Here is a 72,089-nt window from a genome sequence, read left to right as displayed (position 1 = left end):
TAGATGAAAACATAATAAATATTCTTGAAACACCTTTTAATGAAAGAAATGATGATTTAATACTTTTGGAAGGTTACAATGATTTGATTAACTTAAGAATTGAAAAACGACAATTATATCATTTTAATTTTGATAATAAACAAATTATCCATACTGAAAATTCATCAAATATTGGAATTCAATGTGATTTAGATAATGAATTTAAAAAGTTTAATCCTAATGAGAAAGTGTATTGTTATTGTGGCGGCAAATATTTAAGATCACATAAATCAAAGCATTATCAGACAATTAAACATATCAATTATGGAAAGAATAATAATTCTATATTGAAAAAAGATTAAGCTGTATGAGTAATCGGAAAATTTCAAATATATATAGATAAAACATTGTGAAATTAGTTAATGAATAACTGTTTAATTGTTAAAATGTTAAATTAATATTTGATTTAATCATTTAAAAGTTTAAAATTTTAAAATGATTATAAACCTAAAATATTCAAAATAAGATATTTCAAATTACTTTAATTTTTTTTTCTTAAATAAATGAATGAGAATGATTTCAGCATTCCAACTGGAAAAAGTGATTTATAACATTATTTAGTTGCTGGAGGTTTAATATTGGCTGCGCTATACTTTTATTATGAGAATATCGGTAACGATACTAGATATATAGATTTGATGAATGAAAATATGAAATTGAGTAAGAAATTAAAGAAATCAAATGGAAATAATCATAGAAATAAAAAAAATAGAAATGTTGATTTAGAAAATGATTTAGAGGATTAAGACAGAAATAAATCATTTTCTAAATTAACTTTTTTATTTTTTTTTATTTCTATGCTTATTTCCATTTTATTTCTTTGATTTCTTACTCAATTTCATATTTTCATTCATCAAATCCTTACTGGTAATCTCATAATAAAAGTTTAAAGCAGCCAATATCTTATTTTGAATATTTCAGTTTTAAAATCATTCACCTGATGAAGCTTCTATTCATTAGAAGCGAAAGCTCGTGCGTCAAATAAATAGTTACCATATACAGTACTACTCGTCTCGTTACATATTAATTATGGAAAGAATAATAATTCTATATTGAATAAAGATTAAGCTGTATGAGTAATTGGAAAATTTCAAATATATGATAGTTAAAGAACATTGTGAAATTAGTTAATGAATAACTGTTTAATTGTTAAAATGTTAAATTGAAAAGTTTAATCATTTAAAAGTTAAACATTTTAAAAATGATTATAAAACTAAAATATTCAAAATAAGATATTTCAAATTACTTTAATTTTTTTTGCTTAAATAAATGAATGAGAATGATTCCAGCATTCCAACCTGAAAAAGTAATCTAAAACATTATTTAGTTGCTAGAGGCAACAGTTATTCATTGACTAATTTCACAATGTTTTAACTATCATATATTTGAAATTTTGCAATTACTCATACTGCTTATTTTTTTCAATATAGAATGAATTATTATTCTTTCCATAATTGATATGTTTACTTGTCTGAAAATGCTTTGATTTATGTGATCTTAAATATTTGCCGCCACAATAACAATACACTTTCTCATTAGGATTAAAATTTTAAAATTCATTATCTAAATCACATTTTATTCCAATACCTTTAAAAGATTTATTATTATCAAATTCACATTGAATTCCAATATTAGATGAATTTTCATTATAGATAATTTGTTTATTATCAAAACAAAATGATATAATTGTCGTTTATAAATTCTTAAGTTAATCAAATCATTGTACCCTTTAGAAAGTATTAAATCATCATTTCTTCCATTAAATATTCTAGGAATTTTGGCGCCATTATATCAAAAGTATCTATAAGTTCAGTAAATTAAATATGTTTCATTTAATAATATTTGATTAATTACAGTAATATTATCAATTTTATATTGTCTTGCATACACTCAATTCGTTGCTGAGATATAATTTTTGATGTTTAATAATGAAAATAAAATATTAGTTTCATTGATTTCGATTTTAAATTTGGGTTCCTCTTCTTCTTTCTTCATTTTATAACAAAACTTTTATCAAAATAAATCTAACTCATTAAGATATATATATTCAATGTTAAAATATGAATTATTTCTCACACTTAACTCACACTTTTAATGTTAAAAAGTCTTACTCATACAAATATGAATATCAAAATATGTTTAAAATATAAAATTTATTCAATCACACTTTACTCACACTTTTTATGTTAAAAAATCAAGAATCTAACGCATATAAATATAAATACTCAATGTTTTTGATATGAATTATTTCACTTACACTTTACTCGCACTTTGTATGTTAAAAATTGAATTTTTATTCGAAATCTATATCATGGTGCCCTTTTTCATCTTGACCTTTGTATATGAAATAGAAATCACCTGAATATAATTCTTCAATATCTTCACTAGATAATCTATGAAATCTATCTGGTAAATATGTTCTGAATTTATATTTATTTCCTTTTAGTCCTTTATATTCTAAGGATATATTCTATATATAAGTCAATAACTAATTTATTACCATGTCTACTAGTATATGTTTCAATATTTGTAATTAAATATTTCTTATGTAATGTTAATTCTGTTAACTTTTTGAATTTATAATCTACAGATTTGACATTTGTAGTATCTTTAATTCTATTTAAGAATTCACTGTATATTTTGAATATTCATTTTAAATAATGTTCATATATATCAATATTGTTAGTTGTTTCAGATTAAAGGTTGAAACGTTGAGTGATTAAGAAATAAGAAATAAATTCGAGCATGCGAGGATTTCTTTTTTTCTTTTTTATGAGCTCGACCTTTTGACCTTTGATCTGAAACGACATATATACAATTACTCATGCCTTTGGTTGGATTTTGCTTTGGAAATCATTCAGAGAAATCATTCAGGGAAATCCGAGACGAAATTTATAGTCCATGATGCAATCTTCAAATTTTCGGCACATTAAATCATTTACTACATATTTACTACATTATATTACAGCACAAAAAGATAAAGCCATTCAACGAAGTCATTAATGAACTTTCGATAGAATTGGCAGATACATTTCAGCTGAAATACTAAATTCTGCAAGGTTGCTGCTTGGACCGTGGGTAAACTGCAAACACGTGTATTATTTCTATCACTATTAAGACCTATTGATATAAAATCAAAAAATAAGCGGTTTCATTAGGGGATGTGGTGACATTCTTATCCATTTCAAACTTGTTATGAGATTTATGTGTTCTACTGCGTGGGAAAATAGAATATAAATGACCTTCACTCAATTCTCTTATCTCGGATTAGAATTTGAAAGTCTTTCATAGCTTTCATGAGCTAGTGAACAGAGCGCATTCGAATAAAAGAATCTCATACGTACGTTAGTTTCCATGAATGTGCGCTGTTCTTTGAGTTACAACCTTTGCTGAGCTAAGAGTATCGGGATAGAAATTATACCTCTAGACGTGAGGAAGATTACAAACTAGGAAGGGATGCCAACAGACAACTAGCGAAGATTGTCATCAGAAAACGTTACGTAAAAATGTTTCGTACGAAGGCAAACCAACCGTCGGAAAAGATGTGCGGCATTATTTGCGGGTATTATAACTTGATTTTTTCGTTGCGATGAAAGCTAACAATACGTAGCGATGGCAAATGAAACGGTTATATGTTGCGGTAAATCATGCGACGGTGCCGAAGGTACGTACACGTACGCTACCGTCATGACGTTAATTCGTGTGATCCTTTACAGCATCGGCGGAGTCGCCAACTGTCTCGCATTCATAGTTCTCCGCCTGATGAAAGTTCGAGGAAGCAGTATTTTATACTTGGAAGTGCTCGCTATTGCCGATATGATGAATTGTTTAACTGCAGTAATGTTCGGGCGCGATTTGATGATTCTTTCGAGGAACTACCCGTTCGAACACGTTCGGTATAATCGCATTTATCAACAATATTTCCGTCACGTCTATATTTATGTAGATTTCATATTTCAGATGACCATGACTACAAGTCCGTGGCTGCTTTTCGCGTTGAGTATAGACCGCTATATAGCGATTCGATTTCCCCTTTCTGCCAGACAAATATGCACAATTCAAAATGCATTACGCGTTTCGATAGCCATTTGGATTCTTACTTTTATCTTCGAGATACCGACTATTTGGGATAAAGAGTCTTACGTGGTGATGCCCAATCACCCATGCGCATATGTGCATCTTAGAAAATTACTACTTCTAAATAAACGATACGCAATGTATTACGATTTTGTATTTGCCAAGGTTGTGCTTCTGTTTATCCCAGGTACCTTTATTTTAGCGTGTAACGGTCATATGTATTTATTGGTACGGAACGCGGCTCGCACGCGGCGGAAACTTCAACAAATCGACGAGGACGATGAATCGAATTCGACCGAAAGCAAACAAGGTCGACAAATAACAATGACAATACTAGTTCTAAACGTAATATTTATGGTTGAATACATAATGGGTGTTATAAATACGTTTTTGCCGGCGCTTTTACCGGAAAACGATAGCAAAAAATGGTATCGGCCGTATCATTCCGCGCAGTTATTACACGCCATCAATTCGATGATAAATCTATTCGTATATTTGGGTATCCGAAAAGGTTTCGGAAAAACACTTATTTGGTTTTTGAGCTGTCATCGGCTAGAAAAGCGAATGTAGAAAATTTGTACCCCAAATATCGAAAAAAGATTTATATGTACATCTGTACAAAATAGATAACGACTTATGAAATATACAGAGAAGACGAACCAAAAAAATAGTCATAGCCTAATGAAAACAACATGAAAACTACGTTTTAGAACATGTTGGAATATTCAACTCCCTTGAAAAAACCTGTTGATATTTCCCTCAAAATTTTTTTCCATCTAAAAATGAGGACTGATGACAGCCGATGGCTGCCGATTGCGTGACAATTGACTGATTGAAAGACCCGTCTGACGGCCCTTCTCAAAGTATAACCATCAAGAATTTCAATGAAAATTGGCAAATCACACGGAAGCTACAGAGCTTGGAATTCAGGCAAAAACAAAACATCTTTTTGACATGATAAGGTCTCAGGACTGTGTCCGATCGGTCCAATTTTGCAGGTACATGTATACAAATACAGTTGAGCATTTCAAACTACTTCCAAAGTGGGCATGGTGAGCCTGGACAGTTAGGCGTAGGCCTAGTCAGTGACCTGTCTGTGGTTTAGTTTCACGATCGGATATTTCCACAAACCGCATATACCGTTGGTATAAGCCCATACGATTAAAAGAGCTCGCCACCAACGATTAGGTAGCTAACTAAGTTAGGCGTAGCCCGATTTCAAAATCGTTTGATAAAAATGTAGCTCATGACCTGTTCCGATTATACGGTGAATTTCGTTTCTGTATATGTTCACCAGCTCGGAACTCTTCACCTAAGATCAAAAGTTCAACTGAAATTCACGTTGCTATCCTTGCAGTCCTAGACACTCGATTATAAATAGTGAATCTCTTAGGAGTGGTTCCGGGCTGCAGGTTGATACGTGCTTACTGCAATATCATAAATTTTAACCGGTTATGGTCTTATTGAATTTTGTATAGACATCCTCCCCCAGCAGGGATTCGAACTTCTTGATGGCATTCAGCCTTGCCATAGCTGAGTGATGCCATCAGGAATCCCTGTCGAGGGAGGATGGGTAGTGAATAATGATGTACATATGATATATATTTTGATTACAATCCCCTCCTGGCTGGTTTTCGAACCTGGTGACATCATGCCACCGGATTACCGATGGCACCAGGTTCGAATCCCAGTCGACATGTAGTTTAAGTTCAATGTCGTTATGACGAGGCTTTAAGACTGTAAGAGTTTTAACGATCAGTGATTTTGTATAGCTGTACACGTGTATATATGTTCGGTAATGCTCCGTGAAGGAGAATACCTTCTTTTAATAAATTCATTAAAATATTACAACAAATCATTACAATTTTTACTTTCCATGGCAAACTGCTCTCTGGGGGTTATCATTCTAAAGATAACTTAATCGAAAGATAGTATATCTTTTGGAGTTGTTTTGCATATTCATATTACAAAATCGACATCCAAAAATCATTTGGTTCATATAGCAATGACTGCTGAAAAGTGCAACAATGCGGCAACATAATATTTCTTTTGGCAATAAAAAGTGGAATAGCAGTCACGCGAATAAAACATTATTAATATATGCATTACATTACATTAAGCAAGTAGACAATGAGTCTGATGATTCTGGTGAATCATCATGAATTCTACCTGGACAGAGAGGGTTGTTTCTCGGCCTTTATACAAACACATGGTTCCCATGTCTTTGATACTATCATTCTGCTTATATCTTATTCCTTTCAGGTTACCCGTCCAATTCGTATATTCTATAGCGTACGCTATTTACATTTATTATCTAACATAAATTTTGATGATTACATCAAATTCTGTTAGTTCAGTTAATCAAAGGTTCTCAACTGCTTTCAAAATAATCAAAACGAACATCAATAATGCTTGCAGTGTTTAAACTTCCAAACTCTATTGCGGTTTTCATTCCAATCTCAACGAACCATCATTTATACTCAGCCAATTTCCAACTATGTAATCATTCCATTAATTTCTACATATATCTTTTACTGGGACGAGAAATATTACGCGAATATTTCTGTGCGAAATTGTCTTGATCAAAGAGACAAATTGAATGAATGTTGCCTCATAATAAAATCATCTCGTTATACCAGCGTGAATATACTTTAAACATATGATAAACTACTTAATTCCGACTCAACTGAGACGTATTTTACACACTAGATAAACATCATTTCACGAAAATGAGTTGGGGCGGAAATTATCTTAACTCACAATTTCATTGGTGAAACTAAATGAAAAATCAACTCTGAAAGTAACAAATGACGAACAGCTATCATAAAGTGATAAGGCTTAATCAGTATCTTTGTGGATTTCTTTCACGTTAACGGTATTCCAGTATGTGAGTAGACAGCGAATCTGTTAACACGGTTGAATCATGAATTCTAACCGTACACAGTTTGTTGTTTCTCGACCTCACAACTACATGGTGCTCATGTCTTTGGAACTAAAAACTGGCAACTACCGTACACTTTCTATCGTCATTCTGCTTATCTTATTCCTTTCAGGTGCATTCGGAAATTCGGCTTCTTTCTTGATTATGATAAGTCGCAGATTCCGCGGTTTATCATACGCTAACTATCTGATCGCTTTGTCTATCTGTGATTTGATGTACTGCATAAATTCTACTCTGATGCCTGTTTTACAGTATTTTCTCTTGCATCTAAACAATGGTCCAATATTTGTGATAAACTCGCTCATGGGTTGTCAAATATCTGAATTTTTGATGACATTCATCGGCGCTAGCAGTTCCTGGTTAGTAGTTGCTATATCTCTGGAACGTGCGGCAGTTGTGCTCTTCCCGTTCACATCTCGTTTGATATGTACACCGAGATTCGCCCGATGCGTCATTGTTACTATTTTCGTAATAAATGCGTTGGTAATGGGTACTTACCCAATAGTAATAATGGAGTTTTTGGACCGATTTTTTGGATGCTACTACGAGTTATCTGTCGAATTCATATATTTTGTAGCGTACGTTATCTATGTTTATCTCCTAACTCTAACTTTAATAATTGTATCCAATTCTGTTATAATAGTTCAGTTATTTAGAAGTTCACAAATGGTATCGTCTGATAAGAAAACTACGAAAGCTAAACGTACAACGATAATGCTTGTAACAGTTTCGATCGCATTCGCGATTTTTACACTTCCAAACTCTATCGCTATTTTCATACCAATCTCGATGGACCAAAGATTATTTATGTTAGATATATTCGGTCAATTCCTTTTATCTAACTACTCCATTAACTTTTACATATATCTTTTACTGGGACGAGAAATACGTGAATATTTCTGTACTAAGATTAGCCGTATATCTCTGAGGCCTTAGAGGGATTATTTTGCCTTGGTGTTTGAAAGAGCTAACGAGTGCATTGGTAATTGGGATTTTGCAACTGTGACAAATTACATTTAACAATTTAAGATGGAAGGGTTTATTACCTATGATATTTAGAAATGTAAACAGAATCAAGACTTCATCACAAAAGTTGGACGGTCATCGAATGAGGTCATTTTCCATACAATTATTAGTGGGATAAGAGATTATTCATAACACCGTGCTGTAAATTGTTCCATAAGTTTATAAATCAAATTTATTTAACAATCGACTAGTTTTCTAAATCATCATCGGTGGTATTGACTATTTGAAAATATTTGGTGCCCGCCAGAAGAAATATGTATCTGGCGTTCTTTTCGTAGTGAACTGCATTCGAGTAGCACATGAAATTCATGACCTATTTTTTGCAAGACCGCATTTATTACAAGATGTATCCGAATTATCATGACGAGTACACCGATATACTTCTACAGACTGTCTAGTTCTTTAAGCACTGCAGAAGTTGTCGTTGAAGGTCGGTGTTCTGTGTCATCGTAATAGTCGTTTGATATATATCGAATGAAATACCATCAGAAAAACCCGCCATTGCAGCTTCCAACACAACTTGTTACGCGTTAAGAACGTTACATTCAACATGGCGGCAATGTGGTAGCCAGTCCCATGACGCTCCGTTAGAAAAAGTCGTCAGAAGTGCATTCATTTTATGGCATGAGCCTTCGAAGTTGATGTATGTTTAAACTAGTTCGATAGGTATTATCATCAAAATTCGTCATGGATATGGGCAACTTTACTGTCTGGATTTATGAGCATATTATGAAAAGTTAATGCCGTTCATGATCGCGATCGTCATTGTATGGATTTCAGTTACTGTCGTCAGTTTCGTATGTACGATCGTTTCAATCTGTACGTATGATCGTTAAACGATCGTAATTTAATCATTCTGTCTGGATTTATGTGTTTATTGTGAAAAGCTCAACTGTTCATGATCGTGATCTTCATCGTCACTGTACGGATTTAATTCACTGTCGTCATTCTCGTATGTATGATCGTATGTATGATCATTTCAATTTGTTCGTCAAATGTTCGTTTGATCGTGAAAGGATCGCTTAGTAAATAGTTCAGCCGTGCAAAATGGGTAGGAAACGAAGAAAAAACAACTCTTCCGAGATCTCTGAGCAGTCCACCTCCTCCACATCAGACGATAAAAAGAGGCAGAAAACAGCTAGTCGCAACTCAACTGGTGATGACGATGTGTTTACTGACAGAACATCTAAGAGTTCAACTGAACCATCTCTTGCTCAGGACTTAATTGAGGCAAATGTAATGGAAGCCTTATCGTCCGATAGCATCAAGAACTTAATAACGTTGATAGTTAAATCCATTCTAGTACAATTTAAAAGCGATATTCAACAAATCATTGAAGACAAGTTTGACAAACTACACTCCATACTTTTCGACCAGGGCAAATCAATCGACAACCTTCAATCATCCATAAACGATAAAATTCAGTCACTAAGTTCGGAGATTGAAATACTGCAAACCAAATTTAAAGCTCTTGAAAAAACTGTGTCCGAATACGATAACTGCATCTTCGAATCAAACTCAGCAACAGAGGAACTCGAGATGTATACTCGGCGCAACTCGGTAAGAATCTTCAATTTGACAGAAGAAGACAATGAGGATTGCCTATCGAAATGCATTAATCTATTCAAAACAAAACTAGATATAATAGTCGAACCTCTTCAAATAGATCGGATTCATCGCATCGGAAGAAAATCCAGAGACCCCCGGAAGCCGAGACCGATGATTGTCAAATTCGTTCGACACTTAGATAAAGTGAACATTCTAAAAAATCGACGCAAACTAAAAAGTACGAAAATTTCTATATCCGAAGACCTGACCAAACCGAGAGCTGACTTTGTTAAATTTCTCTACAAACACGAAAAAGAAAGTATCGGCAGTGTGGTCACTCGATGGGAAGGTATGGGCCATCATCGATGACATCAAAATTCATTTATGTGGTTATGCGGACTTCGAGAAAACAATACAATCAACGAGCGAGTAGTGTCTTTATGATCTTTACGATGAACTGTTCCGAAAAGCGTGTATCTATATAAACCACTGAGTAGGCCATTCAGTCGTAGATCAATATATTGTGTACCTTTTAAACCATGTCCATAAAGCAGTAATGCATTTCTGACCTATACTCATACATCCAAGTTCTGGAATTGTATTTATATTTATATTTATTTATTTATTTTATAATTATTCTTTATTCTTTTCCCTGATTCATAATCCTTATTTGACCGTGGTATAAATTAATTAAACATGTGTCTCGGTAACACAAACTTTTTCACGTATTTAGACAGATTAAAGGAAAATGAAAATTTTCATCTCAACAATTTATTAGATAATGATAGTGAATTGGAAATGTTCAGTAATCAATGCCCGTACCTCGAATTGCACGAGTTAAAAAACCATTTCAGTATGAATACGAATAACCTTAATATAATTCAACTTAACATACATAGTCTTAACAACAAATTTGACCAACTCAAAATATTGATTGAAAAACTTAAATCCCAAAATGTTACCATTGACATCATTATGCTATGTGAAACTTTTTTGACTGACTACAATTCAATGTTATGCAAAATTCCTGGTTATCAATTAATAGAGAATCACAGAGTTTTGAAACAGCGTGGAGGAGTAGCAATTTATATAAGTAATAACTTAACCTATAATAAGAGACCGGATCTAGAAGTGTTCATTGAAGGTAAATTCGAATCTTGTTTTATTGAAATTGATATGGCTTTTCAATCTAGTAAAAGGACAATCATTGGCGAACTCTACCGTGTCCCAGGAACTAGTGAAATTGAATTACGCAAAATTAAGAATGAAAAGTGCGAAATGATATTAGGAATGGACCAAAATCTAGATTATATGAACATTAATCATCATAAAAACACTTCCAAATTTTTGGATATCAATTTATCAAATAATCTTTTTCCAACTATTTTACGGCCAACTAGAATAACACACGCGACAGCCACGTTAATTGACAATATATATCTCTCTCCGGCGCTGAGTCTTGATCATCAAAGTGCTATCCTGATTTCACACCTGTCTGATCATTTACCATGCCTCGTGACCGTGCGTTATAAACGAAAACCTTCAACAACCAGTAAACATTATACTCGGAATTTTAATACCCAGAATATCGATAGGATAAATCGTATGCTTTCACAACTAGACTGGACTCCTGTCAACCTGCTCGATTGTAATGGTTGTTACGATTTCATTATGTCGCATATAAATTTAATCATAAATAACGTATCCCCACTAATAGAAGTTAAGAAGAAAGTTCATATTTACGAACCATGGATGTCTAAATCAATTTTAAAATGCTCTAAGAAATGCGATCAACTTTATAAAAAAGTATTGAATCTGGACAAATCTGACCAACGTTATAAAAACTATATTCTTTACAGAAATAATTTAAATTACATTAAAAGGCGTCAAAAGAAATCGTACTATGCAAACAAAATTGTATTATTTTCCAATAATAGTCGCAAATTATGGCAATTTTTGAAGCAATCCACTGGTAAATTAAATGACAAATCGGGGATCCCTAATAAATTCATCATCGATAATAAACTTGTTGAGGAACCTAAATCAATAAGCCAACAATTTTGTAACTTCTTTTCTTCGATTGGTAGCTCTTATGCAAACAAATGTCCAAGTTCTAAAAACAATTTTACAACTTACATGGGGGCAAGGAATGCCCACTCAATCATTTTAAATCCAACCAACAAGGAGGATATCTTGAGGATTATTAACAACCTAGCCCCAAAAAAGACCACTGGTGGTAATGACTTACTGAATAATAGAATGCTTAAACTAATTATATCCAATATTATCGATCCTCTGACAATTCTCTGCAATAAATCCCTTCAGGATGGTATATTTCCAGATAGTATGAAAATTTCTCAGGTAATTCCTCTATATAAAAATGGAAACAAACAGCTCCTTAATAACTACCGACCAATATCATTACTTCCGGTCATGTCGAAAATACTAGAAAAATTAGTTCACAATAGACTTTATAAATTTCTATGCAAACATAACATACTGAATAACAGCCAATATGGATTTAGACCAAAACACTCTACTACTCACGCAATCACAGAATTTACAGGCTCTATACTACAAAATCCTGAAAAGGGGGATCACTCCCTTGGCCTCTTTCTGGACTTATCTAAGGCTTTTGACTCCCTCGATATCAACAAATTATTATTTAAATTATCCCACTATGGTATTCGAGGTCATGCCTATAATTGGTTCAAATCATATTTATGCAATCGTAAAATATTTGTTAAATTCAATAATGCCTACTCTTCCTATAATACCGTTTCATTTGGTGTCCCACAGGGATCGGTCCTTGGGCCCTTACTTTTTCTTATTTATGTCAATGATCTTAATCACAACCTCTGCTACACTAAAGCTGTTTCCTTTGCAGATGATACTAACTTACTTATTTCCAACAAACATATGAATTTACTATTGCATAATGCTAAAATTGATCTCAATATTAACATTGACTGGTTTAACTCAAATAAACTCACTCTTAACATAGATAAGACAAAGTGCTTACTTTTTTCAAAAGATAAAACCATTGACAAATCATTATACAAAATAGTATTTGGAAAACACTCTCTTGAAATAGTAAACTCTACTAAATTTCTTGGTTTGCTAATTGATGATCGTCTAAATTGGGAACCTCACGTAAAACAATTAATTAACAAATTAAACAAAAATTTATATCTTTTAAGAAGCTTAAAAAATCTCATTCCCTGCTGGACTAAAAAACTGTTATATATAATCTATATCCAAAGTCACCTAACGTATGCACTTATTGCGTGGGGGCCATTGTTATCATCTAGTCAATCCAAAAGTCTCTTTACTATTCAGAAAAAAGCACTAAGACTCATCGAAAACTCAGCTTATAACGCCCCAACAGGTCCTATTTTCAAAAAATATAAAATACTTAAATTCCATGATCTGATTCAACTGGAAATTATCAAATTAGGATTTCAATACACTCATAACTCCCTCCCATCTCCACTGCTAAATTTATTTCATCATAATTTTAACTTCCACTCCCACAATACCGGACAGTTTAACTATGCGAGAGCTGCTTTCCATAAATCCAAATTATACAGTAAATCCTTCTTAGCTCAGATGCCTAATATTTGGCGAAATACTTCAAATGTTATCCGTTCATCCACCAGCATAAATTCACTATCATTCCAATTTAAAAAACAAATATTACTGAAATACGCGTAATTATTCATCTCCCGTTGAGGAAAAACTTGGTATGTGTTTAGTCTTAACTAAACTTGACTAGACTGCTATACTAGACTATCTATCTTTGTAATCATTATTATCTGTGGCATTTGCTTTCTCCATATTTGTAATCAATCATTATTATTATTATTATTATTATTATTATTATTATTATTATTATTATTATTATTATTATTATTATCATTATTATTATTATTACTATTATTATTATCATTATGAGTATCTTTACCTAAATTACTGAAATATTAATGGTTATAGTATATTGCCGTAATTATGATTATCATTGCATTTGTATTTGTATAAGTTATTGTTGTCATCATTATTAGAATTTGTATTATTATTATTAGTATTATTATTATTATTATTATTGATTAGCATAATTATTATTGTTAGCATTAAGATTATTAATAGCATTATTTATAAGTATCACTGCACATTCCCCTGCACTCTGCACAAGGTTCCAGCGCCTTAATTTTATGTACAGCCTGTTGGCTTGCACTGGATACCTCGTAACCGGTTTACGAAAATAAATTATTACTTAAAACGTTGTATCGACGACTATCGTCTAAAAGAAATCTCGGTGTCCTATACAGAGAGGTGTGTGTATCAAAATAGCTGTATCTTACAGGAACCAAAACGGTTCTAAAACGTGACATGGACTGTGAAACTGCACCCTGTTTTCCTAAGAGGTTTGGTTATAAAATCACGTGCTGCTGTGACATGCCAGTACTAGTCATAATGTTGATAAAGAGTAGCTTGCAACATGAATAAATGAATTCGTTCGACAAGACCATCCCTATCATTATGGGCTATGCTGCGTATTTACGTGACATGAGAACGATCATAAAGTCGTATTTTTGAACAACTGCTACTGTCTGGCTACAGCTTATTTTTACATAAAACTGGCGATGAATGCGAAAAAAAATCATTCGTCGAGATAGCATCTGCGTCATAGACAGCTCGGATATCATTAACATAAATGGTTTTTTCGTAACAACTGTTTTTAAACACATTTTTACACTGTATGGTGATATATAGAATCTGTTCTAAAAAACACAAATATGACACCTAAAGCGTGGTCGTTAATATAGCGATGGTGAATGTAATTAAGAGTGGTTCGATACTATAGATTTATAGGTGAAAGTTACATTGACATTGTGTAATTAAGGGTTAATGAAGGATACTAGCGAAAATATTTTCTTATTTACAAATCTTTTCGACGCCGTAAAAACCGTTATAATAATGTTCGTATACATTGATATTATAAATACTATGCGCTATAAGAGGTTCTATGCGCATTGATATGCATTACGTCATCAATATTGGTGGTTCAAAATGATTATACATTAATCGTTTATTTTGTATTCGAAATATTTTTTTCGATTTTTTTTCACGAGAGAATTTCCACCATTTTGTTCGCAGTGCACAAGCTCTTTTCTGTATTTGTAAATAGATACACATGGAATTGTTGTGGAAGCCAATCTCTACCAGGCGATGTTGTGAGGGGTTACTGTGTTCTAGGCCGGATCTTCGGTGCTGGTTCTTGACTTCTTATAATGCTCCCGTATATAACTTGAACAACTTCTTAAGTTATCTATTCGTATTCATTCTTTTAAACCAGATGTGCAAAATCTTTCTCCCTCGAGCTCTCTTCGTTTTAAAACCTCCCTCTTTTCTCTCAAGCCTCATTTTACCTCTGAGCTTTCTTTTCCTTTATATTATTCCATATTTAGTAACGTATGCAGGCCCTCTTCTATACATGGCTTGGAATTCATGGATTGTGACGTATTCATACGTCACAACATTCTTTCACCCATGTATGGAGTGTTGACATACCTACACACGTCGCAATAACCTGAAAATACCTTTTGCACTCGTCGGAGCTCATGGCCGCACCATATTTAGGTTTCCCTACGTGAATACATACGTTACTTCCAGATTTGTTTATTTACATTACTTCTATTTATTGTTCATGTATGACGTACGCATCAACGCAGGTTGTCTGGCAATAGCAACACTGGCCATGAACTCCAGCTTACGTACATTTATCTAACCTACTAAACTATCTCCCAACAAAATAAGCAAACGTGTGGTTGACAGCAATGTCGCTGTATAGACTATAGGTCTGTATCCCCAGCTTATGGAATGGAAAACCACCTCCCCATCAAGGCGGGCCAACCTAGCGTTTTTGTAAACTGATCAATGGTCAAAACTTACACAGAAAATATCTTGTTGATGAGTCGTGAGATGAAAATAGAATTGCATCAGAAAATCAATTTTCCCCAACTTAAAAAAGTGTCCAAGGCAGATATTGATTGTCATAATATAAAATCAAATCATGTAGATGTAAAATCGTAGGAAAGAAATTGGTGCCTGGGTGCAAATTATTTATTTTGGTACGTACGGCACCTGGATTGTGTTAACTATCAGAGTGGAGAGCATGCGCACTGCAAGAAACAAGATGGTTGAAACTCGCTCGTGAAAAATTCGCATGTGCATCTCCTCCATCAATATGACTGGGTTAGACCGGCTGCCGATCAATTCAATTCAATTATCGATATATTCAAATTCGAAATAACTTAAACTATCCTAAATATCATATGATTTCATAATATATCATTCATCATCGAAAATATTAAGCATTGTATTACTTTTCAAGGTGTCAATAAACTTTCAAGATAGTTTAGGTAGAATAGCAATGGGCGTAGAATGATTAATTGATCCTCGAAACTTTTTCTAGTGTTAAGGGTCTTGTTTTGCCTAGATGATACATATTGGTGGAAAAAATGTCTTTTCATGAAATTTCCGGTTACCAGTTTTCTATGGAAATTCCAGGCCATATTTTGCCGCTTCCCACATGTTCACACAAAATAGCAATCGTGTTGCAAAGGCGCCGTCACCAACAAATCTGTGAGAAGTCAATCAGTATGGGGCCGCATACCATTCTAACACCTATTGAGACTGTGGGATGAGAAAAGGAAATTCAAGATAAAACTTCAAAAAACTCGATCTTTTCCGCTGATGTTAGATATATAATCTTCACGAATTGACCGCATGAAGACAAAACATGCATTCAAGACAATACACAAGTAAATGTTGACTATTTGCATTACCTTGGGAATGAGAATTCCATATGACACTCAAACAAAGGGTTCATGAAAATAATGAAAACGAAATTATTTTTCCTGAACATAGATTACAAAAGTCCTAATAGAACCATTTAATTACTGAACTTATAGATACTTTAGATAATGGCGCCAAAAATCCTAGAATATTTAATACAGTTTTAAATTGTAAAGGTAATTTAGATGAAAACATAATAGATATTCTTGAAACTCCTTTTAATGAAAGAAATGATGATTTAATACTTTTGGAAGGTTACAATGATTTGATTAACTTAAGAATTGAAAAACGACAATTATATCATTTTAATTTTGATAATAAACAAATTATCCATAATGAAAATTCATCAAATATTGGAATTCAATGTGAATTAGATAATAATAAATCTTTTAAAGATATTGGAATAAAATGTGATTTAGATAATGAATTTAAAAAGTTTAATCCTAATGAGAAAGTGTATTGTTATTGTGGCGGCAAGTATTTAAGATCACATAAATCGAAGCATTTTCAGACAATTAAACATATCAATTATGGAAAGAATAATAATTGATTCTATATTGAAAAAATAAGCTGTATGAGTAATTGCAAAATTTCAAATATATGATAGTTAAAACATTGTGAAATTAGTTAATGAATAACTGTTTAATTGTTAAAATGTTAAATTGTTATTTGATTTAATCATTTAAAAGTTTTACATTTTAAAAATGATTATAAAACTAAAATATTGAAAATAAGATATTTCAAATTACTTAAATATTTTAAATAAATGAATGAGAATGATTTCAGCATTCCAACTGGAAAAAGTGATTTATAACATTATTTAGTTGCTGGAGGTTTAATATTGGCTGCGCTATACTTTTATTATGAGAATATCGGTAACGATACTAGATATATAGATTTGATGAATGAAAATAGAAATTGAGTAAGAAATTAAAGAAATCAAATGGAAATAATCATAGAAATAGAAAAAAAATAAAAAGGTAACTAAGAAAATGATTTAGAGGATTAAGACTTTTAATTTGATTTATCATATTTTAACTATACAAATGAGTGTTAAAATACTCAATTTGTTACATCTTATATATATAATTTGTTTATTATCAAAATAAAATGATATAATTGTTGTTTATTAATTCTTAAGTTAATCAAATCATTGGACCCTTTAGAAAGTATTAAATCATCATTTCTTTCATTAAAAGGGGTTTCAAGAATATTTATTATGTTTTTATCTAAATTACTTTTACATTTTAAAACTGTATTAAATATTCTAGGAATTTTGGCGCATTATATCTAAAGTATCTCTGAGATATAACTTTTGATGTTTAATAATGAAAATAAGTTATTAGTTTCATTGATTTCGATTTTAAATTTGGGTTCCTCTTCTTCTTTCTTCATTTTATAACAAAACTTTTATCAAAATAAATCTAACTCATTAAGATATATATATTCAATGTTAAAATATGAATTATTTCTCACACTTAACTCACACTTTTAATGTTAAAAAATCTTACTCATACAAATATGAATATCAAAATATGTTTAAAATATAAAATTTATTCAATCACACTTTACTCGCACTTTTTATGTTAAAAAATCAAGAATCTAACGCATATAAATATAAATACTCAATGTTTTTGATATGAATTATTTCACTTACACTTTACTCGCACTTTGTATGTTAAAAATTGAATTTTTATTCGAAATCTATATCATGGTGCCCTTTTTCATCTTGACCTTTGTATATGAAATAGAAATCACCTGAATATAATTCTTCAATATCTTCACTAGATAATCTATGAAATCTATCTGGTAAATATGTACTGAATTTGTATTTATTTCCTTTTGGTCCTTTACATTCTAAGGATATATTCTATATATAAGTCAATAACTAATTTATTACCATATCTACTAGTATATGTTTCAATATTTGTAATTAAATATTTCTTATGTAATGTTAATTCTGTTAACTTTTTGAATTTATAATCTACAGATTTGACATTTGTAGTATCTTTAATTCTATTTAAGAATTCACTGTATATTTTGAATATTCATTTTAAATAATGTTCATATATATCAATATTGTTAATTGTTTCAGATTAAAGGTTGAAACGTTGAGTGATTAAGAAATAAGAAATAAATTCGAGCATGCGAGGATTTCTTTTTTTCTTTTTTATGAGCTCGACCTTTTGACCTTTGATCTGAAACGACATATATACAATTACTCATGCCTTTGGTTGGATTTTGCTTTGGAAATCATTCAGAGAAATCATTCAGGGAAATCCGAGACGAAATTTATAGTCCATGATGCAATTTTCCAATTTTCGGCACATTAAATCATTTACTACATATTTACTACATTATATTACAGCACAAAAAGATAAAGCAATTCAACGAAGTCATTAATGAACTTTCGATAGAATTGGCAGATACATTTCAGCTGAAATACTTAATTCTGCAAGGTTGCTGCTTGGACCGTGGGTAAACTGCAAACACGTGTATTATTTCTATCACTGTTAAGACCTATTGATATAGAATCAAAAAATAAGCGGTTTCATTAGGGGACGTGGTGACATTCTTATCCATTTCAAACTTGTTATGAGATTTATGTGTTCTACTGCGTGGGAAAATAGAATATAAATGACCTACACTCATTTCTCTTATCTCGGATTAGAATTTGTAAGTCTTTCATAGCTTTCATGAGCTAGTGTAGTGAACAGAGCGCATTCGAATAAAAGAATCTCATACGTACGTTAGTTTCCATGAATGTGCGCTGTTCTTTGAATTACAACCTTTGCTGAGCTAAGAGTATCGGGATAGAAATTATACCTCTAGACGTGAGGAAAATTACAGACTAGGAAGGGATGCCAACAGACACCGAGCGAAGATTGTTATTAGAAAACGCTACGTAAAAATGTTTCGTACGAAGGCAAACCAAGCGTCGGAAAAGATGTGCGGCATTATGTGCGGGTATTATAACTTGATTTTTTTGTTGCGATGAAAGCTAACAATACGTAGCGATGGCAAATGAAACGGTTATATGTTGCGGTAAATCATGCGACGGTGCCGAAGGTACGTACACGTACGCTACCGTCATGACGTTAATTCGTGTGATCCTTTACAGCATCGGCGGAGTCGCCAACTGTCTCGCATTCATAGTTCTCCGCCTGATGAAAGTTCGAGGAAGCAGTATTTTATACTTGGAAGTGCTCGCTATTGCCGATATGATGAATTGTTTAACTGCAGTAATGTTCGGGCGCGATTTGATGATTCTTTCGAGGGACTACCCGTTCGAACACGTTCGGTATAATCGCATTTATCAACAGTATTTCCGTCACGTTTATATTTATGTTGATTTCATATTTCAGATGACCAAGACTACAAGTCCGTGGCTGCTTTTCGCGTTGGGTATAGACCGCTATATAGCGATTCGATTTCCCCTTTCTGCGAGACAAATATGCACAATTCAAAATGCATTACGCGTTTCGATAGCCATTTGGATTCTTACTTTTATCTTCGAGATACCGACTATTTGGGATAAAGAGTCTTACGTGGTGATGCCCAATCACCCATGCGCATATGTGCATCTTAGAAAATTACTACTTCTAAATAAACGATATGCAATGTATTACGATTTTGTATTTGCCAAAGTTGTGCTTCTGTTTATCCCAGGTACCTTTGTTTTAGCGTGTAACGGTCACATGTATTTATTGGTGCGGGACGCGGCTCGCACGCGCCGGAAACTTCAACAAATCGACGAGGACGATGAATCGAATTCGACCGAAAGCAAACAAGGTCGACAAATAACAATGACAATACTAGTCCTAAACGTTATATTTATGGTTGAATACATGATGGGTGTTATAAACACGTTTTTGCCGGCGCTTTTACCGGAAAACAATAGCAAAAAATGGTATCGGCCGTATCATTCTGCGCAGTTATTACACGCCATCAATTCGATGATAAATCTATTCGTATATTTGGGTATCCGAAAAGGTTTCGGAAAAACACTTATTTGGTTTTTGAGCTGTCATCGGCTAGAAAAGCGAATGTAGAAAATTTGTACCGCAAATATCGAAAAAAAATGTAAATGTACATCTGTACAAAATAGATAACGACTTATGAGATACACAGAGAAACCGCCCCCCGAAAATAGTCATAGCTTAATGAAATGAACATGAAAACCTCGTTTTAGAACATGTTGGAACATTTGAAAATTAAAAAAGAAACATTTTGATTTCAAATATCATAATATTATAATTCAATATTCCTGTTGATATTTTCCTCAAAATCCTTATTCCATCTACAAATGAGGACTGATGACACTAAGATGGCCGCCGATTGTGTGACAATTGACTGATTGAAAGACACGTCTGACGGCCCATCTCAGAGTATAACCATCGAGAAATGGCGCGCAAATCATACGGAAGCTACAGATCTTGGAATTCAGGCAAAAAAACATCTTTTTGACATGATAAGGTCTCAAGACATCTTGTGTACGATCAGTCCAATTGTCCCAATGCTGATGGGCGCGGCATACAAACACATATGAGATATCAACATAATTGATTGAAGACTCTTAAAAATCTCCCTGGAAAACTTCCAAATATGAGTAGAAATTGCTGACGAACAAAAATAGCCGTGAGTCGGCCATCTTAATTCTGATCGGGCTGGTATTTTGGCTGAAATGTGCCTAAGGTAGATACATGTATAAACCACATATCAAGACAATCCATTGAAGCGTATTTAAAACTTCCAAAAATTACCGGATCACAATGGACGAACGAAAAGTGAACGCACTGGTGAAATGAGTGAAATATGTTCAATATTTTGCTGGCCGAACCTATATGTTGAAACGGGCAGATGAGTAAGACCTGCAATTTCGAATGATCAACGCATATGCACTCTGAATCGGATGTGGTAGATGAATTATTCTTCATGCTAACTTAATAATCAATAATAATGATAATTTAACGAGCCTTAATTCCATATAAAACAAAATGCTCATCGTTGCCGCTTTACATAATAAAAATAAGACAGAGATCAGCATTCAGTTAAAAGCATTAAGAAAGAAATATGTTTTAAGGCAATTTTTAAAAGCATTAAGAGAATCACACCTTTTAACATTGATGGGTAGTTAGTTCCACAGAGATGATGCTTGTCCTGCGTATGGTCCCCCGAGGAGCAACTACATGTATATCCTAAGGTTACTACGTACATCGAGCATCAATGCATCAATCTATAAATTTACTTTCTCGGTGAATTCGGGTGCTATAACAAAACGTGTTGCTACTTTTCTAACAAAAGCATTTGCATATCGGAAGTTGCTCCTTGAGGGTCCATAAAATATTTTTAAATAAGATTTTAGTAATAGAAGATAATTCAAACTATCATACGAAATATATAAATTATCATGTACCCGTCATATCAGCGTTAAGTCTAATTATAAGCATAGAACTCAAATAAAATGATTTGAGTTCTATGTTATAAGTTAGTTCAATTCAATTCAAGTTTTTTTCTCAACAAAAGACATTTTTGCACAGAGCAGATAAATACGAAACAAGAAAATTAATTTTAGAAAATTATTTGACGCCTGCGAAAAAAATGTATAATTTCTGGGCTAAGCTCATGTGGAATTGCAAATTTGAAATCGACGTTTTAAGAAATTTGGGGAATAATGAGATTTGGCGATTGGGTAGATGATACAGCGGGTCTTCGACTCTAGTAGTGGTTTAAATATTTTTATTGAAAATTCTCAATAATTGATCGCGAACTTGCGACCGACTTCATTTACTTATGCCTCTAAGCTGGTCTGCAACTTCATTGCCTCCATGGTTGAAGAACGAGCTCTTCTGATGTCTGCTTCATCATGACTTCGAGCATATCGTGTGGCCTAGCCAGCCGGCCCGGGCCACGGGTTTGGCTGTCACTCGATATCCTAGAGTCTTGAGTCTGGGTGGGTTGAAGTAGACATTGTCATTTAAAATAACATGCTTATGTTGTTCTGTATGAATTACCCGTGTGTCATGTATGTTGTATTAATTTATTTTAAAATTTGTATTTATTGAATTTGGGAATTTTATCCCGAAATTTCAATGTAATAAGGATCAATAAAGAATTGGATTGAGTTGTCACCTAATACACATGCCATCAGAGGACGCGGAGCCGTATATGATAGCTATGCTATTACAAATTGCTAATCTCACGAAACCTGCATACTCCTGATATCAAACATATTTTCTAAAACGTTTGAATATTGAAATTATATGTTTACACATTTTCATATTGACCGCTTGTAGCCGCTGATGAAATTCACGCCGGCCCTACACACATCGTAGATAGCTTCGTCATTCCACCGGCATGCCCACGTCAGGGTCTGACTTTTATATCGGACTTCCAAATCGTGTATACATCCGCCCTTTAACCGAATAATCCGATTTACTTATCATTTCTATTTATGCCTGCCGCTTCTGATATAATCATACATCCTTTACTATTACAATACGTCTTCTTATGATATTCAATGCAATATAACATTTCGACGTTCAAATATAGGTCATTATATAATCAAAGGAAGCCATTCTACATCTATGTCAATAATATTTTGCCAGATAGCTTATTTGTGTACACATAGACCTGTGACGTTTTGCACATCGATTTACGGCTGTCGTTTGTAAAATGACGCTGAATGGTAAACATTGTTTAGGTTTCATAATGGTAACGTTTTATAAGGCGTCAAAAAAGAAAACAATACAGGAAAATGACAGGCTTAGGTGTACATAAATCGACAGTGAGAAAACATCATGATTATGTCACTATATATGTTATTTAATAAAAGGCCATGCCTTTTCTTATGTAATTAACAAGAGACAAACGTGTCTTACCAGAGGAATTCAACAGTTTTTGAAATTTCACTTCACCTGGGTTACTCCTATAGTATTCTTTGATGTAGGTCTGCCTAGTATTTTCCAAAAAGGGCATACCAAGATGAAGTGGTATTCATCACAAACAACAGCAAGCTAGCATACCGTGCACAGTCTGTCCTCCCTTGGGATATGTTGGTAACTACCAACTTCTATAGATAGGGTATGGTTAGAGCAACGAAACCTGCAAATAATATTCTTAAATTCTTAGCTTGTTCTCTAGAAGTGGCCATGGCTATAGTGTGGTATGGCATGAACGATTGGATGTAGTGTATGATTGTCACGTGTTTATCATGTGTTTGATCACGTGTTGTGTTTGGTGTATGGTGTTAATGGATTGTTAATAATTAATTCATATTTGTCTGTGTGGGTAGACACGTCGACACGTTGACACATGGAATGTTGGCCGGAGTGTTAATAGCTGGCGGTGTCACGGGTTCATCATGTGTTTGGTCACGTGGTGTGTTTGGTGTATGAGGTTAATAGATCGTTAATAGTTAATTTGTTGGTTGGTAGATACGTCGACACGTTGACACATGGAATGTAAATGGCTGGCGATGTGAATGTGTCGACATGACAACTTTCTTTGGGACACACATAAACCGAACAACGTAGTAAGCATACGCGTGGGAACTATGCAATACCCTACTCGAGCCGAATGTTCTTGCAATTGAAGGGTGGGTCTTGAAAGCGATTCGGACGAATCAATTAGATAAAGATGTATTGCTTTCACGCAACAGAAACAAACCATGCGTTAAGGTGCACAGTCACCCTCGTCTCTCTCATAGCTTTATAAAGATTACACTACGTTGTGTTAAACACATCCTCGCTTGCCAGGGGTCCGGTATCACTCCCGAACTCGCTTCCACCAGCCCCCTGGCCTCACGAAGCGTGATTTCATTACTGGCGCTGTTGCGCGTGACGTCATATCGATTTGCGAAATACTTCCTTGTTCGGTAAAACGTTCGCTGATTGGTCAATTTAACGGAAAAACCAACAGAAGACTACTGACGGTTTGTTACAAGCGCTGTGATTGGTACGACCGGATTCTGGTCGGCTAGTGACGACTCCAACGACTCGTGAAGTCAAGGGTTTCGGGGAACAGCTTTAGCGTAGCGGGTTCGAATCCCTTGACGGGTGAAGATGTGTTCAACATAGTATTCTTCCGCGCTGATATTTATGGTGGCTGATTCGGGCCAAGTTAGAAACAAAAAAAAAATTCCGCGCAATATGCCGCGGAAAAAATGTATTGCTTCGTTTCTGCGAGCCGAAGAAACAAAATTTACCGCGCAGAAACGCACCAAAGCGGGCGCAGAAACCAACCTTCACCCGTTTCTGCGCGTTTCTCCGCGGTGATTTCTCGTTTTGGCGACCCGCCGAAACGAACTTCGTTTCTTCGCCCGTTTCTTCGCCGCGAAGAAACGAATTCTACAGCGCAGAAACGCACCAAAACTAGCGCAGAAACGAACCTTTGTTTATGCGCCCGTTTTGGCGCGTTTCTTCGCGGTGATCTCTCGTGTCAGCGACCCGCCGAAACGAACTTCGTTTCTTCGTCCGTTTCGTTTCTGCGCGTTAATATTTCTGTTTTACCACGTGGTGCAGTCCCGATGGCACGTGTATTCTCGATAAGTAGATCACAACGGCACGTGACGTTGTAAGGTTATTTCCAAAGTTCAATAATTCATTCTAATCGCAGCCTACTAAAGTGCCCTTTACTTTACCAAGCTGGGCGTATCTGTTCCCGAAATCGAATATTATCGCCAAATATTTTTGACAATAAATTGAAAGATTAGTAAAGTAAAATTATCTTCAATTTTAGTAATTGTTAACTCAAATATTTCAACGTACTAGTTGCCGCCTCTACGTCAATTAGTAGGAATAAAATGCATTTGAATTTGTTCATTTGCAAATGATTCATTTAACTGGCTTCAGCAGAGAATCAATAAACCATCGATTAAAGGAAGTTTAATTGGAAAAAACTAAACTCAATCAATGGGATACCGGCATCGCTGCTGTGGCAAGCGATGATCCACTAGGATCGCTAGTGGCACTGGGTTTCCTTGCTTCAATTTCCCGCTTCAATTCAATCAAATTCGAACCAACTTTTCTCATTAGTTAATCAATTGTTAGTGAGAAAGCTGATCTAAGAAGTATTCGATGATTTTTGATTATTTTCGTATTTGGCCTCGGAACTGCATCGCGTCGTAAAACAGCAATGTTACCGCACCGAAACGAATTTTACCGCGCAGACACGCGCCAAAACGGGCGCTAAAACGAAAATTCGTTTCTACGCTCGTTTTTGCGCGTTTCTGCGCGGTAAAATTCGTTTCTTCGCGGCGAAGAAACGGGCGAAGAAACGAAGTTCGGCGGGGCGCCAAAACAAGAAATCACCGTGAAGAAACGCGCAGAAACGGGCGCAGAAACGAAGGTTCGTTTCTGCGCTCGTTTTGGAGCGTTTCTGCGCGGTAAAATTCGTTTCTTCGCCGCGAAGAAACGAAGTTCGTTTCGGCGGGGCGCCGAAACAAGAAATCACCGTGAAGAAACGCGTGAAGAAAAAGGTTCGTTTCTGCGCGCATTTTGGAGCGTTTCTGCGCGGTAAAATTCGTTTCTTCGCGGCGAAGAAACGAAGTTCATTTCGGCGGGTCGCCAAAACGAGAAATCGTCGTGAAGAAACGTATCTGCGGCGCGCAGAAACGGACGCAGAAACGAAGCAATATATTTTTTGCGCGGATTATCGCACGAAATTCTTTTTAACTTGGCCCGAATCAGCCACCATAGATATTAGCCGTCACAGCGTGAATCGTTGGCGTTCACTCAATAAATTTGGATTGATTTTACTAAGCATTTATTGTAGGAATTGCAGCATATCGGAGACACGCAAGAACTACTGTGCCGATATGATAACGTTATTTGAATCAGAGATTTAAGAAATCAGAATTAATTGTACCTACAGTTAATCTGACTAGAATCAGAAATTTTCCTGCGAAGAGCATAAACCTGGCCCACTTTAATAGCTGTACCATAGCCTTGATTATACCTAACCAGTGACCATTAGCATGTCAACCTAGTCACCACACCGCAGCTCTGTAGTGACACATAGAGTCACACAGTTTGCCTGGTCAGTGTGGTTATCTAATAATTTATCTATTATTGAACTCAGTTGAATATTTTCGACAGTTTGTGTTGTTAGGTGTGAATTAGGTAAGATGAAGAGTTGAATACTAGGTGAATTGTACTTCATACAAAATACTAGTGATCCTTAAAACTGAAATTGACCTGCAGCTCTGGGTAACGCTACCGAGGTATCTGGATTCCTAGTTCATATCAATTTATTGATACTTAGGATGATTTTGTGAAGAATTTTCGGTGTCGATATTTTTTGCGGTATTCTTAGAAGAACGGATTTGATAGACAATTCGAATTTGTTAATAAAGATCAAAACAGTTCGTAACTTTCATCTTTAGGGGCAAACTTTTGAGGTCATCTCACGCCATTCTATTTTGAAGTCATAACTCGCGACCTCATCTCATGCCGTTTCACCTTAAGGCATTTATAGTCTTGCTATTTCATTCTGAAGTCACGTCGCACCATTCTTTCCGTCATCTCACTGACCTTTGAATACTGTACTGCTTCAGGTTTTGGTCTCCCTCAATATGAAGTGTTCATATTGCGCCCATGGCTTACTCGTTGGTTTGTGCCTATGATGGTCATGTGTGACCGTTGTATCCGAGGATCGTACTCTGTTTAATACGAATGATGATGTCCACTAGGGTGCGTTAGGTTGTAGGTATGCGAGGTTTATGTGAGCCTACCAAAAGGGGCTTGACGCGGTAGCTTAACAAATTATGAAAAATAAATTATCTAAAGACCTGTCCTTCAAGCAATTTCATATTTCAAATACATATGCTTGAACGACATGTCTTTATATCACTCTTGTGATAGAGGTTATTAATATTAGATAATCATAAAAACGAATATTAGGCACACTTTGATACAGTTTGAAACCGACGATGTATTGCATTCAATAATTTTTATTTTTTCAATCTAAGCTAATCAAATGATAAATGCCCGTCAATGAGCAGTATGATGATAAACCATCGTCGCAACATGTGCCAATAACAGATGGAACAGATTTATCCCGATCTTGACAAATGCCCTTTTATCCACTCTTTACTTCGCTGTGTATTGGATCCACATGCACACGGGCATTGACACTGCGACGATGACGGAAAGTGTGGTCTGGTTTGTCTTCTAACTACCTCGTGAACCCAAAGAAGTTTCCAGTTTCTAGGCGCCATTTTGTGGCGCCTCTCAATGTTCAGTGAAATGGCGGTGCGCAGTTGGAGACCCCTTTTGCGCGTAATCTCAAACTCAAGCAGGTACAGATCAGTCGTCAGGAAAGATACAAAAGTTCAACGCAGGCAACACTGCAAATAACCCACTTTAACCTCTGTGAAAATTGGAAATATAGCTTCAAGAGATATTAGATATTTCAAAATTAATAAATATTGCGATTTCTTTTACGCGTGGTTAAGATATGCGGTCCTTGGTTTCACATCGTCACTGTTCTCAATTGTTGCGTTCAAAAATTCCAAGAATCGCCAGCAAATATCTGCATTTCATTTCCTTTAAAATGGTGTATAAATTAATTTCGTTGAGCAAGGGACTGCAGAACTATATGATATTCAATCAAAACTTATGTTTTAAAAATGAGCGCAAATTATCGCAACAAGGGGGACCTCGAGTGACCGCCACAAAATGGCGCCTAGAAACTGGAAACTTCTTTATTCTGGAATGATACAGGTGAAAAATCACGCATAATTAATACGAGGTTTGATATTTAACTTTACGTTAGCCCAGCGATTTGGAACCAAGATAATTTTGTCATTCGTTACTCGTTACAAACACGTCGTCGACGCAGGAAATGAAATGAATATGTAAGGCACTATTGAGTCTAGCATTTTTATGTATTGAGATCGTCAAGTTAATAAAAAAAATTAAATGAAGAGAAGTGACTCCATGATTTGAAAGTTTAACAATATGTTTCCATGCCTACATACCAAACTTCAGTTGGTAGGCATGGAAACATATTGTTAAACTTTCAAATCATGGAGTCTCTTTTCTCTCATGAACCCCTTTCAGTGAAGACTTTTTGGATATCCTTCAATACAGTTTCAAATGGATTAAAAAATGATGATTTAGGTCGACTGCCTGACCTTTCTGGTCCTACTAAGACCTTTCTCTGCTATGTACTACCAAAAATGAGCGAGCTTGGCCACTCGGGATGCTCTCAAGTCAGGTTGAAATAGACATTAGTCGCCGTTTTACCCATTTTCTATTTCTTTTCTGCACTCTTTTGTAATCGGCGCTCTCCGCCACCTATCGGCCGTTGCTATGTAGGATTATGCGCGTGCGCAGTGAGCCGGAACTGCGCTCGCGACATCAGCGCTGAAGCATTATGCGGTCGTATGCTGCGTAAATATTTGTCGATAAACAACAACAAAGACAGATTTGACGAAGAAAATGATATATTTCTGAATGCAAATCTTTTACTGAAGACATTGATGTATGAATAAGGTAAATCGGTACATTATTAACGAAATTACGGACCAAAACGTCGCACGGAGAGGTGGTGTGACAGACAGTAGTCGGTAGACTGCTAGCGGTCGAATTCCAACTGGTACCATAAAGTGCAATCTGTTATTCTGTTTTTCTTACCTTCATTTTGAATTCAGGTGAACGCTTTTCGACGCGTGAAACTTGAATAGCAGACGACCCGAAATCTGTTGTTTATATAGTTGTTACTAGTCATATATTATCGATACTAATCGCGACAAGTCGACTATAATCCTCTCCGAATATGACAGTCACTAATATACATCTGAACTACGCAAGTTTTCACCTGGTACCTGACAGAGAGGATAATTTCTTGCAAATTTCGAGCGTTTTCAGGGAATGGTTTAAAGGTTTGTCCGAAAAGGGTTCGCATTTTAAATCTCCGTCGAATGTCCATAGTAACATTATTCAAATATTTGACAAGTGGTAACGTAACCGAAATGTATTCCGCCGAAATTCCTCTCCATTTTCTGCTGAGTGTCTAGAGATATCGATTTTCGCTAACGGTCAGTTATTATATATTCGATAGAATTTTCCGTTTATGATGAATATCATTATCTTAACCCGTAGGGGTTAACTCAATCGAAAATAAATTGAGTTAGTGCCCGGGTTTAAGATAATACCAGTCTATGAACCGGCCCCAGATCTTGCGTTCAATTGGACTATATTCACCCCTCAAACGGTTATACTGATTGAGGATCCCCCTTCGGTTTTCATACGTAATCGACTAGTGGTGGGAGCTGATAATCGAACGCATTTTCGGTTTCAACGCATTTGAAATCTGCCATCTTGTAACGGGTCCGATCTTCCGCGCCGCGTTCACACTTTTTCCGGGCTAACTATATTTCCGACTAATAACTGACATTCGTTTAGTTCGCAAAAGTCGACTAACTCCGATGAACCGAAGTTCGTCCAGGTTCGCTTGAAGTTATTCCGTTGGCATTCAACAGTTCAATTAAGATCTTAAATAGATCAACGGGGAACCTGCGAATTCAGCTATCCCACCAGATGGCGTGACGAGCAGTACTCTCAATATTTCAACACGACAACTACAGATACAATGCACCAACCACGAAATCTATTACGTCTTCACCAGATACAAAGCTGCGAGCCAAGAATAAAAATCAATCGCAAGACGAGTTGGATGTACATTCGGCGATTTCGGAAATATTTAGCCAACTAAAGAAGCTCGATAAACTGGATGTACTAGAAAATCTAATCGCGGAGATCGCCAATTTGACGAAATCGTTAGTCTTAACAAAATCGGCGATGAATTCCATTTTCTTTTTGAATGTTCCAAACTAAACAATATACGAAGAGCTTTCCTAACACCTTTTTATGTAAATAGACCCAACACTTTTTAAAATGTCACAATTACTTAATGCTGTAAATAACAATATATTAAATATAGCTGCAAAGCAGCGATAACGGGTTTTCAGCACAGTCTTAGAATCCTGTTCAACGGTGGATTTCAACAAAGCATTTGATAAGGCTCAACATCAGCCATTACTGAACAGGCTATTAGGAAACAGTATCAATGATAGGTCGCCCAAATGGCACAGCAGTTATCTCTGAACGGAAACTTGTAACCGAAATCAACGGAACGCCTCATCTTGGAATGAGACGGTCTAACTAGTGGAGTCACGCAAGGTAGTATCTTAAGTCGTCTTCTGTTAAATGTCCTGACAAATGACATACACAGTAATCCAAAATATACCAGACCGAGTAAATTTCCAAAACAACCTTAACACACTGTTCGACCAAAAACTTAATGTTCCGACAAAACCACGGGCGACAAAACCAATATTATGAATTGTCGCGGGTGACAAAACCAAAATATTGAATTGTCACGGACGACAAACGAAAAAATAATGAATTGTCGCGGGCGATAAAACCAAAATAATGAATTGTCGCGGGCGATAAAACCACAATAATGAATTGTCGTGGGCGTTAAAACCAAAATATTGAATTGTTGCAGGCGATAAAACCAAAATAATGAATTGTCGCGGACGACAAAAACAAATTATTGAATTGTTGCGTGCGACAAAACCAAAATAATGAATTGTCGCGGGCGACAAAACCAAACTAGGGGTCCAGGGACTTGTGCAGTGGTTTCAAATGCTCAACAATCTAACAATTTCAATACATAACGCCCTCTAGTGACCATATACAAAAACCAATGACCTTGAAACCCACCACAATCAAAGAACATATGAGCAGCTATGATTTTGTAATTGATTGTGATAACAAAATATGCCTCGTTACCAATTTAATATGGACCTACTAAGTTATTCTACTATTCAACGCCCCCTGGTGACCATATGCAAAACCCAATGACCTTAAAACTCACCACAATCGTAGTACATGTCATGAAATACAACTTTGCAATTGATCATAGTAACAAAATATGCCTAGGTACCAATCTAATAAGGAAATACTAAGTCATTCTACTATTCAACGCCCCTGGTGACTATATGGAATAACTAATGTCCTTAAAAACTCACCACAATCATAGACGATGTCATGAACTACAACTTTGCAATGGATCATGGTAACAAACTATGCCTAGGTACCAATCTAATAAGGAAAAACTAAGCTTTTCTACTATTCAACGCCCCCTGGTGACTATATGGAATAACTAATGTCCTTAAAAACTCACCACAATCAAAGACGATGTCATGAACTACAACTTTGCCATTGATCATGGTAACAAAATATGCCTTGGTACAAATATAATATAGCGATACTAAGTTATTGTATTATTCAACGCCCCCTGATGGCCACATACAAAAACCAATGACCTTGAAACTCACCAAAATCATGGAACACGTTATGGGCTACAACTTTTCAATTGAATATAGTAACACAATATGCTTAGGTATCAATTAATTGTGGAAAAACTTTTTCCCACCTACGAATGAGTACTGATGACACCAAGATGGCTGCCAATTGCGTCATAATTGGCTGATCAAAAATACCTGTCCCAGGTATATAACATCCCTCTCTAAAGAATATCCATCAGCAATTGCAATGAGAAATGGCAAACCAGAAGGAAGCTACAGGACCTAGAATTCTGGCCAAAATTGACATTTTTGGGCACTAAAAAGGTCATAGGACGGCCATCATGAGTCAGATCGACCCAATTTTCTTATGCTGATGGGCCTTTGGTAGATTCAAATATAAACGAAAGATCAAAGCGTCTTCAAAATTTTCTTCGGGCGACAAAACCAAAATAATGAATTGTCGCGGGCGATAAAACCAAAATAATGAATTGTCTCGTGCAACAAAACCAAAATAATGAATTGTCGCGGGCAATAAAACCAAAATAATGAATTATCGTGGGCGATAAAACCAAAATATTGAATTGTCGTGGGCGATAAAACCAAAATAATGAATTGTCGCGGGCGACAAAACCACAAAAAAAATTGTCGCGGGCAACAAAAACAAAATATAAAACCAAAATGATGAATTGTCGCGGGCGTCAAAACCAAAAGAAGAATTGTCGCGGGCGACAAAACCAAAATAATGAATTGTCGCTGGAGATAAAACCAAAGTAATGAATTGTCGTGGGCGATATAACCAAAATATTGAATTGTCGCGGGCGACAAAACCAAACTAATGAATTGTCGCGGGCGATAAAACCAAAATAATGAATTGTCGCGGGCGATAAAACCAAAATAATGAATTGTCGTGGGTGACAAAACCAAAATGGTGAATTGTCGCGGGCGACAAAACCAAAATAATGAATTGTCGCCGGCGATAAAACCATAATAATGAATTGTCGCCGGTGATAAAACCAAAATAATGAATTGTCTCGGGCGACAAAACCAAAATAATGAATTATCGCGGGCGATAAAACCAAAATATTGAATTGTCGCAGGCGATAAAACCAAAATATTGAATTGTCGCGGGCGAGAAAACCAAAAAAAAATTGTCGCGGGCGACAAAAACAAAATATAAAACCAAAATAATGAATTGTCGCGGGCGACAAAACCAAAAAGAAGAATTGTTGCGGGCGACAAAACCAAAATAATGAATTGTCGCTGGCGATAAAACCAAAGTAGTGAATTGTCGTGGGCGATAAAACCAAAATATTGAATTTTCGCGGGCGACAAAACCAAAATAATGAATTGTCGCAAGCGATAAAACCAAAATAATGAATTGTCGCGGGCGATAAAACCAAAATATTGAATTGTCGCGTGTGACAAAACTAAAATAATGAATTGTCGCGGGCGACAAAATCAAAATCATTGTTTTCTCGCGTTATTTTAGTTTTGTCGTTTTGTCGTTATGTCGCCCTCATTTGCATATTCGTGTTTTTTTTATCTTATCAGCCACCATACTAAAGCCTTAAGGTCGCGTAAAACTCGATAAACACTTCAAGCGACACAGCGAACGATCTCCTTTCCCCCACAGCGAACGCTTACTCCGAATGTCAAGTGTGAGTCCAGCATACGGATAGGAGTGTGTTATATACTTGTATTTAGTAAATACCTTGTGCATTTGACAATGATCGGTATGTAGTGTAGGAAATATAGAGTATTGATAAATGGTTGAAGCCCGCGGCCGAATAAAGTAATATATTCTTTTATTTTGATACCTCGTCGACATAACAGCTTTTCTCCGCCATATCTCTTCGGCCTGTTTAGTTTAGGCCTACGATTCCCCGGTACACTAAAGATTTATCTTAGTAAATACACGGTTAATTCGGTAAAGAAAAATAGGTATTGTTAAACTAACTCCTTGAAACCCGCAGCCAAATCACTGGTAGTAATAAATTAATTTGTACTCGATTCGATTCTCATGATGAGGAGAAACTCGCAGCTCATCCCCGGAACGTCGATGTAGTAACACACGTCGATTCGTCGATGTTAACGGCTCGACAGTGCTTTTAAAATCTAAAGTAGTAAATTTCCAGTGTATCGGTAATATGATTTGATGAGGAAAATGGGCTATTGTTAAAATCACTGTTTGAAGACCGCGACTGAATGTGAAGTCTGCGGCAATAAATTAGTTCATTTATACTTGAATTGATAATCGAAGTGACAGTCGGCCTGCGGGTTGATTTCGGGATGACGACTCGAAAAACATGTCGCCCCATTGAATGGGGCTAAATTTTCGATGTTTACAGCCCGACAGCGCTTTTGTAACGATGATTCGTGAAAAAACACGCGGGCTATTTGTAGATCTCATTGAGCTGAACGATATTATATGGATTGTATATGGTAAGGTAACAAAGCCTATGTTCTTTTGGTAAAAATAGTGTGGAAGAAAATAATAATAATAATAATCACGCGGATATCAATAGGGTTTTCTGTGAAATAACAGAAAACCCTAATTAAACTCGCTTGTAAATGCTGGTCTCAAGCTACTTAAGTAAAATTCACGTATACATATCTGTTATCTCTATTATTATTCTATTCTATGTGTATCTCTGTTTTCTTGTTTTTAAGTTTTGTAAATTATAAATTTTATTGTACAAATTCTTGTAACCTCTATATACCAATGTTTGGTTTGAGCGAAATAAATAAACCTAAACCTAAACCTTACGTTGTCAAAATAAGTTAATTTTCAATGAACTTTGAACTGGAATTTTTTGATCTCCCAATCCATGTATACTGACAGTACCCACCAAATATACAATACTTTCATTCTTCTAGTCGGATATCGGATAGCTTTCATAGATAATTGATTCATTTCAGAGATAAGTTCATTCAGATTTAATTGAAATGTGGAACCTTGTAGATCCTCGCCTGCCGTACCGTGGAATCCTCGATTGCCACAGTAGCACTGCTGGTACCCCATGATTATGATTGGAAACTACACTAAACTATATATTGTATTTGATAGCTCGCATGATAATACAAGTATAAACGTATTAAGATTCGGGAGTATAAAAACCCGTTTAAAGCTGATCTATTCAGCTTCGCCGGGAGGCAACCAAACCCTGGCAAGCAAGCAAGGGTGATTTCCGTCGGGTGACCTTATCAGGGCATTACATCATCTGATGTTATTATGCGTCTGGTGGCAGATTTGTAAAGACTTCTAGATGAATTGTAAATACGGCAATAAGTAGAGGATAATAATATTGTAACCATAATTGCAAAGTTTTGAACAGTCGTTTGAATAATTGAGATTTGAAAAGTCGTACCATATTTGCATGAATTAGCCTATATAAAACATATGACGTTCAACCAGTCGAGGAGTTACTAAGTTAAAATTGCCTAGGATTATTTGAGGATCGGAGATTATGTCTATAATAACATTCATTAAAGACCCATTTGTGTCAAACGGGGCTGTATTAATTCATATAATAAATGATTAGTACTATCTGACACGTTCGATAAGAATTAATAACTTACGCCTGTAATCTTGATTCATTCGAAAAAAAACAGGAAACATGAAATGGTAATGAACGTTCATATCGTTAAATGTCTATATTTCAACATTTCGCGCGGGCGTTACATGCGAATTAGTCTGGTCTATACGAGCCTAAGCAATTGACTTTTCGACTGAGTGGAAAGACTTTGTGAATCTTCTTTTTTCTGAACGTAGCCCTTGATATCTAGTACCAGAATCCAATTATCAGGTAATTTTGCTGCATTACCATCAACATCATTGCTATGGCAACTACTACGAGTTCATTTTAATGTCATTTTCCACGACTAAAACCCGGGCGGACCACTTCCTTCAACATATGCCTTAATTTCACGGGAAAATGGTTATAGAATTGATTCCAATCACGGGCGGAAATCCCCGAGATGATTAAAAAAGGGGTTGTTTATAAGGAAATACCGGTGAAAGTGAAAATAAGGGTGTATAAATTTAAACTGTGTTTAAAAAATGATAGTATGTTAAATTGGGGTTTGAATATTGTATTTAATTTGATAGTCAACAAATTGGTACCATCTGTTAAGATCATGACAAAGAACATACAACTGAGAACAAATGGGGTCTTAGCACTAAATCTTGAGGTACACCAACACTTGATTGTTTGGTACGAGAACTTAGACGTTCAACAAACATTTGCCTATTTTTGAGATATGATAAAAACCATTTCATGTCATGTAGTAATGTTGTTTCAAGTGTATCGAAAGGCTTATAGATAGATCTAGAATTAGACCGAGACAATATTTACCTTTTCTAATTTCTTGATACTCTATCCAGCAGAATTTAGCGCTGTATCCAGCGCTGGTACGGAACCTGATAAGTAAAACCGTCCCAAACTCTTAGTACTAAATAACCATCAAAACACATGAGATATAGGATCCCACGACGGGGCAGCATATCCATCAAAATTGTACTTTCCGTGATTAATCAGATGTAACTTTAATATATGCATAACTAATTCGAACCAGTAGCATATTTGATATTTATGAATATATCACATTTGAAAATAACTTCAACACAATATTTTGTTTTGATGGCATGAACTTTAAGTCACAAATTCGAAAACAAGATTTGTCAAATTATTTCTATGAAGCACTTTTATTTGAAAATTTAAGTTACATTTTACAATAGAATTAACAAAATCTTAATTACATAATGGAAGCGTTAATGCCCCTTGAGATACTTGCGTAAGAAACGATCATCTTAACTAAATCAACATGTGTTATTCGACCCTTCTGGTCAATTTGCTGCGTGTAATCAATTTTCGAAATAGGTATGCCGTTAATCAAAGACTGCATCGCAGCACAGAACGACGATATCATAAGGAAAGAAAACAAAACACATCACACGGAAGGTTTAACGATGTTTGCATTTCTAATGCTTGCTTTTAATGATTTATTGATTCGACCTCAAATTTGTTGATAAAGAGGCATTAAGAGAGATTTCCTCCGAGCGCAATCTCTACCACATCTCCCCCGTTCCGACTTTCAATAAGCAACAGTTTTCATTAGCCCTGCTACAAGCAAGAGAGATCCATGTCCAGAATTTCAATCGAAAGAACACATTTTCAGCCTCCGCTTGATCGTATGGACTTTTAGTCCGTTTAGGGTCTATCTAATTTCACTATGTACAGCCGGTCCTCGTTTGTGTGCTTCTTCACTTACTCATCATCATGAATACAAACTCTACAAGATATGGCAGCAATAAGAAATTCTATTAGTTGAATCTCAATAAATGCAGTCGCGTGTTAAGCATGAATGCCTTTACTGTGAAAAATGGAAATTACCGTCGTAATTTATTTGTCCGTCACCATCGATGTCAGCTTCGCTAATCATTTCTTTTATTTCATCTTCGCTCAGCTGTTCCCCTAAACTTGCCATCACCTATTAAACATTAAAGGGGTAGAGAGAATATTGTAAATATTGCACAAGAGCTCCAAGTGGTTACCCCTGAATGATTTGAAAAATTTTCGGCTAGGACTGAATCTGACCTGTTTTAGTTCATCTTTCGATATGACGCCATCGCCATCTTTATCAAACACCCTAAACGCTGCTTTTAGTTCATCCTCGGGATCCCCACTTCCCGCTCCTCCTTTAGCCATCAAATCCACGAACTCGTCAAATTCTATCTGACCATTACCTGCAAACGAAACAATTTATTTTCGTGAAATAGTTGTTTTCCATACCACTTCACAAAATGAATGAAGTTCACAGAGGTGCATGAATAAATACAAAGAGACGAGCAGTACTTTAAAGGTTAACTTTTTTATTAGACGCACGAGCTTTCGCTATAATTGTGTACGTATACCAGCTTCATAATAATAAATGATAATGACTTATTTTTCATTTGACTTACATTTTCATGAATTTTGACAGCATAGATAAATGAAGTAAAGTTGAATGAAGGTAACAGTGAGAGTCTTGGGGCTGTACAGGTCACTGCACCCCGATGCTTAGAGTATACGAAGATGTGCAAGTGCAGAGAATTGAATAATGATATCAATAACCATAATAATAATGATTATAATAATATCATCAATGATAATAACAATAGTGATAATGATAGGGTGAATGAGTCAAGGCGTATGAAGTCAGGTTAGATATACAGGTAAATCGATACTGATATAATATCGGATGAGTATCCAGATAGTAGAATAGTAGTAAAAATGTTACTATCAAAATCTTCTAATGAATAAATTGTTTCCTGTACACGATTTACGTTTCGATCGATTTCGACTTATCTCTTCGCGTCCTTTTCAAGAAATGAATAGATACAAAGTGTAAGTTTCGATTTTATCGATATCAAATTCGTTTAATTTGTACGTAATGGGTTTTTATCCTATCAAAGTGTACGTTTGCATGTATTTTTCTCTCGAAAAGGACGCGAAGAGATCAGTCGAACTCGGTCGAAACCTGAAACGTGTAAAAACATCATTGAATCATCGTGGAGATTTCGATAGTTGCTATACTTACCATCCTCGTCAACTTCACTGATCATATCCGTGAGTTCCTGTTTAGTTGGATTGCGACCTATCGAACTCATAACTTGCTTTAGTTCCTCAGTCGTAATCGTTCCATCGCCGTCTTTATCAAACAATTTAAATGCTTCTCTAAATGCTAACAAATAATATCACGTAATATACCAAATCAAGTGCAATTTTGCGATATGGAAACGATGCATGGGCGTCACCAAAAGGGGTCGAAGGTGCCGACGATCCCCTTTCTAAAATCCAGGTTCCAGATTTTTTTAAGTTACAAATTTTCTTTTCTCACATCACATTTCTCGCATTACATGAATATTGCCTTAAGATTTCCAGAAAACGCTCCCCTTCAGCTTCGAATTTCAAAAATCAAGACTATGTATAAGGGCGTACAAGCAATTTCAAGGATTCAGAAATGATCGTTTGCCTTCGGCGCTTGGTGGATACGGTGCAAAGTATGACATATATAGTTCCGCTTGTATTAGCTTTGATCCCACTTAAAAGAAAACAATCTTATTGATGCCCCTGAACAGATGTAGCGTTGTTACATATTCTGAACGAATGAAATGGTGTAATTCAGATGTTTGTGAACGTACCTTCGATCTGATCTTCTGTGAACGCATCTGCTCCCTGAAAATAATTGTAAATCCATGTAGTTGATAAACAATTTGACGAATTTCTCAAACCTAAATGTATGAAGTGGGATTGTGATGTAGAATTTGAAGCACGTGGACTCGGTAAATCGAGGTACGTAATAATGCCAGAGGTAAAATACCTGGCATATTAACCTTTGTCATTATTACCACCTACCGGACTCGGTCATGAAGCGACCTGGAAATGAATAGACAATCTCTAGCTAATTTACACCGTACTCTTGTCATGGATCGATGAATTGTACCCAACAATGTTGCAAGCGATTGGGAAAGAGGCGAAGCTGTCATATTGAAAACTACAGTAAATCTTGGGGTAAACTATGGTGGCTGATTCAGGCCATGTAAAAAAAATCACAAATGGTGCAAATTTTTTTTTACAGACGCCTAAAAGTCGTTTTATTGCGCGATGAAACGAGAAAAAGTCGTTTTATCGCGCAATAAAACGACTTGTTCTCGTTTTAACGCTGTAATTTTCGTTTTATCGCGCTATTTTTCGTTTTAACGTGGCAATAAAACAAAAAGTTCGTTTTATCGCGCGATAAAACGACTTTTTCTCGTTTTATTGCGCAATAAAACGACTTTTTCTTGTTTTATCGCGGTAATTTCTCGTTTTAACGTGGTAATTTTCATTTTATTGCGCAATAAAACGACTTTAAAGCGTTTGCAAAAAAAATTTGTAACGTTTGTGATTTTTTTTATTACATGGCCCGAATCAGCCACCATAGTGAACTCCTCAAGAAAAGCCATTATTATTCGATTTTCTGTAAGTTAGAATTTTAGATTGTACAAGCAGGTCAATAATTCAATTATGTTTGAATCCATTCCAAAAACAATTTAATTCAATTGTCTTAATTGTCTTAATCAATTGCCTCCTTAATTTGTTCGGTCTACATGTACACCATTTGGCATAACGACATTGATGCCACTTTTAGGATGCCAATATTTGTAATGAAATCTTGGAATATACGTATCAACCGTGTGACACGACGTCGAACAATAAAATCAAATCAGATTGCCGATTTTTATTCCCGAGTCGCCTCACGCAATTCGCTACCACAATACGATAATCATGTGTAAAACGAACATTCTTGAGGCAAAACGGCGACGAAAAAATATTGAGTTGATTTAATTGGTGCCGGTAACCAGTCCACGACTTTTGACTGGAATTCAAAGGTCGGCCCAAGTCCGATATACGACATTATAGTGCAACGTGTAGAGATACTTTTGGAGTAAATCGGGGAATAAATGCGCAAACTGAAATATAAAAGCGTAGTAATATGGAACTAAAAGAAGTTCCATGAAAATAGATCCTTGATTGGGGATCCATATTCTACAGCTGATGACACGCAACACCTTACATTCTGGGGTTGTGACTCTAAATGACGGTTGACAGATGGCACCCTAGCTACACACCAGTTAGGTGACGACTCCACAGGACGGTTGACAGATGACACCCTACACACCAGTTAGGTGACGACTCCACTGGACGGTTGACAGATGACACCCCACACACCAGTTAGGTGACGACTCCACAAGACGGTTGACAGATGACACCATACAAACATTGGCCCAAGTCCGATATACGACATTATAGGGCAACACATCAGTGGAGACATACACAGCAGCGTCACATGTCTATAATACTAAATGATATATTCATGTTCCTTAACAGAGAAATACTCTCCCAACTGCCAATGGTATAGTTCACTAATTTCCACGCACATCTTCCAAAAGGTAGCAATATGGACGAAATGTTTTTATTTCATTTTAGTTTTGATGTCTCCTTGTAAACCTAAACCTAACCCTAACCCTAACCCTAATCATTCACATTTTAAACTATGCTAGAAACCTTCCCATAAGGTTATTTTTTGTTACATCAACATAAAAGACTGTGACCTCCAAAAACCCTTTAACCAATAATCATTAAGCTATCTAGATATATTATATTTGAATGTTATATATACATAAGTGCCTTTTGTGTTTCGAAATGCCATTATCATCCAAATCATCCGCGACTTCATAATACGCAATGAATTTATGGGAGACAATGAAAATCATGAAGACAAATGGCAGTTGGAGGGATGGAATAACTGTCATACGTCAGTTCTGGTTGATGGGTTCACAGGTTGCCACCTTTTCTCGTAGTTTACTTTTGGTGTCGGCTGTCTACGGTCAACTGGCGTGAACACTGACCGAATAACGCAGTGTAACTCTACACACGCACTATAATGTCGTATACTGGACTTGCGCCCAAAGGTCCATTCGCCCAACCACATTCATGGTGCTTTAAGTACTCTGTATACCTAGATGTTTAGATCCTGTTTTTTTGTAACATGAATAGATAAAATCCAGTATCGTTTTGCGTTAGAAAATCATTGATTTCAGAAATGCATTCAGAATCTAAACGCAGTAATACGTATAGCTAAAAACAATCAGTTTCAGTTGATTTAAAGATCTTTTGTTCGTCGAAAAGATAGACGACTTTGATTTCCATTAGGTTTCATTATGCATTCACAAGTTTTTCACCAGGGCCTTCTTTCACGAACGGGGGGTTAACTTTTCTTCATAAAACCGGGTTCCGAAGAATAACATAGTTTTCTATAGAGCCCAGATATTTTTTTCCGTTTCATTTTATTTTCTTGTATCTAACTCACGAAATTACTAGAGTACCGTCGCTAATTGACAATTATACTCATGCTTAGTTGCGCAATGAATTCAAGTTGGCCGTTATTTAGGATGATCATAAAAGTACATGAAGTTTTATTATACGTTCCGAATATTGAATACTAAATTTCCCTTTTACGACTTATAATTCCTGGGAACATAACAGCATCGATTTTCATAACAACATAATCCATAGCATCCGTTGTACGATCAAAATCAATCAAATTGTGACCTTTACACTTAGGTTAATCATGAAGAAACTGACCTTGGTTGTCATTATCTTAAATATATCCTTTTATGGCGGTATCCTCTGTAATACGGAACTTTACCAATATAACCGTCCCAAACTCTAACGACTAACATATACCATCAGAACGTATATATATACATATAAATATATGTATATATACGATACATTATAAAATGTATTCAATATAAAACCGGTCTTTTTCAAACGAAAATATTTCAGATCGCTTTTATTTTCTATGAATTATGTTTTCTATACATGTTTCACTGTAGGTTACTTTCTACGCTGAATAGATGATTCAACGGGACACATTATATTCAATACTATCAGGAAATAGGATATGAAAATTTTCTAGAATTATTTACGGTTTAATTTTCAATAGTTTTCCTCGTAATTGTTAAACGGATTTGCGGAAAATCTGAATGTGTCGAAATAACCAATCGTTTGAAAATCTGTCATTAGATACGACCCTTATTCCCAGCTTTCTAAAGCCTTACTTAGGTCGTCCTTACGATCCGTCACCGATCTCATTGCCGACGGCTGAGTTAGGCCTTAGAGATCTGACAGTGGCTAGAACCCAACTAAAATTCGTCTGGCATTGAAGACAGACAAAACATGAATATGGGCCTACCCCAAGACGGCAGTGTCGTTTAGCTTTATCCATTTGTTCCATACGCAGGGAAGGAAACCCGGTTGAAATCACCGGCAATTTTTGATTCGCTTATCGCCGCAACGTTTTAACGAGATCGTAATATGCTATTTAAATATAATCGTTTTTGACGCGGTAAAAACCGTTTCAAAGAAATGTTCACACGTTGAAAACCGCTATGCATTATTCAAGGGGTTGTATACGAATGGAAATGCACTATATGCGATCAACGATCCGGCGTTTCAAAATAACAACCTGCAATTGTGTACAATGGCATCGACACCATTTTGAATTGATAAGTATTCAATGTATTTCTTCTCATTTGAACTGTGTTTGTATGAATCATTTGCGTTGATGCGTGTATCATGTGTGAACCTGTTTTTTGTGCTCTGTGCAAATGTAATTTTTTTCGTGGAGCAATAAACTAATCGCAAAATTGTATTCAATTAGTTCATGACTCTCATTCAATGAATTGATACATCTTAATCGTTATTTCATTGTAGATTATGGTTGTGTGTGTGAGTGGATGTGTACAGCGACTCCGGCGTTTCAAAATAAGTAACAATTACATTTGTGTATGTTGGCCTTTATTTTGTCTTAAATCAAATTTCATCAGTTCTTTCCTATCAAATGAGTTTTTCATGTCTTGAATAATGAATTCTAATGGCAATAAGAGCATCCAAAATTGACGGTTGAATCAAATTCAATTAGAAATCAATTCAATTTAAAGATTGAATTCAATTAAAAATCAATTTAATTTACTTTTTGATATGATGTGACTGAATATTCAATGGAACGCCATTTGTCGCGGTTGGGCCCATGGCCAGGTTTCACCAAAAAAAATCTTAAATCTTAAATCGATTTAAGGATCTTAATCGATTCATCGAGTTCAACGTTATTTTACTATTAGCCGTCGAGCTGTTCATGATTCAATAATATCTAGCAAAATGCATGTAATTTTTCAAGGCGTCATTATACGTTTAAGTTTCCTTTTTATTTATATTTCATACTTGTAAATTCAATTCTTTTTTAAGTCTGCACACTGCACAATCCAAGTACAAAGATCTAATTGAATTAATGCAAGCTTCTTACATCAGTCTTAAGATATTTTCTATTTAACAATTTTCAGTTACGGCATGAAAAATAATTCACCTTCCACCTTTTAGGCAACTAAGAGCGCATTGGTATTTCATTTTAAGTACAGTATCGTGATATAATAGATTATAAAAACTCTTCTTGCTAAAGCCTTTTTTAATTACTTGGAGTACGGATCCGCCTACCGGAATTCTGCAAAGATCATCGAACTGAAAAAAAGCTTTTCAGACCCCCTTCGTGTTTTCATCGAATTTGTTCAAGAATCTTTTGTTATGTTCATCTTAATGTTCAATCTCATGCTAAGCAAAAAAAAACCTTAGTTTTTTTTTCATTTCTCTCATTATTTGAATAGAATTCATCACAATTTTCATTCCTTTTCAATGTAGTCCATCCGAGGTATCATTATTTTCATTTTTCCTGTTCCCTTCAATTTTAAAACGCCTAAACAAATTTACTTTTATTTCTTTCCTCCGCCCACCCACTTTTTCTTGAGAAATAATCCTTAATACTCGAAGTAATTCAAAAAAGGACTTCTGTATAAGTTTTTGTCGTACTAACCGGTTCATAGTTGAGTCGCTGCTGTCTCATCTCGGTCGTTATGCCTTCTCCTGCACTGTTTGGTTCAACTAAGTTTTATGATCGTATGCGCAATATAAAGGGCTAATGAAATGTGCGTGTCTAATTTTGAGTCTCAAGCGTACATTATACATTTTATTTACAGTAATCCTGTCTGACTACTGTTTGCTCGGATTAGTCATACGTACTTTCTTAGGAAAACACCATAACGGATTGAAAGTCACATACTGCGCCGTTTAGTCCACTAAACAATGCATTCGACATGATTTTGATGCGATTAAATCGCGAAAATTAAATACATTGACCTGACAAAACAAGATTGTTTAGGTAACTAATAAGTACAGAATTTATGAGCCGTAACGTTAGTTTACGTATGTCTTGGTTCGGAAAATGCAAGTCCAGAATAGATATTTGAATTAAATAAGGATATAACGCACTTCATGACGCTTTTATGTAAACTATTAACACGTTTAGAAAGCTTTACGTAATAATTTATTTTACGTAAGAATTCATGAATGTATGCATTCACATTTCGTGTACGAACCCGTCCATGCGCCCTGCGTAAATATAATCTTTTTGTGGAGCAATTTAAGATAATTGTTGTTGCAATTTTTGAAATACTTGTGTTCTCGGCTGCGATCGATGCGCGTGCGAAGGTGAATTAATTTCACGATCGCGACCAAGTGCTGTGGTTGGTAGGTCCACATGAATGTAAATATTAATTTGTTACCTTCACCCACCCTCAGACATCCCCTACTAGTGAATAGATTACCGGTGACATAGAAACAGATGCCCCCTTCAAAATTGACAGATTAAGTGGAAAGTCATAAGGGGGTCAGGGGCAGAATTTGACTGCCTTCTTAATTTGAAAAAGGCAATTATTTGACGAACCGTGACGATCTAGATGTCATGTGAGCGCCGAGGGATAGAGGATACTTATTTTCAGTGCCATTACCTAGAAGTATTCTGTAGAATTTAATGAGCACCCGAGGAAAGGGCAAGAGTGCCTTCAATTAGTGCCTTTTTATAAGTGTGGAATCATGAAAAATGTAAATATGCCATTTCTGTTCCATGTTCCAGCTCTCTAGAAAATCCTAGTTTCTCATCGGGAAAAGGGCATTAACATTCTGACTGCCTTCTGCAGGTTCGGCACCCAGAAACCGCACCCGGGGCTGCTCGCTGACCCTATCCCTAACCCTTAATCCTGAAATCTATTCTAAGGAGCATGAATAAGGGGATGCATTTCATTCTATGACACCGGATTTCGAATCAAAGAAACAACGACAACATTTTCTGTGCATGATAAAAACCATTTATCAATCAAATAAATTATTTCGCAGCAACATATTCAACTCTCTCACACACACACACACACACACACACACACACACGCACGCACCACGCACCCAGTTGGCGTTTGTATTATTAATTGTGCCAACTATATACATACCACTGAACAACGATCAGATATGACAATTTCAAATAGTTCACAGAATGCCTAGAATTCAACGAATGGTCTAAACGCAAAAATCATTTGTATTCTTTGCTGCCAGGGATATTAACACAATCACTTACACCCATCACATCAATCACATGCATTACGTAATGACAAGGCAAACAGAAAACTAATTCAGGCATCGTTGACACTATCTGAATGTAAAAGCTCAAAAAATATTACCATATCGACCGTTTTCTAAAGTTGACCTAATATTGTGACGCTTTGTTAACTACAGTAACCTGCACACGACGTGACCAAATTATATTACCAAGTCTTTTCTCGCTGATCTTGAATGAAAATGATATTGTACTTCTAATAAGACGTATCTTTTTACGGATCGAATTCATATTGATACTCACTCGTTTTGCGATCGTTCGCAACTTTGGGGAGAGGGTGGAGTCTACTGTAGTTATCCTAAATTTGATCTGAATTAGAAGCAGAAAGCTCTCATATGTAGATAATTAAGTGAAAATTTACTCGAAACCCGCGGCGACGTTGCACCAAGTGCCTCAAACAAGGTGCCAGAATTGCGAAAAAAACTTTTTATCCAACTGATATTATGTGCGATCCATTGATACTGAGAAATCTTTCCATGCGAATTCATTCTGGCTCGGGTTCAAAAGTAATCGTTTAAAATCGAAATTAATGTTTCAGAGGATAGTTCATAATGCTTATGGAGGCTAGGTATATTTTGAATACGTTCTTCCATTTGTAACATCCATTTGGTCGATACTTCCATTCAGTCAGTATCTAAAACGAAAAATTAAGAAGTATGAAACGATTCGTTTACTTAGTTTACTTAAATTAGGTCACTACAAACAGGATTATCTTCATTATGATGGAATTAATGTCAAACATATTTCGTAGAAACTTAACCGTTTCTTATTCCACTTAAAACACAATAAACTAATCGAAAGTTCGTACCTAATGTGATAATCAGAATCACTTCGATGCCTTGAAAAATCCTAGGAATCTACCCCTAGACCTCTTACGTTCGTTTCCTTCCGTACCGCTAGATACGTCTAGCTGTTGTACCGGCAGACAACGAGGCTCTCTATCCTCTACTGCAGAGCCACCTATTTTTTGAGTTTCTAAGTTCAACGTTAACGTATCGCGAACCAACATTTCGAACGGACTCAAACGTTTCTGTTGCGTTTGTTTTCCCGAACGCATCGATCGAAGAAATCGCGGACTCTTGGGAGGAGCTTCTGGAACGCCGTGAGATGTTCTGATGGAAACGGTTTGCGAAGTGGTCACCGGCACGTGAGCTTCACGTGCTGGTTTAATTTCCGGCGATGATTGCGGGCTGATCGTAGCCGGTGATGTCGTGTACGACGCGTGTACCGTACTCTCGGAAGATTCTGACAATCGTCGGCTCTGCAGCGCGTCGCTAAACTCATCGTCGTCATTCTCGTCTTCTTCATCTACGTAATACTGACGTAATTCTTCAAGTCGCTTAGCAACGGTTCCTTCGGACGGAATTTCATGGGACTGTCGCCTGATAAATCGCGATTGAGAATGCACAGGGCCCGGAGACGGATGAGCTGCCGCCTGCGAAACGTATTCCTCTAAACGTTTTTGTACAGTGCCTTCTTTCGGTATTTCCCGTGAGTTTCGCCTTCTCAATAGCGGTGATGAAGCGAAGCGTTCGGCGTCACTGTCACCGAACGCTTCCGTCAATCGTTTCACTTTACCGTCGCTAGTTACGATTGTTTTACCGTTTGCGTGCATTTCCGGGCCACACGACAGTTTACGCATTGCCGTCTGTACGTAGGGAGTACTAGGCGATAAATACACCTGGCCGTGCTGCGCCGCGGCACTCGACTGTTCCTGCCAGAAATTGTTGTTTTCCTGGTCGGAAGGTTTCCGTACGTGAGCCGCGTGTGGAGATTGTAGTTGGTCCGCGGGGGAGCTGTACGTGGCAGATGAGTGATAACCGATCATCAATTCGCTGTCGGAGTTTAGTTTACGAAGCGGCGACGGAGACCTTCGATGGATAAAAACAGTTCCCGAAGGCGAACTGGAGGCGCTGGCGCTACTACTGGACCACTGTCCCCGCTGGCGGATCGGACTAACACTTTCAGTATCGGCACTGCGCGGATTGTACGGTTTCGGCGAGAAATAGGAAGCTGAACGACGCATGAATGATTTCTCTGAATCGGGAGGTTTGTGAGTTTGAACCGGCGCGGGTTGGTGATAGGTTACCTGCGATGAGAGGTTCGCAACTCGAAATGACGGGCTCGACTCGGGAATGGCTCCGCTGTAGTAAGGTTGTTCGCGGTACGGTGACGGAGAATGTCGCATTGAACTCGGTTGCCAGGTGTGATGTTGGACCGGTTGTGGTGAACTTATCACAGGATGACGATCTTGGAAACTCGTCCGCGCTGCTGTCGCCGCTGCTGCTGCTGCTGCTGCTTGCATTTGTTGCTGTTGTTGCTGATACGCTCTTGTCTCCGCTCTTGTTCGTCGAGGTGCCCGAGTACGGCCTGTGTCCTCACGATCTATACTCTCGTCGAGTGATTCAGTTGGACTTTTTATTTCCACTTTGACCGAACGGTTAGCGAGCTGTCTGTTCATCGGACTGGTAGCTCTAGCTATTGATACACTATGCAAATATTTGTCGCCGTGTCTCGATGTTTCGTGACGTATTTGAGGCGTGTAAACACTAGTGTCAGACTTAGACCCTGTGTACGGCAGCTGCGCTCGCGAGTTTGAATAACCAATACGGTTTGGGTCCTGGTAGCCACTACTACTCCCGTAGGATTCGCTATATGACGAGTTACATGACTCTTGTCTAGATCTAGGACGGACTCGTGGTTGTTCGCTGTTATATCGGGAAGGTTTCGGGGATGTTGCTCCGGATCGGACAGGACTACTCGAATGCACAGGACTCGACGAACAACTGTGAAATTGTTCGGATGCCTCTTGTGTCGTTATATCTGGTTCCGTACCTTCAAAAAAAAATACGAAGCGAATAACCATTTGAAATCGTTCTCCATAACGGCCTGGATTAGATGAAGATGACAATAATCTTTATCACTTACAGCAGGTTTTAATGATATCAATAACTTCCCCCGTATCAGTTGGTGGCGTTGTAATTTGGTCTACCTTCCCGTGTGGTAACTGTTTGAATTGCATCTCAAAATTCTGTGCAAGTTTTTTCTCATCGGGGACTTTGACGGCGTGCTTCAACGTCTCTTTTTCAACAAACTTGAAGTAAAGAAGTACGAAATGTTAGTTTATGCCAGGTTTAGATGAAACAGGCAACCATGGAGGCAAGGTGACTTTTAAGTGTGATTAACGATCATAGCGTTCGATAATACGGCCCATGAATAAAAAAAGGAAAACAAATGCCCTGTAAGGTTCTCTCTATTTATTTTATCAGCTCAATGATTTTACCTCTCTTTTAGCAAATTCGTGCCCGGCAACAGTGTAATGTCTTCTACATCTCAGTTTCCTAGTTCTTCTATACAAGTTGGTCTCGAATTCACGACGTTGAAGATCGACTTTGAGAAGCACTTGCATTGCTTCCTGAATAGCTAAATGTTTCTTCATATCAGCAATCATTTTGTTCCTTTCCAAAACTCCGAGCTGTAGGTCATTGACCTGTGAAAATGCGATGGAAATGAAAAATGACAACCTTATTTACGTTTATCAGAATATGAATATGCTTTAGTATAGATCCAATTATGGGCCACGGCATCAGTGTCGTTGCATTCCGAGTCTCTACATTCGGAATACCGATGTATGTTATGGATCTTCTAACCTTTACAGTAACGCTTCATGCATATTCTTTCATATTACCTGAGTGTGTAACTTGCTGATGTATTCTATTAGTTTCGGAGGAATGTCACATTCATTGAAGGTGAAATCTTGTTGAGGTTTATTGCTGTCGCGACCTCGGAACGCTGGTACACGCCTTATGGGCATCTCGCCAAGCTTAAATACAGAATTTTAGGAATAATTTGCAAAGTTTCCGGTTTTAGATTTGAATTCTGGCTCCAGGACTGTTGTATGGTCCTGGTCCCACGGAAAAAGAAGAACTACTACGACAAAAATTCGAATGAACACCAAATTGACATCTAACAAATCGGATAAGGAATAGACTGTTTGTATGATTAGTTTCATGTTACCCTTTGTTCTTTGCGAAGCATCTTCTCGAGTTGTTGAACTCGGTTCCACAATTCGGTGACAGTGTCACCTACTGAGTTACTTTGTCCGATAACACTCTCTAGACGGTTACTGGATGCAAGTTGTCGTCTCAGAGCAGCTGCAAACAAAATATACAAAAGATGCAGTTATTAGTTATTAGGGTCACCTGACGTCTTCGTAACGCGTATCACGTAAGTCGCATCATCGGCCTAGTGTGCGGGAATGAGTGCGACGACTCCTTTACTTGAAAATCACAAACTTCACAATTATTTGAAGATGGTCAATGAATGAAGCCCAGTGCTTATTAATTTGTAATCTATAGATATCATCACTTCATCGGCGATAGGTTAATCATCACTGCAAACAATTGCCTTGGAATCCTGCGCGCTCAATCTGATTTCATTGCTATAGTATAATGTTTGGTAGATCGCAAAGGTAGTTACGCAAAATTTGAAAACAACATATTACAATCCTACAAGGGTGATGTAATGAATTTGTTACCATTACAATCAATCGGAGAAAAATTATGATGTTATCTTACATATTTCCTTTATATAATTCTGGTTCATTATTTGCATAGTGTGGCCTTGTCTGTCAAGATTGTCCTTTATGCCTTGGTAGGCCTGTTCTTGACGGGACAGTTGTTCTTTCAGGCCAGTGTTGATAGTTCTTAACCTGAAAATATATGCTTCATCAATCAATAACAATGTGTTTTGGAACTATCTACGTCTTCGGAATGCCGTGGTATACCATATGTCCTTACCCTTCCGTCGAATCGTAATTAAAACTTTGATCAGTATCGGTTTCGATGGGGGACGTTTGAGTTTCCCGGTTGTTAAACCTAAGATGATGAGTTGATATTCTATGATGTCTATGTACAATAGGATCCACGCGCATAACCTGCGGCGCTGCATCGACGTGCTGTAACTCTTCGCTCTCCGCTGCTATAGCGGTCGATAGCAGCAAAGGTTTAGCCGTATGACCCTTCACGACTCGAGGTAACGGCAGTTGGCCCTCTTTAAATGTCGGAGGAAGAATAACTTCAGCAGGTCGCCTACTGACCCGAACCGCATCACCACGAGTTAAAGCTTTCAAATCACTGCATTTCAAAGCGTTTTTAGAATCTGACGTCATTTCAGGGTGTTCCTTCTTTTGACCCTTGAGGATTTCCCATTCGTGTAATTTTTTGGCAAACTCCTCTGATATTCCTTGTATCTCGTATTCACCGACGTTGACGTATTTGAATTTACGATGTGATGGTATACCATCGATAACCATCACCTCCAACTGTTCACGTTTTCGTTCCAGCTTCTCTTCTTTCTTCAACGTCCTGTCTCTTTCTCGTTCCAGGCGCTGTCGCTTTTCCTCCAGTTTTTGTTGCTCTCTCTCCACTTTAGCCAATTCTTTTTCCATCCTTTGTTTTTCTCTATCACCCGCTGATTTTCGGTCGGATTTATTCCGCCAGGTGTCTTTCTTCAATGTCTCTTTTTTCTCTGTTGGACTTGTGTCCGTGCGAGATCGAATTTTCTCCCACTCCTGAAGTTTACGCGAAAAACTGTCGCTGAGTTTCTTCTGCATCTCTTCGACTATAATGGGACCGATAGCACCCTCCTTTGGTGTGCCTGTGTCCTTCGGTGTCCCGATCTCCATAGATCGATGTTGGCGAAGCGGTGTGGTTGAGGAAGACGAGGAAGCTGAATTTAGAACAAAACATGCATTTTTTCAATGGGATTTATCACATTTCGAACTATTCTAGTTGTGGAGCATAAGTTGACCACACGTTGCATGTTTAAGTACGAATTCGGCACATTAATAATGGCTTAATCTGCGCACGCAGCCATGTACCATCAACATGCTTTTTACCTGTATGTGTTGGGGATATGGTTCTGTCCTCGTGTAATTCCCCGCTTGAAAATTCAAAAACGCCATCAGGTGAACTGCGATCTACGAATATAAAGATATCTTATTTGAAAAACAACCAACCTACGCCACCGAACTAACACCGTACTTATAATCCTGTCAATTTGTCAATGAAGAGCGCACGTTGCAATACGTACAAACAAATGAAAATTCGATGTAAAGTAGAGGAAGCAATGTGCAGAGATAGTTAAAAGCAGACATCATGAAATAATGTACATGTAAAACTTCTACGAAGAGCTACTCATATTATGACGATTCTCTGAGACGAACGGAAAGAATCACAAAAGAGAAAAGGAAATTGCCAAAAGTATCGTTTTCTAGAAGAACCGTTGGAAAATCCATGCGGATTAAGTATATAGTCATGATACAGATGTATCGATAGAAAACAATATCCAGCACCACACTACACTACGTGCTAGTTTTAATTGTTATTATGCATTAAATATCTAAAGCATATATCAATCATCACAATGTGTTTGCGTATCGTACGGTATACTTTACCTCTGAGTTCCCTCTGCATGCAAAACATAAGATGTTGGAACATTCCGTTACACTGTAAAACACATAGCTGCGCGGAAAGCATGCAAGTTCTAAAACTGTACGAGTCTAGATGTAGATTAGTCTAGCCAACAGTTTCTTAACGGAGTGAAAATCTTCTTTATTATGTATAGGGATGATTGATATGTAAATCGAGAAAGAAAATGCAGGCTGATAGATTTGGTCAGTTGATCCCAGGTTCAAATCACGCCACTCAAATCGAACAGAATCATGTCGGAAAAATCCTTGGGAAATAGGAACTTGAAATCTGAATCCGCTTACATTGTGATGTTTAATGTAATGGTGGAGAGGAGGAGAGGATTTTCACCTTTTGCGATGGATGTTTTAGGAGTTTTTCTCTGTTCCCATTCTTGCATCTTTTTACTAAATTCTTCGCTGACATTATCTGAGATATATAGCAAAATAGCAATGAACCTCGAGGCTTTGACCGAGATTTTCACCAAAATAATATACGAAAACAACAAAATCGAACTTCTTTTCATATCAACACGCGTATCGTTGGTGGATTCGGCATTCTTGTTGTAGTATCTCTATTGACACTAACTCCATGAATATTATCTAACTACTTTTAAAGTACATGCTCGTATATATACATTAAAAAATCTTGTTAATAATATATATCATAAGCAGCGTATGTTGTTTGAGAACGTATATGCGTAAACATAGATGAGTATGTTCAAGAGCTTACCTATTAAAGATTGGAGATCAACCGATCTTGACATCCCACCGCTAGATGTCGCTTCGTGCGTTGGGGTGTGCCTCGATCTTGGAGATCTAAGGGACGGTGAAGTAGGGATTGGATGTGGTGCAGCTGGTTTTCGTATAAGAGCATCACTTGTCGGTGGTTGTACCTCACTCCTGCGACTCGGTCGTTCCGGAGATCTACACGGTGTTGCAGACTGGTATAAGTCTGGAGCGGAATCCGATACGGATGGACCACCGGAAACCGTCGGATATGTTTTTCTATTATATTCAGCCGCCGCTTCAGTGAGAATTGACTCGTTCATGCTCTTTCTGTAATCCTCGTTTAGTTTACCTTTGTTACCTCTTTTTTTCAAACTGTCTTTCCTTGTGTGGATATAATCTTTTACTTTTCCCCAAGCCGTTTGGGTCCGACTCCGATTACTAAGGTCAAGTTTAGAACCCCTCTCGACATCGGGAGATGGTTCCCTCTTGCTGCGTATACTAGCGCTCAGGGACCGAGATGGACTCGGCGTTGCTTTGGCCTCACGTTCTTCCCATGTGATTAGTTCTGGACTAGATTTACGACGAACTAGAACTCCCGGTTCGTCTCTTTTTAGCGTGCTTGACTTGTCATTTTCAATATCAGAATCGTCGCCAAATTGATCTTTATTTCCACCACGAGTCGACCCGGAAGCTCTGGACGAATCTTTTCCACCAAAATATTTCTGTTCGAACCACAACGAACCTTCGTTAAGTGGGGTTGTTGGACTGGTAACATCCTGTTTTCCGGGTGGTCCCATCCATATTTCTGTCGTAAGATCGTCGTCATCGTCGTGAAAGATGCCACCACCGGGTTCGCTCTGACAGGAAGATGGACTCGGAGATGATGGTTCGACAGAAGATGACGATACTTTCTTTTGCCGCGGTTCCACAGTTTGTTTACGTGCTAAACTGCCGCTTCCTGGTCGTTTCAGATCCGATAGGGTTGCAGTCGGGGTTTTCTTTTTCACTATCGATACAGTATTTTCGGATTGCACACCTTCATCAAGTTTCTTGCCTTTGGTTCCGAAGACTTTCTTTACTGTTTCACGAGGCCATCGTGTCAAACGTATCGATTTCTTGAATATCTTCTCGGCGTATTTACCATATCCCCACCCAGTATTTTCGTCCCGGGGATGTTCCATATCCTCAGGCATTTCTACAGAACCCACTGACAAACTTCTCTGATGTCGACCAGAGCGAGGGTACATTTGCATGACTGTTCCTTTGCCAAATACCTCATCATCGAGATCCTTCTCAGGCGTCGTGCTATTCAGGGCGCTATCACTTCGATTTTTTTGTAAGCTCGACCTTTTCCAAGCGTCTTCCAAGTATTCCCATTTTTTCACCTTCGCGTCTAGCACTTCATTTTTCATTTTTAGCATAGCCTTCGTATCTTCAAGATAATTCACGCGTTTTCGTAGCTTGGAATTTTCCTCCCGAAGTAAGGCGAGTTGATGCATTAAACGGCATAGATTATCTAGATGATCTAGACCAACAGTAATTCCACCTTTCAGTGTGCTTACATTTTGATCTTTGCGCGCTGTATGAATTTGAGGTAAAGGAATTCGCGACATGACAATTTTAGGAGCACCCGGACTTTTAGGTGGTTGTTTGGCGAGAAATTCGTCGATGAGTTCTGTGACGGGTGGTGGGGAAATGGGTCCTGTTCGACCCGGTCCTGATTCCGACACACTGCAAGCTCGTTTTGGGTGAGACTTCACGCTATCCTGAACGATGCGAGGATCGTACGAACTCGCCCGTCTCCTACCACGCTCTTCTCCAGTCGATAAGCCTAGTTTTAACCCACTCGGGTTGGCTGTTCTACCTCGGGAAGCTATTGTTCTCGCTACGGCCGATGGTGATGTAGCTGCCATAGTCGTCGTTGGTATTTCTTCGATCGATTCCGCTATAGCTTCGTGAGTCGTTCGTTTCTTCTCTCCTGACTCGTTAATTTGTTGCGAGAGACCTGGCCTGGTTTTTCCGCTATCACGACTGCCGATTGCACCGATGTCGTCATCAGAAATATAAAAGTGAATTTTATCTTGGTATTCTTCCTCGAATTGCCTAACTGCATCGTGCTCATCAAGGGTATGGCTGGTGGACATGGTGGGACACTGTTTTCTTTTTAAGTTTGATGTCAACCAGTTTATCTACAAAATATAAAGATACTATCGTCTTTAGACAAATGCAACCCATATAATATTTGACAATTCATTATGAAACCAGCTTTCAAAAGTTTCAACGCATGCGGAGAAATCTATCACAAAATTCCGTTGACTTCATTTTACGGGAAAGTAGTCACCAGAAACCTGAACGGAACATCTTTTATTGGAGTACACATTAAAATTCGTTATCTTTTATTAGTGTTGCATTCTTGGCGAACATTTCTTACGATATTGGTTGATGGTAAGCACATGTTTTGTGAAATGAGTCTTACCTTATGGGTATGTTGAGGCTACCCAAAGTCAGCAAAATGTTTCAAGTATGAGTGGGTATGTATCGATAGATATTGATCATAAACGCATTATAAAGGTAATAGCGCACAAAGAACACATTTTAATAAGCTATTTGCTTCAATTTTCTAAATGTTAATTATAGTCTGCATTTGACAAAGATAAAAGACTCAGATTTGAAAAATTTTTCAGGCCAGAGTGCAAAGTATGAAGAGTCCAAAGTATTCGTGACCATTAATAATGGTGAACCACAACGCCAGCTAACCTACCAGATGGCGTGACGAGTACTCAGTCTCATATTATCTAAGTTAGTTCATTTTCGATGAACTTTGAACCAAAGGCTCCCGAATGCGTATATCATCACAGGACCCACCACATTTACATTACATTCGAATGCTAGTTTTCATCGAAAATTGATCTGTGTAAGAAGAAATTGATGTAGAATAAATAGAACGCGGAAGATCGAGTTACTACTAGCAAACCTTTTGCATCCTCGCCTGCCATTAATCATCGATTGCCACAGGTTCCCCATTAGATTTGTTTTCGATTACTAATTGTTAAATCTTTAAATTTCATTCTAACGATAACAATATCATTGATATACGACCACTACCAGTCATGAACTGGATTCTAGTCTAATTCTTTCGATAATGAGGTGTGAGGTTTTGTGGAAATACGAGACACGGCCGATAGAAGAAAAAAGCCGATTCTACGTGGCAAACATCCCAACAACATCGCGAGGAATTCTCTTTTAGATAAAGTTCATTGGAACCGACGGAATAAAACAGTTTGCACGTTGTAGTCGAAGATAAGACGCTAAACTAAACCTGTCGAGGTATATTACCAATAGATTATTCACTAGATTTCAACAATTAATTTCCTAATTCGAGGTGACCTTTGGCTTTTGTTAACTGGCACAAAAATACAGTTCTTACAATATATTTCTTGTTCGTTAAGCTGATTCTGTAAATGAATAAGTCAGACGTTTTGTTCGTCTTTCCCAAAAAAGATATGCTCGTTTCATATCGTGGGTAGGTTCACCACGTTCCCTGTCTACGTCGTCGGTCTTTGAAGAGTGTATACCAGTTGTCGCAACGTGCTCTATACTTAACCCGCGAAGTCTTCCAGTGAGTTTATGCAACATCGCCATTATGTAATAAGCATTGACGTCAACTGGCAGTAAAAACTCATGACATATCACGCACAACATAAAGTTTGAATATAATCGGAAGCATCCCGTAAACTAACGAAACCAACGGCGTATAAAAATCACTGACTCTTCTTACATTCAACTCGTTCTTATCTTAGGTATGTTTATATAAATCAGACTAAAGGGATCTTTGATTAAAGCGGTTAGTCGAGTGTTTCAAGTAAACGTTTTCAAGCGTGTTGCGTAATTTTCCAGGTAATCACTTATCTATAGAGAAACGTCTTTCCCGATGTAAGGATAAATACTGATTGACTGACTGGCTGGCCATTTTAGATACCACTGAGTATCATCCATCAACCCATAATCAATGGATTGTCAGTATCTGAATATTTTTCAATCTATAAAACATACTTTGAAAATATCTAGAGAAATAATTTACATAATAATACATAAAGTACCTGTCTTTGGCGTTGAGGAGACAGTTGCAAGATCGTTTTAACCGGCATGATTAAGTCGCTTGTCTCCATTTTTTGAATTGTTGAAATAGCATCTAATTGTTACATTATCAAATAAATACCACAGACTTTAGTTACGTCCCGGCAACTGTATTCATCTGTTCCTAACATGTGAATATCAATTGTATCCTCCAAAACGCATCGTCACCCAACAGATATCCATTTCAAGTTTCAATTGTGTTTCTAATTGTAGCAAACTTCACTTTTACTGAAACACATGTATGTTTATAACTTCGGTATATTATAATCCATCAAGTTATATAATAATCCACGCACAAAGTCAGTAATTTCGACACGAGAGAGAAAGTTGCGTATTGAATAATACTCGTGTCGGTAATATACTGGAATGCTGTATTCCGTGTTGTAATTAACTATTAGTCTGAAAAACCAGCACCAGATACAGATTAACCGTACACAGGTCTCTCTTTATTCATCCTGATTTGTGCCGAGATCTACTGCGCCGGGTAACATTAATCAATTATTACCTTTCGCTAGTTTTTAAGCTCTTCAATGTGTACTATATGGAAACACAAATTTGCTACAATTAATTACGCGCTGTGCCACTTTTCGTGATTTACGCGCGTGGTTCCTCCGTTCGTGTAATGCAGAGCACGCTTAGCGCTATTCTCTAGAGGTTGTAAATCCATTCCGTGATCGTATCCCACTCTAAGATGGTCGTGGTTTGAAACCAAAGACCAAGATCCCATTTATTCGGGCTTATATATCACACGATTCGCACACGAGTTCCTCATAAAATTCCACGCAAACAAAATGCGCGCATGATACACGAAGGCAAACATTACGGGATACAGAACGCCGGTGAATATGGAATGATAAACTATATATATACTTCCTTAAAGCGCGGCTACGAAAACGAATTAATTGTAAATCGATGTAAAATCTTCCTAGAATTTATATTTGATATGAATTAGATTTCGAACAATGATAGCTATAATTAGATTCTTCGAGAACGATATTCGAGTTAAAGGCTTAATCCATATAGTTTTATTGACGACACACTTCATAACCGTATCTCACATTATTGAAATTCCTGCTGAAAAATTAAAAATCGATTTTGCTACTAGTTGATCATATCCAGTTGTAGGCCATGCCTGCATTTATTGACACTGTCTTCTGTTTGTTCCACGCAACGATGTGTCATCGTCCTCTCTGGGATCAGTTACCTGCAGTCTAGACGGCTTTTCGAGAAAAGGAAACGGACACAATATCTCGCTATTTCTTCCTCTCTGAACAGCACAAAATTTTACGGTCGGTTTGAAATATTCTGTACGCAGTTGGCGGTGCGAACCCGTTGTTGTTGCGCAGATAGAGTTTAATTTTACCCGCAGATGGTTGGATTCTACGAGTCTAACTGAATCTGTTTTATCTGATTCTCACTCGAACAGCCAATGAGAGTAGACCCCCCCCCCCCATACTAGTTGCTTTGCATATACTTTATAATACACCTGAAGACGAAGAGAGGCATTTACACAGACTATATGAGCGTTATCAAATCGTTGCCAGGTGGTTCAACTTTCAGAAGCTAATTTACCCGAGGTTATGATACTACAATTCCCAAGAATTATCGAACCAAAAGATGGAATTCGTAGATAATATCAATTGCTGCATCAAAGCCTTTAGGATAGCAAGAGTGGAGAATCTACAGACGCGAATGTATTATCCAAAAATGTGTACGTACCTTTATTTCAGATTTCTATTGTAGACTTTATGAATGATAACCGGACTCAGGTGGAATTACACGTATATATATATATATATATATATATATATATATATATATATATATATATATATATATATATATATATATATATATATATATATATATATATATATATATATATATATATATATATATATATATATATATATATATATATATATATATATATATATATATATATATATATATATATATATATATATATATATATATACATATATATCTACGTTCTCTATACGGTACTAGCTGTAAACACAGGTTATTACGCGTATGTATTGATTTATTCCCAGTCGATTACTTCAAACAAGACAAGTAATTAATCAGCTACACGGAAACGGGAAAATGCTGACAAAAATAACCTCCGCAGAGATTCAATCTCGATTGAGATGATGGAAATTGTAATGACATTAATTCGGAACTCTATCTCCCCAGCTATCTCTGATTAATATTATCAGAATGTGAGTGAGTATTTTCGCATCTTCATTTGTGTCTTTAGAATTTTCAGACTGAAGTTCAGCGCCGGAAACAGGGATCTTTTTCAAGCCCCGTTTATGCTTTCAGATGCGTTTCTAGCACATTATGCGTCCGACTGTGTCCGGTCATTGTATACGTATGCCTTAGTCGGTTTTTCAGTCGGGTCATTTATCTTATCGAATATACGATCAAGGCGTTCAACATGACACATATATAAACATTTTTGAAATTCAGAGCCGTCGGAACGGGGGCGGCAGGGGCGGCCAAAGCCACCCCACTTTTTGCTTAACAAAAATTTGTTAAATGCTTCTTTCAAAAGCACGCTGTACCGCGTAGCAGCTCGTCGTTCTCTGTACGGGGTGGTTGGCTCGCGACTTCTCATGCTTCTGTGAATGAGACCGTGAAATGGCCCCAAAACGCGTCTCCGGCGATTGAACGTTCGGAAATAAGCCTCGCCACTGAAAAATCCCTTCCGACGGCTCAGTTTTAACCGATGTGGAAGTAAACCTCATTCATGCATCTAGATCATCTGCCAAAGTTCAACCACAAAGTTTTGTTTAGTGCCTCTAGACATATTTTCTTTTCGTACAAAATGATGCTCAAAGTTGATTAGCCTAGGGATTGTTGGATGAAATGGGTTTCCCGTTGTGAAAGGTCCACAGTACGTTGGTTTATGGATTAGATCTTATGTTCTTATGCAAGAGACGAATTTGAAGGAAACTAATTCTTTAAAGCGCGGATACGAGAACCAGTTGTTAACGAAATCTTATGTTCACACCTACACATTTCATAGTCGTCGAAGTGTACATTTCTTTGTGAAACTGGACCCTTCATTGTATCGTTGAAAAAGACAGGAAATTTGGAATCAGAATTAGCGTCGAGAAGGATATGAGATTTTGCGATCAATATTAGTTCTATCCGCAGCGTTTGAATAACAGCTTCCACTGCGAGAAAACATACGTGTTAGATCCATACAATCTTAGCAACGTATTAAAACATCGCCTTGCGTCGTACGTAACACGATTCGGTTGTAGACTGTACCGCTTCTAACCCGATCATTCCTTCCCTAGGCCGGCTTAAGAATGCCACTGCAGTCACAATGTTAAAATGATGTTCAAATAGCAAGGCCGATGGAGTCGGGTGGCTGGAGTGGCTTTGGCCGGGCCAATAATTTTGCGGATGATGTTTTTTTTTCTAAACGCCTCAAGCCTTGGAATAAAATGAGCCAGGTCAATGTCGACTTTCATGAAAATACATTTTGTTACAATGAACAGCAGGAAATAGATAAAGTGATGATAATATGTATAGATTTATTTAAGGCTCGTGGCCTTCAGTCACCAGTTTCGCTAGTTAGTTACCTAATCGTTGGTGGTAAGCTTTTTATAATCGGATGGGCTTATACCAACGTTAGGGATGACAAGGACCAAAACACGGTTGAAAAAAGTAACACTTCAAAAATATACTTTCTATTCACTTCAGTCCACAATTAATGGCTTAATTCACAAACTAACGCAGGTACCTTTCGAAATAATCCAATTTTATGTATGTTTCGAGTGATTAATCAACATTATTTTGAGAAATTAATTAATTTCTCCACAAATTTCGCCATTGGCCGCCATTTCTCTGTATTGCACATGTGGCATGATAAGACAAGGGGACCTACAAGGATTTATATAAAACTTCCAAGACGAAACGAAAATTTTTATTTTTGATGGTTTTCCAACTTTTATTTCAAGTCTTCGTGTTTTCCATAATAAATAATGAAATAATAAATTTCTGGTAAAAGAAAAATGTGAATAAGTGTTGATTTTTTAATTTTTTTAAATTTCGTCGTTTCGCTTTGTTAGTTTGTGCTGTTGTCCTGGCCTCAGTCCACAGGTGCCAGCACCTCCAGTAATTTTCAAAATGGCAGCTGTTGACCCGACGGAAATTTACTCTCACTTTACGGCCGATTTGCACATGGATTAAGATCGTCAGGTGAGGTGTTATAGGTATCAGACAAACTACGAATCTGTTGTGCGTCGATTACAACAAAAATTAGACAGATATCTTAAGAGACAATGAAATGCCAGGCAAATTACTCGTCAGTCAAATTGGCTGACGAAGATTTCATACAAAAATGACCTTCCCATTCCTGACTGTGGTTTGTGAAAATATCCGATCGTGAAACTAAACCACAGTCAGGTTACTGACTACAGTTTCGCATGCTTGGGCCCTGTAGGATCTCGAACCCGTCTCACATTCTGACCGACTTAATGACCTTCATAAAATTTTAGCGATGTTTGATCACGGTCAAACTCCTGGTTGCTGAAACCGGGGTAGAAACGCCGTGGCAATATTCTAATTCATCTACGAACCAATAGAGGGCGTCTATGTTGGAATTTCCGTAGCGCACCGGTAGGAATGTGAACCCATTTACAGTTACAGTTAAAAATATACCTCGCTCATCTGTTCAGTGCGAGAGAGCTTTTAAATATTCAACCTTTCAAACTCTGTACGCCATCGAGAAACGACTAGTAATTCCACTATTGCAGAGATTCGAAACGCCCCATGTACTTATATGATATGAAATATATTGGTCAAAAAGTTCCGGCGTGTGGTCTTACTTATCGAAGTGTGTATACACGATTTCATTGCCCTACTCAGTTACAATTTTAACGTAATTGAATCAACAAATCTTTCTATCGATTTGATACAAAAGCATTGTAATAAAGAAAGTCAGAGTCGCTATATCCGCGGGATGGCAAGGCGATTCCCGATGAAACGATGACGTCACCAATATAAGCATTTGTACGGTACGGAACCTCCCTGGCCGCCTCGACCTAAGTACGCCCAGCTTAAAGATAGAAAACATGCTTAGTTCCATGAGAAAATCGAATGTCTGAAAATTTAACGTGCGAACTCAATAGGGGTCGATCGAAACATTTTGAAAACTGTTTCCTGCATCACGAGGACTCTCTCAGAAAACTCAATTTTGCGACGGAAGTTTAATCAAGCCTTCAATTCGGTAAGGAGAGAAGAATAGCTCGCTAATCAGGTCGATGGTAGAACACGCAACAGACGAGAGTCTACTACCTTCCTGCGCTATATACATAGTGAGGCTCTTTACTCACCTGATGTAAGATGTAACTTCACTTTCCACCAACACCATACCCCGATAATTCATTAGATTATGTTTTTACTGGAGATCGTGTCGTTCAACTTTCATATACGCTTATTTCATCATTTCGCTTTTGATTTCGTCGTTCTTCTGAAAAGAAAAAGAAAACATAACTGAATTATTTTCTGTTTTCGATTTTTGCTGCCGAAAGGTTAGACGCAATTTTCAGAAGAGATTCCAGCAACTGCCTCGTCGGCGGATTCCTGGAAACGCCCTCGTCAGTAATATAGCAGAGTGAGTGTTGATGTTTATAACAGGCAGATCTAAGGCTCTTTGGAAGAAAGTGGTGTTGAACAGTTTCATAAAGGTATTTAGCCTATGATTAAAGCTACGTTTGATCATATAGATGGATAAGGGTAAAGACTATCTACTCGGTATAGATAGCTAATCAAATGAACAATATGAAAGATGAACGCACAAGAGAGCTTGTAAAATAACCAGCCCCAAAGCAATTTAGGGTTAATTTCGATATTATTGAATCGTTAAAGAAGGATGATTTCTCTATGGTGGTTGCGAAAAATTATGGAGTGATTAATTTTTCTAGACGACTAGCTGCAATCTTATGCAAGATTATACCCCGTATCTACCTGATTTACCTGAATTCCATACAAATCTTCGCACAACTTCAATTAGACGAAACCAATGACATAGAATATCGCGAAATGCAAAAGAAAAATTAAACATATCCAGAGTCAACCACCATACTGATGGTTGAAATCATTAAAGTCCGTAAAGGCAAGACTATTGATTTTCATACGGAAGACAGTGGTGTCGTCATATGTTGAAAATATCAGATATATACTTCATAGATTCGACCCCAAAACGCGATCATGGAAAAGGTGCCTAGCCGATATAACGATATACGTAGCTCGACTATAGAAGTACACGGTAACTACCAGGTACGTAAAGAATCTTGTCGAAGATATTTTCTAGTGTATAAGCAGTCTGCAAAGACGAACTTGTTTATTTCTTAAAGATAACTAGAGTTTTTCTGCTCTCCGTTTTCGCCCCTCGTTCTCTTGCTAATAACGATAAGCAGGATCTCTGTACACGCTGATCCGGCTTGCCAAAACGCCTAACAAACGATTGAGCATTTCGTTCGCCCATAATTAGTCCTATTCCTTTGCACGCTCATAATATGGTTGTTGCCATAGCGTACTTGTTATGTTTTCGAATATCCCGATTTGCCGTTTGTAAACACGTGTTTGTTTCCGGTTTCAAAACAAATGTGCTTGGATTAATCAACAATGCAAAAATGAATACCCTCAATGATTTTCATTGCAGACTAAATTCTTACCAATACAACGCCTGAAACTTGCTGGAACTGGCTGTTGCCAGTTTTCGGCATAAGAAATACCTTCTTAACATTACCCCTGGTTTGCAGTCTTTTTTATATTTTTAAATTTCATGTGGCTTCCATGAATTGCATCATTATAACGATTCGAATTCGTCATGAGGTACTTATGCGCTGTTTTTCAATTTCTACATATTTCAATCGATGTTACTATCTTTCTCAGACATACAAAGCGGTATATATCTCCAGCGATGCATCCCCATCGGTGTTATGTTCGGGGTGTTCAGAACTTTAACATCGATTGCAGCTGGTATTACACAAATAGAAAGCAAAATAAGACGCAGTAAGTAACATGGTGGCTGCGGATCGTTCTTAGACCTGAAAGCCGGCGACGGCATTAATTATTCAAAAGCAATCTTTCAGCTTTTGTTTTAAGACGGCGGTCTCGTTAGCGAGAAAATGGTCGTTTTATTGTGACTGCGACGTCGAAGCATATACACGCAGATACCAAAACCATAGACGCATGCATATCCCGGTCCCTGTTTTACCACCAAAATCACGGACACGCTACCAGCATTTTTGAAACCATCGAAAACTTAATGGAATACCGATAGAACTTAGGTAGATTGATTCCCCTTAACCTACGTGCTGGCAAAAATCTGCAAAGGCAAAGGAAGCAACTGATGAAGGTCAGCCACAATAGCAAACAACGAAAACAAGTGTCTAATATGTAGGCAAGTACGACGTAGGCCTACGAGTTATCTCAAGAAATTAGGAATGAACATACCACGTAACTAAAAGACATTAATATCTGACTATATTTACCGTTAAACAGAGTGAGAGAGAAAGAGAAATGTATATAAGTCCTGTATATAAGAAAATATAACGCGAATCTTCTCCGTGTATGTCTGAACTAAACGCCTCCAAACCACCATCTAATATACCTCACTTGTTCGACTGCTACATTTAACATACCATAGTTTAGATTATGGATGTGTGGTATACAGATGAGTCTGTCATGCCCTTCATATACCCTGGGTACATCCTCTTACTTAAAACCACTATATCATACACCAAAGCTTTCTTTCAGGAGCGTTAAGTGATTTAAACCGTGCGATTGATCAGTTCAATAACGGTATCGAATTTCAAAATGATTGTTAGATTTTTAAAGCGATTTGAAGCATTGGCTAGATTCTTATTGAAGTTTTTTTGGTTTAGCTGTTTATACATTGTACAGGTGTTTGAATTTATATACGTTGTAAATCGGAAAAAAAACATCTTAAATGTATTTGAAAAAACAGTCTAATACACTGCTATCGACGATGTACTAATGTCAGGCATGTATGTAATCCCTGATGCAGGGATTCGAACGTCGAGTTGGGAGAGACCCTATGCTTGCTTCAGTTGCGTAGCTCTTGGCGCATAAATCAAGTGTAGACAAATAGAGGATCTTTCTTATGTCATCATAAGCCAGTCCGCATTTCATTTATTCACGAAGAACGTTTCAACAAGAAAAGGCGGTTAATTCTTTGGTAGTCAATTATGCCACCGGAGTCGAAGCAGTGTTTTAATAGGAGCCGCGATCATACGGAGACGATTTGGCCTGGGCCAAATTGGCCTGAGTCAAATTTGGCCCGTGTGTAATTAGAGAGCGCGTTCACACGTAAACCACTCACTCGACACCAAACACTGATTCAAACAAAGCGAAGCCATCTACGGAACCAGTTGCAATTCACTCGCAATTATTTGACCCTGGCATGGGACTGGTCCGACGTTTTTGGTCGGGCCTAACAGGCACGAGCCCCTTTGGCACCCGCGTGAACAGTTGTTCTGGGTCACATTTGGCGCGGGCAAAAACCGCTCGTCTGATCGCGGCTAGGCTCGGTCAACATCCATATCTGAACATCACAACATATCTATATTTTGTATACAATCATCCGAATGAATAGAATCGATATTTTGAGGAGATACGTATTTACATAGTCAATCTAAACAACATGTTGATCACCTTAAAGGTCATCGCCAAGAAAGTACCGTCCGGTGGCATCAAAGGATATATCTAAAATTTCCGTACCCATTATTCATATACCGCAAATCAGTCATTTGCTGAGAATTGCAGAATATTTTGTATGTTCGGTGAATGCATTTCATCGCACAAAATTGCTTCCTTCCACCTTCCTTCAACGTGCGTCTTGCATCAGAATCCATAAAACTGGCTCATATTTAATAATTTCTATCCCCCAGCTACAACTGGCAAGTGAGTAAGTCACTATGGTAACAACATTTGCATATGAACTTTATGTGGACGCGTTAATTCATCCGATTGGTCGAATGCTAACAGGGCATAGCGTTGAGCGGGGTGGTGCCGTGTTTGGCACTCGACCAAAGCCGTGCTTTCAATTTCTACAGCAAATATTGTCGGTCTGTTCAAAAGCTGAGGGAAGATTTATGCTTATAGGCAATGAACGTTATGATTTAGCGCTCAGTTAAATCTATTCCAAACACTAAATCGCAAGCGTAATACGAATGTAGGCCCTAATGACATAATCTCAAAATTGTCATTGCAATTGGTAACTGCGGAGTACTGACACTGGGATAAGGTAGTTAGTATGATAATACTGCACAATTCAGAGCTAACGTTGTCTTAACTAACGTTGTCTTCTAAAAAGTTAGATTCTTTAAACGTTGAAAATACAACAATTTTTGCGGATAATTCACCGGAGCTTGCGACCCAAATCCGTCGCTCTTGATAGGGATGATATCGAATCCATCTCTGTTTAGGGTTAAACGATGGATCCTGATCTGCATGATGACTTCCCTGCTCCTCTCTTGAACCAGTCAGGTTCCGTGTAGAGTACCGTCTTTTAGGTCTATCGAGTGTCCTTTGCAGTCGGTTTGGAGGTTCCGGGATATCTGTCTCATATGCTTAGTATATACGTGGATGTAAAACTATAGAGGTTGTCTAGTTTTTGATTCTAGCTTATACGAATGCGATTTGAAGAGAGTTCAGAGATCGCATCCCAAGCATATGCCGGGTTGTTTAAGTTTCCAACAATGTGCCTTTGACCCGGGATATTCGAAATCAAAGTAAAAGAGGGACTTCCTAGAGATCTAATAGATCCGTTTTGAAGTTAGGTGTACTTATCCATATCGTACAGTTACACTCACCAGGCACCAGAGGGCACTGGTCTTCCTCACGGAACATGTACGATACAACCTACACCATATAGTTGAACTTTATAAGTCGACGTTTTCTCCCAATCTATGTCCAGTAACATTGTGAAATAATACCAGATACGCAGTTTTCCCCGTTGTTTTAGTATGCTATACAAGATATATTGCGTAGTATAAAGATATTAAGTGTATCGATAATTAATTAAACGTTATTAAGCTGATAACTCATGCAGATTAAACATGGCCGCCACATTCCTCAACGGTTAACGTTATTAACAGGAGGAGGTATCAGATTATGATATAGTAGTAACAAGATAATGGTTCCCGCACAGTAGTTCTATCAGTGACTCAGTAGAGAATATCATGAAATGTAATCTGTACTGAACCGGCATATTTTCCTGATGTAAAACATGTACACATATCGAAGTGCCAGCCAGGACCGTTGTGGACTTAACGACTTATCCGTCGATCTTACATTCGTAGAAACGCGGTGGCTTTTTCGGGCCACAGAATTCATTCAGATTAATTAGAAAAACCTCGTTGGAAAAATTCAACTAGTTGATTGCACCACCTAGTGAAAACAACTTAAAACAGGTCCTTAAAACTTTATTTTATTCAAGTTTTAGGACCTAGAGTTTGATTTCAGCAGGTGTTGAAAACATGACACGTCCTGTGGATATTGAGAATAAAAGTTCTTTTTGAAAAAATTATCCTATTTTTAAAATCAAAAATCATATTTTCCAATAGAAGTCCTATATGAGAAATCATTTTTCGATTTCAAAGGAGGCGTTTATGCGCACAGTTCCTGAAGTGTTTGGATTTTTTAGAATATTGTTTTTGAAAAAAACGAACTTCAAAGTTCAGTAAACCCTGGATTTTATGCATGCGACAAAAACTGACCAACGATTTGTATATCGCTCTCATATCACATCGTTGCAAATTTTAGAAATGATTTTTGCATAAATGAAAACGAAAGATTCATACGGTTTAAATGTTGCTAAAACTGTCAAAATCCATCCAGGGACAGATGAAATATGATAAAACACGGATCACAAATAGCCATTAAAAAGGAGAAAAAAATGACCCAACAATACAGAACAAAAGAACCCTAACAAAATGGCGGCTAGCAACTGTAAAATGGTTTATTGTCAAGAACACAGGTCGACCCTTGTTCCGAGAGGCGTTGTCTACCTTCTATCAATTTCCGGTTAAGAAACCACTGCGGACTGTGGAGTCGATCGAGTGAAGATAATTAACGTCATTAACAGAATAACTGCCAGTCATCTCTTAATCATAAACGTCTTTTAATCAACTCCGTCAATTGATTTCAAGAATACAATTATTCTTTCTTAATGTCGGATCGTTTCTTCTTAAGATCCTTTTGCAAAACCAATCATTCTTGAATAGTGATGATGATATATGAAACAAAGATTTGCAAACCCCTATTGCTTTTCTCTTTAATTCATACATAAAATTTCAGTGTGCAGCAATAAAATCAGATTGAATTGAATTGGCAGGTATAGCTTTTAATCGAAAAATTTCTCAATGACTAGCTAAGATTTTCCTTTTAGATACGTCTATTTTGTCGTATGATATTTAAGAGATTAAAACGCTTAAAAGCGATGCTTATAACCCCTGACACAAGTGATCATTTTTTGGTAGAAGCATGTAAGTTGTATAGCAGACGATTAGCGTGCATACTGTGGCATGTCTAATTGTATCTTACGGCGATGTCTGCAATTAAATATCTAAATTTTGCGCCGATAAAACACTGCGGAACTGTCACTTGTTGTTGCAACTGCTCACACGACGGACAGAGTTTAATGTCGACTATTCACGGTGGCAATTAATTCAATTATTAATTCGTAGTCCTGGCAAGTCGGCGGCTCTGTGAACTCGACGGCAAGCGACAGCGGATTCTAGCTCCGTCGGGTCACGCCGGTGTTAATAGAACATTATCAAACATTTTAGTTGTCTCTGCGGAACTTCCGCGTCTTAATCATAATGTATTGCGCTTGTCACGCTACAGATTATTTAGGGAAACAGGAAAGTACTGAGCTGTGGCGCACTTATACTATATGGTGTATTAAAGACCACACTGAAACGTAGTCGAAAATAGGAATTATGTAGGATGAAAAATATAGGAAATAAGAAAACGTATGCAAAATTTGAAATAAAAGATAGAAACCATAAAAAATCACATGTAGGTATACAGCGCAACCTCGAATCATGTGGGTAAAATTCAAATTGTCGTATCAAACCGTTTCGTATTATCCAAATCTCAAATTGATACAAGTATCTCAGCTGGGACACGCTGGAAATCGTCGTAATAAACGGATTTTGTCTCAAAAACAGAATCGTATTAACGAGGTTCGACTGTAGTTAGATGGTTTAGGAAATCCAACGTAACCTATAATATCTGCATTTCATTTCCTTTAAAATGCTGTATAACTTAAGTTCATCGCGCAAGGGGCTGCTGAACTATATGATATTCAACCTTAACTTATGTTTTAAAAATGAGTGCAAATTATCGCAACAATGGAGACCTCGAGGGACCGCCACAAAATGGCGCCTAGAAACCGGAAACTTCTATATTGAACAAAAAACCCCAAATTTGGCGTAGAGTTTCTTTTCGACCGTGGATGAAATTTCATGTATCTGGCTTTAAAAATCGAAAATGAACGAATAAGGTGCCGCCAATTCAGAGATCTCCAGGGTCACTGGAATAGATGGTCAAGACATGTTGCTTTTCAGTAGGTACTTTTGTCCAGCCGGTAATAACTTTAAACCTGAAAATTGTTGCTAAGCCACCTGACTATCTATAGAAAAAAGCATGATAACAAAAGATATCATGAAAAAAACGAGGTGAAAGTATTGCTGGACAACGCATTGGCATCATCAAGCTTTTTACGTCGAAGTATGAAGATATACTCTCGAGGATATCGGCTGTTAGGTCTACTTCGTTGTACGTTGCGTGGAGTTCATTTTCAAAAAAGATGCTGAATTAGAACTTCATAAAGATATGTAACTAGAATATAATCATTGAAATTTTGCTCTTTTTTCTGTACTTCAAACTTAGTTCTTTGCTCTATCTATTTGCTAAGGCAAGGATTCGTATGATACGCGGCAAAACTTTCTTCATATACGATGATTTTGCATAATGAATCATTTTCCTTTAAGTTGCTTTCATCCGAAAATAGCTTTCGGATGATATTCCCGGTAACATATTTCGATGCTTTGTACTCGGTTCACGCTTACATGCGCCGCGCTTTACGCGCTATACGAATAAAGATGTTTAGCTAATATTTCAGTTACTGTCGAATTCCAAGGTTTTCTGGAATATATTTACGGTTTAACGCGAAGGAAATGTTACCGAGGGAGAGCGGTAATGGCGTACGTTGGTGGTATACGCTATTTCGATTATCTTGTGAGGTTGTTAGAAGTATCAGTTATCCGTATCGGTGCTATCGCCTGAATCCGCTTAACTAGTAAAACACCGCGCAAACCACTACATTTAAACTGCCTGAATTTTATTCTTAGGTGCGCATAACCTTAAATTTTTCAAGTTGTAGTTTTTTCCAACTGCAGAAAATAAGCACCTCGCGTACGTGCATATAATTTTTAACGGTTAACTTCGATCTAACAAAATTCAACGTTTTTTATGAGTTCTTGATTTCTTCGTGATGACGCATAGGTATGGTATGAATGTAACGATTAAATGTATTTCAATAGTACAGTAAACATTAACCCGCAACTTGGAAACTTCTTGACACCTGCGACAATTGATGAAATCTGGTTATGGAACCAGGTTCAGAACCAGATCAATCCTGCAACTTTGTTACGAAGCCCATGATCGTGGTATACCCCGAGCGGAACCGGGCGCCTTCTCAAATTGAGCCCATATCTGAATGGACTGTGTACTAAGATCAGTACTAGGTCGAGACAGATTAAACTCGCACGCTAGACAATGAGGTTAAAGTAAAACCAAACCCACAGCCGCCCAAAGGCAACCCATACATAGACCTTGGTCTATGAATAAACGCCACAAAATCATCGTTTTTACTCTAAGGATTTGTTCATCAGACACCAGCCTATTTTACTAAACTATATATTCGAAATTTTGAGTTACGAGACAATCATCTGAAATCCGCCTTGTTGAACCACTACATCGAACTGACTTCTATGGTCCATGACCTAAATCTGTCTCAGCGCCTCGTTTGTGGAATAATTATCCAATACACTTCCGTAACCGACCATCAGTGGAGTCTTTTAAAAACATTTTTATTCAAAGAGTTTTATGATTAGTCCCTACAATACATATATTGTAGAGCTTTTGAGATTTCTTTTATGTAAAGCGCTTTTTGTTATTACTATCATTGATATCATGAGATATTGAGATATTGAAAACATGGGCCCAGAGGTGAAATAAATCTACAACCTATCAATTGGTTACACAGACAAATTAAAGCCAACAGAAAGAACGAATACTGCAGAGAACGGCAGAGAAAAAATAATTGGCGTCACAATTGCGCGGTGAAATCACCGAACTGATGCCTAACTCGAGTAAAGCAATATTGACAAGGTGGCGAACCAATTCCACCGGTAGCAACTATACCAGCGATTAGATTTTTGTCATTACTGTATCAATCGTTTGCCATAAGATAGACGATAGGCGATACGAACGAACGAAAGAACGAACGAATGATCCTACGAAAGGTAAACGCTGAAAAATGACATTTTGATTGTCACGTAATCCTGCCAAGAAAAATCCAGTACGAGTGTGAGAGATAACTTGAAACACTTATAGCACGCGACGCGTGACAACCTAATTAAGTCTAATTCATGCAACGTTTCCCGTCCGTCATTAGCCGATTCTCGAATAGGTAGCAAAACGTACAAAACACGATTATGAAGAAAGTCATTTCTAAAAAGAAGTTACGGCATCAACGGATGATACTCCGATCCGATGATCGCGTTAATATCGGGTTCGCG

General features: G+C 37.1%; 4 protein-coding genes across 6 annotated transcripts; 2 read left to right on the top strand and 2 right to left on the bottom strand.

The window, feature by feature from the left end:
- The first annotated feature begins 3,651 nt into the window (after positions 1-3,651).
- LOC141904285 (nociceptin receptor-like) lies at positions 3,652-4,686 on the top strand. Its single transcript, XM_074792864.1, has one exon. It carries the CDS (start codon positions 3,652-3,654, stop codon positions 4,684-4,686), a length of 1,035 nt encoding a protein of 344 aa, XP_074648965.1.
- A 14,820-nt stretch (positions 4,687-19,506) lies between these two features.
- On the top strand, positions 19,507-20,541 carry LOC141904284 (FMRFamide receptor-like). The gene has a single exon (XM_074792863.1). The coding sequence runs from the start codon at positions 19,507-19,509 to the stop codon at positions 20,539-20,541; it is 1,035 nt and encodes a 344-aa protein (XP_074648964.1).
- A 15,971-nt stretch (positions 20,542-36,512) lies between these two features.
- LOC141903174 (uncharacterized) lies at positions 36,513-44,367 on the bottom strand. Of its 2 annotated transcripts, none has more exons than XM_074791204.1 (6): positions 44,262-44,367; positions 38,992-39,025; positions 38,388-38,531; positions 37,406-37,554; positions 37,202-37,298; positions 36,513-37,100 (listed from the first exon to the last, which is right to left on the bottom strand). In XM_074791204.1, the coding sequence occupies exons 1-6, from the start codon at positions 44,289-44,291 to the stop codon at positions 37,072-37,074; spliced, it is 483 nt and encodes a 160-aa protein (XP_074647305.1). In that variant the 5' UTR covers positions 44,292-44,367; the 3' UTR covers positions 36,513-37,071. The 2 variants fall into 2 exon arrangements, with proteins under 2 accessions (XP_074647305.1, XP_074647306.1); XM_074791205.1 differs by lacking the exon at positions 44,262-44,367 and adding an exon at positions 41,978-42,106.
- A 1,288-nt stretch (positions 44,368-45,655) lies between these two features.
- LOC141903855 (uncharacterized) lies at positions 45,656-62,615 on the bottom strand. 2 transcript variants are annotated; one of them, XM_074792203.1, is made up of 12 exons: positions 62,583-62,615; positions 53,096-55,283; positions 52,715-52,792; positions 51,793-51,873; positions 50,693-51,623; positions 50,471-50,604; positions 49,911-50,047; positions 49,582-49,716; positions 49,177-49,383; positions 48,822-48,987; positions 46,702-48,728; positions 45,656-46,527 (listed from the first exon to the last, which is right to left on the bottom strand). In XM_074792203.1, exons 2-11 carry the CDS (start codon positions 55,236-55,238, stop codon positions 46,720-46,722), a joined length of 6,021 nt encoding a protein of 2,006 aa, XP_074648304.1. In that variant the 5' UTR covers positions 55,239-55,283; positions 62,583-62,615; the 3' UTR covers positions 45,656-46,527; positions 46,702-46,719. The 2 variants fall into 2 exon arrangements, with proteins under 2 accessions (XP_074648304.1, XP_074648305.1); XM_074792204.1 differs by lacking the exon at positions 52,715-52,792.
- Positions 62,616-72,089: the final 9,474 nt, after the last annotated feature.

This window comes from Tubulanus polymorphus, chromosome 4, assembly GCF_964204645.1.
Source record: "Tubulanus polymorphus chromosome 4, tnTubPoly1.2, whole genome shotgun sequence".
NCBI lineage: Eukaryota > Metazoa > Nemertea > Palaeonemertea > Tubulaniformes > Tubulanidae > Tubulanus > Tubulanus polymorphus.
Note: the sequence above shows the minus strand (reverse complement) of the source record. Positions and strands in the feature narration are given on the sequence as shown.

What these genes read in the sequence shown, in the direction of transcription:
- LOC141904284 (XM_074792863.1), top strand. Translation starts at nt 19,507, where the DNA reads ATGGCAAATGAAACGGTTATATGTTGCGGTAAATCATGCGACGGTGCC.
- LOC141904285 (XM_074792864.1), top strand. Translation starts at nt 3,652, where the DNA reads ATGGCAAATGAAACGGTTATATGTTGCGGTAAATCATGCGACGGTGCC.
- LOC141903855 (XM_074792203.1), bottom strand. Translation starts at nt 55,238, where the DNA reads ATGTCCACCAGCCATACCCTTGATGAGCACGATGCAGTTAGGCAATTC. An exon ending in CATATCCCCAACACATACAG is followed by an intron (nt 51,624 to 51,792) that starts GTAAAAAGCATG and finishes TTCTAAATTCAG; the next exon opens with CTTCCTCGTCTTCCTCAACC. An exon ending in AATTACGATTCGACGGAAGG is followed by an intron (nt 50,605 to 50,692) that starts GTAAGGACATAT and finishes ATATATTTTCAG; the next exon opens with GTTAAGAACTATCAACACTG.
- LOC141903174 (XM_074791204.1), bottom strand. Translation starts at nt 44,291, where the DNA reads ATGAGACAGCAGCGACTCAACTATGAACCG. An exon ending in CAGTGAAGTTGACGAGGATG is followed by an intron (nt 37,555 to 38,387) that starts GTAAGTATAGCA and finishes TTTCGTTTGCAG; the next exon opens with GTAATGGTCAGATAGAATTT. An exon ending in CGAAAGATGAACTAAAACAG is followed by an intron (nt 37,299 to 37,405) that starts GTCAGATTCAGT and finishes AATGTTTAATAG; the next exon opens with GTGATGGCAAGTTTAGGGGA.